Here is a 60,948-nt window from a genome sequence, read left to right as displayed (position 1 = left end):
AGCAAGGGTGAGAGAACTAAACCAAAAAGCGGTGGTTATGGTGGTATCTTATCTATTGTGAGATAAAGATATCAAAAATTATTGGTATATAAACCTTCACTATCGGAAAACTAACATATTCGAGTAAAAAAGGAATCTGAATAATGTGAGTAAATACTTTCTTTATATTTTAGATTTAAGCTATACTAATTAAATGATATTTAATTTGAAATAGTTATGTTACGATCACCTGTTCATTGTGATAGAATCAACTTTATCATGCCTGTATTTATCGATGCTAACTTCTTCCGTGTTAGAAATAAATGAATTCTTAAAGAGATTGCTATTTTCGTATCAGAGACGTGTGAAAGTCAAGTCTGGACAATTAAACCACCAATCCCCTTTAACGACCTTTCTTATGAGGATAAAAGACAATGTAGATGGTTAGAGAGGAATATCTGCGACATACATTGGTGTGAAGGTAATCACGAATACAACAATCAGCAGGAGATAGTGGAAGCAATCCAAAAAAGGTCGACGCAATTTTACGCGAAAGGGTTGGAGAAGTGCGAATATCTGTCGAACTATTTAAATCTGAATGTAGTCAATATTGAGGACCTAGGATGCCCCAAATTTTCATCATTGAAATACAGGACACCGCAAGGTTGCCTCTTTCCATCGTGACCCTAACAACTGTCCATCTGTAAAAGCTACAAAACTTTCATCTTGGTTTCTTGAATAAAACTGTACCAACACAGATTGTAAATAAAAACGTTTGATTTTGTAAAAATGAGTCATCGCTTAAAATGGACTTCAGCTTAAAACACCCATTTAACGCACAATAAACATGATAACTGCGCGTTGTTCAAGTCAATCAAATTGACCTCATTTTTCTCTACTAAGTCAATTTAATTTAAGAAATAAATAAAGTTTACGTTTTTGACGAATAAAAGTCTACTTTATTGTGAAAACTCATAAAATATTTAACATATAACATCAATTAACCCTACGAACTCAACTACCTATGTGATTTATTAAACTCATACAATATTTAACATATAACGTCAATTAACCTTTTTAATATCTCGAGAGGTTGTGGAATATTTAGATAGGAAATGAAAATTAAAATACCCTTCATTTTATACTGTTTATTATCATCTTGAAAGAATTTTTTCTCATCTAATCTTTTTGCATGAGGCTTTAATTTCTACTCTCAACAACTTGGGTGATTTATTAAATTCAATGCTGATTATATTTAAACCCACACTGTTCTATTGATTCAATATTTCAGCTTCTAATGTCGATAATTTAGGTTTATTTTATATGCAAACAATATTTTCACCCAACTCGAGTGTTGAGTGACTAGAAATTTAGTATAAAAAGGGGTTACAATTTAAATTTTCTATATCTCGAGAGGTTGTGGAATATTTAGATAGGAAATGAAAATTAAAATACCCTTCATTTTATACTGTTTATTTTCATCTTGAAGAATTTATATTCATCGAATCTTTTTGCATGGGGTTTTAATTTCTACTCACAACAACTTGGGTGATTTATTCCACATTTAGCTACGCACGTATCAATCGAAAAAATATATGAGAGGATTGGACCTATATCCAAACATTTTACTAAAGAAAGATTTTTTTTGGTTTATTAATATAATAACCAGCTGGACAAGAAGTTAAATGTTTTCTCTCTCTCTACAGATTGTGGCCAGAGTTTTTGGCTTTGATGACAGAGAAGATGAAGAGTGTGAAAATTTTCTCACGTTTTTAAAGACGAGTGAATGTGTCCAACCAACATTCCAAGACCAACCAACATCAATCCCGCTTTTTAAGACGAGTGACGATGTCCAACATACTATCCCGGGTCAACTAACACCCCCCTGCTCAACCTACCATCCTCGATCAACCAACATCCCCTGACGACTCCACCACCCATACACGCAATACAAACGCGAGAATGGGTGATAAAAGGAGAAAACCCGAAAGTAAAGAAAAATTAAAAACTGTATTTGAAAATAGCGACTTCGAAAATATTATAGCATCTGAAATTTTGATTAAAGAAATGAACAAATAAAACATGAATAAATACAATTCAAAAATGACTATTTTAAAGCATTCTGGTTTTTCCCCCACATATTCTCAAACACTCCAATCAATTTTCACACCACCACCGCAATAATCAATATCTTATCAAATTATGTGTATAAAAAGACCTAACACAGAGCTCTGAATTGGTAAAATTTCATTTGGAGATTTATTAATTTAATATAACCATATCGTAAACTTTTCACCCCAGCTAACGATATGTGAGTAGACTCTTAACAATACAGTTAACCTTGCATATGCATTTGTATCCAGACTTATAATCAGAGTATCCGGTTAATTTTTAGACCAACAGGAACGAATCAATAGCGTTCCCCGAAACTGACAATACGTCGGACACGCCTTCCTACCCTATTTGCTGTAGTGAGGGTGGTAGATTGAATTCACCCATTACTTTAGAAGCCGTCGTTAGGCGAAACAACTTAAGACGAATTGAAAAATTTGCTGCTATCGGATGGGATAAAGATTACGGAAAATCTGAAAGGGCTACAGATACCGAAACGGGGGATTTACTAATAATCCCCACACCGAATGAAGTCTATAATGTAGCCGAAGGCGAAGGTTATATATGGCAATACGTTAATGGCCCTAATATAAATTTTGGTTTGAAACACTTAGCGATGTACAGACTACTAACTTCTACAGTGCAATTACCCGCAGGGCCATTAATTGACATGTTTGCTAGACAGTTTCCAAGTATCATAAATAAGAAGGTTCATCAATTCAAATTGAAAGAATTTGCGGGGGATACTATCCTCGTATTTCCAGTACACCTAACACCACACAAAATGTACGGAATGCCAACCCCAAATATTTGCCAGTTAGGGAGCTGCCATCCTCGCAATGAAGAGGGATGTAAATTTCGTACCTTTTATTACGGAGGATATGAATTTCATTGTCCTAACCAGTACTTAAGAGTTCTGAACTTAGCTCTTCATATGTGTATGTTTATGGTATATAAAACTAACAAAACCGTAAGGAAAAATTATAGCGATGAAAACGACATAGCTACGCATTATACATTCAAGGCCCTGCAGATTTGCAGGTTAGCAGAGTGTCTATGTGATAACACTCACAGTTTAATGTTTCACGAAGTTCATTATCACATGAGATCCAATGACGCGAATAATTATTTCGCGAATAAGTATTTCGCAGACTTTCTTTAATTAATAAAACGTTTTTAAGTTCTACATTTTGTATGCGAGGGATAGTGTTAAATGCTAAACAATATTTGTAGAATCTCAAATAAAAAGAAAATATTTGAATGATATGTGTTTCTAATTATTTTACGTAGGTTTAATTTAATTAATATTTTAAGTCCATTTTAAAACCTTATCTTTTGACCATTTACACATGAGATCCAATGACGTGAATAATTATTTCGCGAATAAATATTTCGCAGACTTTCTTTAATTAATAAAACGTTTTTAAGTTCTACATTTTGTAGGCGAGAGATAGTGTTAAATGCTAAACAATATTTGTAGAATCTCAAATAAAAAGAAAATTTTTGAATGATTTGTGTTTCTAATTATTTTACGTAGGTTAAATGTAATTAATATTTTAAGCCCATTTTAAAACCTTATCTTTTGACCATTTAAACAACCGCCTTATCTGGAAGTTCATATCTATATATATATATATATAACTATCTTGTTATAGATGTATGTGGTTGATGATCTGGAGGTTCATATCTATATATAAATAACTATCTTGTTATAGATTTATGTAGTTTAAATCTTTTTATTTTCTTTCTCTGGGAGCTGGGCATATCCCTCAACCCAAAGTCGGTCGAAATCTAATTCCCTAGGAGTAGAGAAAAAAAAATAAAAAATAAGTAATCAAAATTCAAAACGTTTTAGAAGGCAGGTGATGATAATAAAATTAATATTAAATATAAATGAAGTAAACACGTTCATGGAAAATTTACGGCCAGACTATTGCCTCCTCCTCCTCCTCATCCTCGGAACCGTCGGATGATAGATCATCCATGAACCCCTCGTCTACAGACCATTCAACGTATTCGAATGGAGGTGGGCTAAAATAAATAAATATTAGGATCATAAGATTTAATTGAAAATTGGTTGATAGGTTAAACCATCATATTTCATACGCTAAACTTTAACTCGCGGTATGCTAAACTGTTTATTAAATATTATAAATTAACTCACAGTATGCTAAACTTTAACTATTATATATTTTTTAAATTAACTCGTAGCAAGCTAAACTATTATCCATTTTAACCGACATGATACTAAATGATCAACTATAGTATATTTTAAATTAACTCGCAGTATACTGAAGTATTAACTTTTATATTTTTAAGTAACTCACACGTAGACTTGGGGGATCAGCATCATTGTGAGGGCATGGGGTGATGATAGAGAAAGCGCATCTATGGGGTGGACGCTCTGAAAAGAAAATCCAACCCCATAGAATACATAAAACTACTACCACAATTATTCCAATCATTTTCACTTCACCAGACATATTAAATGTTTTAGATTGTCAGCTATTCATACCAAGGCAGAGATTGTCATTCATCTGAAAATGAACTTTAAGCTTATTTTCCGAATTGGGAAATGGTCCATACAAACGACAACATATAGGGTTAACCCATTTGACCGCGTCTCGCAACCATGTTGAAATTGACCTTTCTTTTATTTTGGTATTGTTTATTGAAATGATTTATTCAAATACTTCAATATTTCGCGATTATTTGTTTAACCCGGAACTTTAATCTAATACAAAGTCGTTATATATGTAGGAAGATTACACAGACAACTTTACGCTTAAACACAATTTACGTTCCGTATGTGGAAAATATATATTCCTATTTATGTTTATCTTAAGACTATATATTTAAACTACGAGATGTTTATAAAAATTAAACCATAAAACACACATAAACACACTAAAATTCATTAGAACTGCAATAAAACACTCTAAAATACACTGAAAGAATAGAAAATACGCTAAAACTAGCTGTATTTCGTTGTAATTTAAGTGTGTTCTATTGTAATTTTGTTGTAATTTTGGTGTGTTTTATTGTAATTTAAGTGCGTTGTATTGTAATTTTAGTGTATTCTACAATGTTTTATTACAGTTTTAATGAATTTTAGTGTTTTGTTTTGTTGTAGTTTTAGTGTATTTTAGTGTGCTTTATTGTAGTTTTAGTGTATTTTGTTGTAATTTATTTGTGTTTTGTTGTAATTTTAGAGTGTTTATTATAGTTTTAGTGTATTTTCTGTACTTTCAGTGTATTTTAGAGTGTTTTATTGTAATTAAAGTGTGTTGTATTGTAGGTTTAGTGTACTAAAGTGTGTTTTGTTGTAATTTAAGTGTGTTTTATTGAAATTTTAGTGTATTTTAGAGTGTTTTATCGCAGTTCTAATGAATTTTAGTGTGTTTATGTGTATTTTATGGTTTAATTTTTATAAACATCTCGTAGTTTAAATATAGTCTTAAGATAAACATAAATAGGAATATATATTTTCTACATACGGAACGTAAATTGTGTTTAAGCATTAAGTTGTCTGTGTAATCTTGCTACATATATAACGACTTTGTATTAGATTAAAGTTCCGGGTTAAACAAATAATCGCGAAATATTTGAGTATATGAATAAATCATTTCAATAAACAATACCAAAAAAAAGAAAGGTCAATTTCAACATGGTTGCGAGACGCGGTCAAATGGGTTAACCCTATATGTTGTCGTTTGTATGGACCATTTCCCTTGAATACGCGTCTAAGCAAAAACATATTTAATCTTGTCTGTATTTAAGGGCGTGTCTTAGTACGTGTTCTTCTTAACATAATGATAGAAAAGTACTGTTTTCTGACTAGGCTACACTTGCAAGGGCCGTTACGGTAGACCGGCATAATGAACATCACTGGACCCAACAAATCTATGGAACGCCGTTTCGGTCAAAAATGTCTCAAGATGTAGGTAGTTTCTTCGAGACTGGAAAGTCTCTACGAGAAGGGTGAAGGTAGGGGGATGTGTGACGGTAATGTGTATGCGAAGCGGTAAAGTGTATACGAAGCGGTAAAGTGTATGCGAAACTGTAAAGTGTACATGAAACTATAAAGTGTATACGAATCTGTAAAGTAATAATATATAATATAATATAAGCTTGGTCTATGAAGGGATATCCACACTAAGCCTGTGGCTTGTTTACAGGTGGGCCCCTATGCCACAGCTAACCTACAGCGCCCTACACTAACTATTACCGTTAACCTCTGCAAGTTTTGATGGAAAGGAGAAACCGGGTTAGACCGCTGAGGAAAACTCCTTTCAACCAGCGGGGAGAGAACTTGCAAACTCTACGCAGAAGGATTTGTTCCCAGATTTTCACCTGGTGCCACAGTCCGGGATCGAACCCGGGATCCTCTTGCTGCGAGGCGAAAGCGCTAACCGCTATTCGAAACTGTAAAGTGTTTACGAAACTGTAAAGTATATTCGAAACTGTAAAGTGTATACGAAACTGTCAAGTGTACATGAAACTATAAAGTGTACACGAAACTGTAAAGTGTATACGAAACTGTAAAGTGTACACGAAACTGTAAAGTGTATACGAAACTGTAAAGTGTATACGAAACTGTAAAGTGTGTACGAAACTCTAAAGTGTATACGAAACTGTAAAGTGTATACGAAACTGTAAAGTGTATACGAAACTGTAAAGTGTATACGAAACTGTAAAGTGTATACGAAACTGTAAAGTGTATACGAAACTGTAAAGTGTATACGAAACTGTAAAGTGTATACGAAACTGTAAAGTGTATACGAAACTGTAAAGTGTATACGAAACTGTAAAGTGTATACGAAACTGTAAAGTGTATACGAAACTGTGAAGTGTATACGAAACTGTGAAGTGTACACGAAACTGTGAAGTGTACACGAAACTGTAAAGTGTACACGAAACTGTAAAGTGTACACGAAACTGTAAAGTGTACACGAAACTGTAAAGTGTACACGAAACTGTAAAGTGTACACGAAACAATAAAGTGTATACGAAACTGTAAAGTGTATACGAAACTGTAAAGTGTATACGAAACTGTAAAGTGTATACGAAACTGTAAAGTGTATACGAAACTGTAAAGTGTATACGAAACTGTAAAGTGTATACGAAACTGTAAAGTGTATACGAAACTGTAAAGTGTATACGAAACTGTAAAGTGTATACGAAACTGTAAAGTGTATACGAAACTGTAAAGTGTATACGAAACTGTAAAGTGTATACGAAACTGTAAAGTGTATACGAAACTGTAAAGTGTATACGAAACTGTGAAGTGTATACGAAACTGTGAAGTGTATACGAAACTGTGAAGTGTACACGAAACTGTAAAGTGTACACGAAACTGTAAAGTGTACTCGAAACTGTAAAGTGTACACGAAACTTTAAAGTGTACACGAAACTGTAAAGTGTACACGAAAGAGTAAAGTGTATACGAAACTGAAAAGTGCATACGAAACTGTAAAGTGTATACGAAACTGTAAAGTGTATACGAAACTGTAAAGTGTATACGAAACTGTAAAGTGTATACGAAACTGTAAAGTGTATACGAAACTGTAAAGTGTATACGAAACTGTAAAGTGTATACGAAACTGTAAAGTGTATACGAAACTGTAAAGTGTATACGAAACTGTAAAGTGTATACGAAACTGTAAAGTGTATACGAAACTATAAAGTGTATACGAAACTATAAAGTGTATGCGAAACTATAAAGTGTATACGAAACTATAAAGTGTATACGAAACTATAAAGTGTATACGAAACTATAAAGTGTATACGAAACTATAAAGTGTATACGAAACTATAAAGTGTATACGAAACTATAAAGTGTATACGAAAGTGTACATGAAACTATAAAGTGTATACGAAACTTAAAGTGTACATGAAACTATAAAGTGTATGCGAAGCGGTAAAGTGTAGACGAAGTGGTAAAGTGTATGCGAAACGGTAAAGTGTATGCGAAGCGGTACAGTATAGACGAAGCGGTACAGTATAGACGAAGCGGTACAGTATAGACGAAGCGGTACAGTATAGACGAAGCGGTACAGTATAGACGAAGCGGTAAAGTGTAGACGAAGTGGTAAAGTGTATGCGAAACGGTAAAGTGTATGCGAAGCGGTACAGTATAGACGAAGCGGTACAGTATAGACGAAGTGGTACAGTATAGACGAAGCGGTACAGTATAGACGAAGCGGTACAGTATAGACGAAGCGGTACAGTATAGACGAAACGGTAATATAATAAATATAAAGTTTAATGTGTAAAATAATGATGCATGTGTTGTATTGGCGGGATTTTACACAGTTTGTATTCACAAAATTTGTTTCGTCTTTTACCTATGTTACGTTAGTTTAATTTAATTTAAAACAAAGGATTATTATTTTTTTTATATAAAAAAAGGAAAAAATTTCCTGGATCTATTATTTCAATTTTTCAACTTTAGTACGCCTTCTTTAAATATATCTAAACAACTAAAATGTTTATTAAAATTTACAGTCATTCTATTTATCGGTGTATTTTTAATTATATTTTGTTGAAATAGTTTTCTAGACCTAATTCTTTGGTTAGGAACGTAAAAGTTTACTTTACCGAGAAGTTCGCTGCAGTCAATTTTGTTTGTTATTAATTTGTTAAGGAATATTGTGTCCATTTTCATAAGTATGGTTTCCATTGTTTGCAAATTTAGTTGATTTAGAACTGATTTATAGCTGTAGAAGCGTTCTTTGGAGAAATATATGTGGTAGAATTGTACGAATTTCCTTTGAATCCTTTCAATTTTTAATTTCTGCGAGGCACTACTACTATTGTAGATTACTGCTCCAAATAGTAATTTAGGTCGTACAAGGGATAAATAGAGTTGTCTAAAGCAATATTTCGAGTTAATATTTTTGGCTATTTTTAGGGAAAGGCAGAGCTGTCTAAAACTTTTTGCCGTTGTTGAATCAATTTGTTCGTGAAATAGAAGTTTTGAGTCAAAGATTACACCTAAATCTCGCACGCTGTTTCCGCGCTTCAGGATTTTTCCGTTCAGTTCATATTGGTACAAAATCTTGTTTAATTTGCGGGTGTATGAAACGACAATAGTTTTATCCTCGTTTATAGGGATATTGTTGTCTATACACCAATCTTGTAGGTTGTAAAGGTCATCCTGTAGACTAACGCAGTCGTTCTTGCTGTTGATGTATTTACCTAATTTATTGTCATCCGCAAATAGCGTTATTTTAGAATTGGTAATTTTAGTTGGGATGTCTGCGATGTAGATATTAAAGAAAAGTGGTCCTAGTGACGATCCCTGGGGAACACCACATGTGACGTCATAGGTTGTATTTGTTTTCTTCCCGTTGACCTTGATTCGGTTTGTTCTGTCTCTAAGGTAGCTTTTTACCCAGCTTAGTATGTTACCGGAAAGGCCATAGTAATTCAATTTTTGTACCAAAAGACTATGTGACACGCGGTCGAAGGCTTTCGACAAATCTACGTATATCATGTCGACCTGGCCCTTTTTGTGAACCTCTGGGGCAATATATTCCAATGTGCTAAGTAAGTTTGTCTCTATAGATCGACTCTTAATAAATCCGTGCTGATTTTCGGGAAAATTAATTTTAAACCAGCCATAAAGTTTCTCTCCCATTATAGAATCAAATATCATGCTTAGGGTGTTTAAGAGAGATATCGGTCTATAATTACTCGCAGTACCTGCACATCCCTTCTTGAATACTGGGGCAACAAGCGCTTCCTTCCAAGCTGAGGGAAAAGTGCCCAATTCCAAGGAGAGGTTAAATATATGCATGAGTAAGGGTGTCAGTAAACGTAGGGGAAAATACATACGAAACTGTAATTCCTCCATGAGAGGGCAGAGGTCGAGGGTGACGGTTAGTTTAATGCGTAGCGGGAAAGTGAATGCGTGTAGTGAAAGTGCATGAGTTAAGAGTAGATATGAAATGTTCCTATTTTTACTGGTAATATTTCTATAAAAAATTCAGCGGTGCATTGAAAACCATATTTTTAAAGATAAAAATGATCTTTTTATTTAGCTATTTACATTACTTATTTTAAATCATAGAAAGTAAGTAACTAGGGTTAAAAGTCAGAAAATGTTCCGCTCGGAAACGTTTCCGGAAAATGACCGAGACATTTTTTCGGAAACTTTTCCGTATTTTTCCGCTAGCGATATTTCAGTTTAGTCCGGGTTTTTTTCTGAAAATATTTATAATAATTACAAATTAGAGGACAGCACGCTTGACTGATTGTCTCATTTTTTATTATATCTTTTAATTTCATAACAAGGATATATCACACCTATTTTAAAATTGTAAACTAATAAAATTAAAGATGAAACATTGCACTACTAATCACTAATCTCTGTTAATTACTGAACAAAAATTCCGTAAACCCAGAAATAATTACCATTGCATAAGTTTTTTGAAATGTGCCTGGGTTAATATAACAGTGGTGGCCTCAAAACACTAGCAATGAGTACTCAAAATATACCAAATTACAAATGAAATAATTTTCTGGGTTGGTTTTTATTGTTTCGAAAAATATTAAAAAAAATTACACTAACAAATTAGGCTTAAATTATGTGAAATTTCGCGCAACAGAGACGCGCTCTCCCCAACTCAAGTTTCACAACTTTAATTCAATAAAACGTTAAATGATAAATAGCTGTAGTTAAATAGGGGCAACTTGTTTTTTCTTTAAACGCGCCTCGCTTATCGGAGACTGGGAGTTGAGATTCTTTTTAATTGTGTACGGGTAGGCTGGGATAGGCTGAAGCCTATGTTGATATTTCGAAGGGGCCTCAAAATTCTCCCATTTGGGCCTCAATTTGTGAAAATATTTTGTCGTTACTCTATAACTTATTTTTCAATGTCATTTACTTATGCAAAAGTAAGAAATAGGTTGACGATCTAGTATTTTACCTCTCGCATTCCCAACCCTCCTTAATAAAGCGAAGGGGATAGCTATGGTATTGTACTACTGTTTGGCGACCCTGAGTCCCGACCGTCGTCCGTCAACAGACTTGTTTTCCTAGGCTCCCAGCAAAGTATTGGTAAAGCCCTCGGCGGCTATAGGAACACGGAATAACTAACCCCTCCACTGGTTAATATATAATAGGAACAAACAGTCAAACCTGTTTTCTCGTTTTCGTTATCTGTGCACCGTTCTCGCACTTACACTCGTTTCCAGTAATTCCTAGTACATCGTAGAATTTTAGGTTTTTGAATTTTTCCCATTTGGGTCATCCCCACTTTAGTTCACCCACTTCAAAGAAGCGAGTCGTGAAACGGCTCAAACCCATCAGACGTTTTTGGCCATTATAGAGAAGTTTAGTACAGGTACGCCACGGCTGACTTTAAAGTACTTTTATATTAAGAGTTGTCAGTTGTTTATAGCTACAGTATACGTAAATATTTACACTGAGATTATACCTGTGGATTTAACCATCCCATTCTAGAGACGAAGTCAATCCGTAGCGAAAGTTTGTTAGAAATTGCAAGTTTAGTTTGAAAAAGCTGGTTGTACGGACAAATTCTTTGTAGCGCTCTCCAAATTATTTGTTACAATTTAGGAGTGAAAAATGGTTCAAAATTTTGTTTTATTTATTTTGGTGGTACTTTCCAGCATTGGTTATTGTCAGTGCAACGATTTAGATGAATATTTGAGAGATTTGCAAGTTTGGTTTGAGTCACTTTAAAGATGTCGCTATAGCGACGATTTAAATGTAATCGAGATTTATAATAGGCGGCTTGAAAACCACAGCTTTATAATAAGAAGTTTCATCACGTCTATTCTAACTTTTGAATTGTCTGTTGAAAGAATAAGGTTGACCGAAACCTTAACTACAATTTACAATGGACTAATAGCTGTTCGAGATGAACTTGGAGACATTTTAAACGTTCAAATTGACTGTGTGTCAGACCCATATACTTGTCCTATAATTAGAACGCATAATGTTGGCAGGCCTGCGTACGAAGTATCCAGAAACCAAATTCTGTGGTGCAGAGAAAGAATGAACTTATCATGGCAAAGAACTTCGGAGGTGCTTGGAATAAGTGTCAGCACACTATTTCGACGTCGTGTAACCTTTGAAATTTCTTCTCCTCAAGAAATTTCAAATGAACATTTAGACGAAAGAATACGCAGCATATTAAAAAACACACATAATATTGGTGAAACGTGTGTAATAGGAGGTCTTCGAAGCGTAGGAGTTCAAGACGTTCCACGATGGCGGATAAGGGAACGTCTAAATATTTTAGATCCTGTAGGAAGAGCCCTTCGGCGAAGAGAGCCCATAAGGAGAAGAAAATACAAAGTCAAAGGCGCAAATGCATTGTGGTAAAAGAAATGCTTAAGTTAAAATCCTTTTAGGTTTAAAAAGTCACGGTCTATAATCAGACGATTTTCCCCTATATTAGTACAATCATAAGTAACATAATTCTCTCTAATTATGCCTCTTAGCCTTAATAGGTGGAAAATTCACTTAGTCGGTTAAAAACAAATTTATCTTCATTATTCTTTATGATGTTTTCCACTATACTACCATATATATATATATATCTAAACATAAGTGTAAAAATTACAATAACTTCAACGTTTAATTTTCATTTAAGAAAATTCACTTATTAGTCTCAACAGGAGTAGATGGTAAAAGAAGAAATAAATATCTAGCTGATATTTTTTCCAGCTTCTGTTTCCATATATTCCTGGCTACAATTTTCATATTTTCAAGTACTTTTAAAGTTAAACTATCTAAAAAATTAAACACCAAGTACTATCATTTCATCAATTCTTATTTACCTTTCTTGTCATACTTCTAGTGCTATGATGCATATTCTATAAATAAAGCGATTCAAATTTTATTTTTAGGCACATGGACAGCAACCACAAATTAATAAGTTGGCGTTTTGTTTTCCACGGCTTAATAGACGGTTTTAGTAGGTACTTGTTGCACTTACATTGCGCGACAAACAATAGAGCTGATACTGTTTTGGGTTTATTCGTTGAAAGTGTCGGAAATTTTGGTTTGCCATCTCGAGTGCGTGGTGATATGGGTGTCGAAAACGTCGATGTGGCAAGGTTTATGTTGACTAGCCGTGGTTTAAATGGAGGAAGCTTTATAACTGGATTAAGTGTGCACAACACAAGAATTGAAAGGCTGTGGTCTGAAGTAAATCGCGTGGTATCTGAGAGAGTGTAGACGCCTGTATACCGAATTAATTCGGTATACAGGCTGCCTTTACGTAGCCCCATTTGTTGCCCCCCCTTTTCTATCTATCTCGTTCCTCTAGATGGTACCGTGCCTGAAGGGGGAAAATATGGTTGGGGGGGGACGGCACGTACCACGTGATATTGTTGACGGGAAATTTGAATTTATTTTTGGTGTATCGGTATGAAGTCACGTGACTTGTCCATGGTGACTACATTCAGTGTCCATAGTGGTATTGTAGGATATTGTGTACATTTAGGGGATGATTTATTGGTAATTCTATAGGTTCTGTAGGCCCTTTCTACACCATTCTGTAATGCTATTCTCTTTATGATTTTGAGGTATCTCCATGTATGTTTATGTCATACTAAAGAACTAGTTTTAATTGAGATATGGTTTACATTGCAAAAGGTACCAATTAAGCTACGATGCGGTTCTAGGTGTACTCATGTTTTGTATTGTTATTACTAGGTGTATCTTTAGGATATTGTGTACATTTAGGATATGATTTTTATAGGTTCAGTAGGCCCTTTCTACACCATCCTGTAATGCTATTCTCTGTATGATTTTGAGGTCTCCATGTATGCTTATGTTATATTAAAGAACCAGTTTTAATTCAGATAAGCTCTACGTAGTTTATTGAAAACTAAGCTATGATGATGTTCTAGGTGTACTCTTTTTGTGTATTGGTTATTGAGTTACTGGGTTAGAACAATAGTACATTTTAGTATCAAAAAAGAAATACGGCAGTTTTTACACAACTTGATAGCTGGTAATTAGTTAAAATGAACAACTATTACTAAAAAAACATTAGAAAATACGCGTTACGTAGAATACATGGCAAACAAGCACAATATTAATTATTAAATTAAAAATATATTTTTTCATACGCGCTAAAATATTGATATACGGCTAAAATGCGCAATCGTTACTAAAAACATCATTAGAAAATACGAATTATAATGGTTTTGATAACAAACAAATTCACTAAAATGCAAAATTAATACTACTTCAAAAAAAATAGTAGTACAAGATGATTAAGCACATAAACATTTACCATCATAGAAAATAGAACCATATTACTGCATGCGTGATTATTAAGTACATATATATCCATGTACCTTCTATAAAACACCATAAATAAAATTGATTCACATTAGTTTTAATACGAATTTGGAGAATAAGTACAATTACTTGAGCTAAAATGCAAAAAATTACTAAAAAAACATCATAAAATACGAATTACATAGAATACATGGCAAATAAGCACAATACTAGTTATTAAATTAAAAATCCTCATAGGATTGACTGAAAAATATATGCGCGCTAAAATATTGATATACAGTTAAAATACGCAATCGTTACTAAAAACATCATCAAAAAGCAAGAATTACACTGATTTTGATATCAAACAAATTCACTAAAATGCAATATTAATACTACTTCAAAAAATCGTACTTTTATACGTATATTACGAGATGATTAAGCACCTATATTGACATATACCTTCATAGGAAATAGAACAATATTACTACACGAGAGATTATTAAGTACATATATACCCATGTACCTTCATAGAAAATATAACAATACTACTTTTAATAAGAATTAAAAGCTACAATGGATATTATACGATTTTAGTACAAATATCAGGCTAGTTATTAAACTAAAATGTTCACGGGATTGACGAAAAAAAACTCATGCCCCGAGTGAGGATCGAACTCACGACCTTCACATTATGAGACTGACGCGCTACCTACTGCGCTCTCGAGACTGTTATTAATCATTTCATCTCTTTATCAATCAAGTATTCTATTAACGAAAATGAGCGCCAAAATCTTGCTCCGAGTGAGGATCGAACTCACGACCTTCAGATTATGAGACTGACGGGCTACCTACTGGGCTATCGAGGCTGTTATTAATCATTTCATATCTTTATCAATCAAGTATTCTATTAAAGAAAATGAGCGCCAAAATCTTGCGCCGAGTGAGGCTCGAACTCACGACCTTCAGATTATTAGAGTGACGGGCTACCTACTGCACTATCGAGGCTGTTAGAATAACACGTCACCTCTTTATGAATCAAGTATTCTATTTACGAAAATCAGCGCCAAAGTCATGCCCCGAGTGAGGATCGAACACACGACCTTCAGATTATGAGAGTGACGGGCTACCTACTGCGCTATCGAGGCTGTTAGAATATCACGTCACCTCTTTATCAATCAAGTATTCTATTTACGAAAATCAGCGCCAAACTCATGCCCCCAGTGAGGATCGAACTCACGACCTTCAGATTATGAGACTGACGGGCTACCTACTGCGCTATCGAGGCTGTTAGAATCACACGTCACCTTTTTATCAATCAAGTATTCTATTTACGAAAATCAGCGCCAAATTCATGCCCCGAGTGAGGATCGAACTCACGACCTTCACATTATGAGACTGACGCGCTACCTACTGCGCTATCGAGGCTGTTATTAATCACTTCATCTCTTTATCAATCAAGTATTCTATTAACGAAAATCAGCGCCAAAATCATAACACGAGTGAGGATCGAACACACGACCTTCAGACTATGAGAACTACTGCGCTATCGAGGCTGTTATTAAAACATTTCACATCTTTATCAATCAAGTATTCTTTTAACGAAAATAGGCGCCAAACTCGTGCCCCGAGTGAGGATCGAACTCACGACCTTCAGGTTATGAGACTGACGGGCTACCTACTGCGCTATAGAGTCTGTTAGAATAACCCGTCATCTCTTTATCAATCAAGTATTCTATTTACGAAAATCAGCGCCTTAGTCATGCCCCGAGTGAGGATCGAACTCACGACCTTCACATTATGAGACTGACGCGCTACCTACTGCGCTATCGAGGCTGTTATTAATCATTTCATCTCTTTATCAATCAAGTATTCTATTAACGAAAATCAGCTCCAAAATCATAACTCGAGTGAGAATCAAACTCATTACCTTCAGATAATGAGACTAACGCGCTACCTACTGCGCTATCAAGGCTCTCAGAATAACACGTCACCTCTATATCAATCAAGTATTCTATTTACGAAAATCAGCGCCAAAGTCATGCCCCGAGTGAGGATCGAACTCACGACCTTCACATTATGAGACTGACGCGCTACCTACTGCGCTATCGATGCTGTTATTAATCACTTCATCTCTTTATCAATCAAGTATTCTATTTACGAAAATCAGCGCCTTAGTCATGCCCCGAGTGAGGATCGAACTCACGACCTTCACATTATGAGACTGACGCGCTACCTACTGCGCTATCGAGGCTGTTATTAATCATTTCATCTCTTTATCAATCAAGTATTCTATTAACGAAAATCAGCTCCAAAATCATAACTCGAGTGAGAATCAAACTCATTACCTTCAGATAATGAGACTAACGCGCTACCTACTGCGCTATCAAGGCTCTCAGAATAACACGTCACCTCTATATCAATCAAGTATTCTATTTACGAAAATCAGCGCCAAAGTCATGCCCCGAGTGAGGATCGAACTCACGACCTTCACATTATGAGACTGACGCGCTACCTACTGCGCTATCGATGCTGTTATTAATCACTTCATCTCTTTATCAATCAAGTATTCTATTTACGAAAATCAGCGCCTTAGTCATGCCCCGAGTGAGGATCGAACTCACGACCTTCACATTATGAGACTGACGCGCTACCTACTGCGCTATCGAGGCTGTTATTAATCATTTCATCTCTTTATCAATCAAGTAGTCTATTAACGAAAATCAGCTCCAAAATCATAACTCGGGTGAGAATCAAACTCACAACCTTCAGATAATGAGAACTACTGCGCTATCGAGGCTGTTATTAAAACATTTCACATCTTTTTCAATCAAGTATTCTTTTAACGAAAATCAGCTCCAAAATCATAACTCGGGTGAGAATCAAACTCACAACCTTCAGATAATGAGACTGACGCGCTACCTACTGCGCTATCAAGGCTCTCAGAATAACACGTCACCTCTATATCAATCAAGTATTCTATTTACGAAAATCAGCGCCAAATTCATGCCCCGAGTGAGGATCGAACTCACGACCTTCATATTATGGGACTGACGCGCCACCTACTGCGCTCTCGAGGCTGTTATTAATCATTTCATCTCTTTATCAATCAAGTATGCTATTAACGAAAATCAGCGCCAAAATCATAACTCGGGTGAGAATCAAACTCACAACCTTCAGATAATGAGAACTACTGCGCTATCGAGGCTGTTATTAATCATTTCATCTCTTTATCAATCAAGTATTCTATTAACGAAAATCAGCTCCAAAATCATAACTCGGGTGAGAATCAAACTCACAACCTTCAGATAATGAGAACTACTGCGCTATCGAGGCTGTTATTAATCATTTCATCTCTTTATCAATCAAGTATTCTATTAACGAAAATCAGCTCCAAAATCATAACTCGGGTGAGAATCAAACTCACAACCTTCAGATAATGAGACTGACGCGCTACCTACTGCGCTATCAAGGCTCTCAGAATAACACGTCACCTCTATATCAATCAAGTATTCTATTTACGAAAATCAGCGCCAAATTCATGCCCCGAGTGAGGATCGAACTCACGACCTTCATATTATGGGACTGACGCGCTACCTACTGCGCTCTCGAGGCTGTTATTAATCATTTCATCTCTTTATCAATCAAGTATGCTATTAACGAAAATCAGCGCCAAAATCTTGCGCCGAGTGAGGATCGAACTCACGACCTTCAGATTATGAGAACTACTGCGCTATCGAGGCTGTTATTAAAACATTTCACATCTTTTTCAATCAAGTATTCTTTTAACGAAAATCAGCGCCAAAGTCATGCCCCGAGTGAGGATCGAACTCACGACCTTCACATTATGAGACTGACGCGCTACCTACTGCGCTATCGAGGCATTTAGAATCATACGTCACCTTTTTATCAATCAAGTATTCTATTTACGAAAATCAGCGCCAAATTCATGCCCCGAGTGAGGATCGAACTCACGACCTTCACATTATGAGACTGACGCGCTACCTACTGCGCTATCGAGGCTGTTATTAATAACTTCATCTCTTTATCAATCAATTATTCTATTAACGAAAATCAGCGCCAAAATCAAAACTCGAGTGAGGATCGAACTCACAACCTTCAAATAATGAGACTGACGCGCTACCTAGGCTCTCAGAATAACACGTCACCTCTATATCAATCAAGTATTCTATTTACGAAAATCAGCGCCAAATTCACGCCCCGAGTGAGGATCGAACTCACGACCTTCACGTTATGAGACTGACGCGCTACCTACTGCGCTCTCGAGGCTGTTATTAATCATTTCATCTCTTTATCAATCAAGTATGCTATTAACGAAAATCAGCGCCAAAATCTTGCGCCGAGTGAGGATCGAACTCAGGACCTTCAGATTATGAGAACTACTGCGCTATCGAGGCTGTTATTAAAACATTTCACATCTTTTTCAATCAAGTATTCTTTTAACGAAAATCAGCGCCAAAGTCATGCCCCGAGTGAGGATCGAACTCACGACCTTCACATTATGAGACTGACGCGCTACCTACTGCGCTATCGAGGCATTTAGAATCATACGTCACCTTTTTATCAATCAAGTATTCTATTTACGAAAATCAGCGCCAAATTCATGCCCCGAGTGAGGATCGAACTCACGACCTTCACAATATGAGACTGACGCGCTACCTACTGCGCTATCGAGGCTGTTATTAATCATTTCATCTCTTTATCAATCAAGTATTCTATTAACGAAAATCAGCTCCAAAATCATAACTCGGGTGAGAATCAAACTCACAACCTTCAGATAATGAGACTGACGCGCTACCTACTGCGCTATCAAGGCTCTCAGAATAACACGTCACCTCTATATCAATCAAGTATTCTATTTACGAAAATCAGCGCCAAATTCATGCCCCGAGTGAGGATCGAACTCACGACCTTCATATTATGGGACTGACGCGCTACCTACTGCGCTCTCGAGGCTGTTATTAATCATTTCATCTCTTTATCAATCAAGTATGCTATTAACGAAAATCAGCGCCAAAATCTTGCGCCGAGTGAGGATCGAACTCACGACCTTCAGATTATGAGAACTACTGCGCTATCGAGGCTGTTATTAAAACATTTCACATCTTTTTCAATCAAGTATTCTTTTAACGAAAATCAGCGCCAAAGTCATGCCCCGAGTGAGGATCGAACTCACGACCTTCACATTATGAGACTGACGCGCTACCTACTGCGCTAACGAGGCTGTTATTAATAACTTCATCTCTTTATCAATCAATTATTCTATTAACGAAAATCAGCGCCAAAATCAAAACTCGAGTGAGGATCGAACTCACAACCTTCAAATAATGAGACTGACGCGCTACCTAGGCTCTCAGAATAACACGTCACCTCTATATCAATCAAGTATTCTATTTACGAAAATCAGCGCCAAATTCACGCCCCGAGTGAGGATCGAACTCACGACCTTCACGTTATGAGACTGACGCGCTACCTACTGCGCTCTCGAGGCTGTTATTAATCATTTCATCTCTTTATCAATCAAGTATGCTATTAACGAAAATCAGCGCCAAAATCTTGCGCCGAGTGAGGATCGAACTCACGACCTTCAGATTATGAGAACTACTGCGCTATCGAGGCTGTTATTAAAACATTTCACATCTTTTTCAATCAAGTATTCTTTTAACGAAAATCAGCGCCAAAGTCATGCCCCGAGTGAGGATCGAACTCACGACCTTCACATTATGAGACTGACGCGCTACCTACTGCGCTATCGAGGCATTTAGAATCATACGTCACCTTTTTATCAATCAAGTATTCTATTTACGAAAATCAGCGCCAAATTCATGCCCCGAGTGAGGATCGAACTCACGACCTTCACAATATGAGACTGACGCGCTACCTACTGCGCTATCGAGGCTGTTATTAATCATTTCATCTCTTTATCAATCAAGTATTCTAGTAACGAAAATCAGCTCCAAAATCATAACTCGAGTGAGGATCAAACTCACAACCTTCAGATAATGAGACTGACGCGCTACCTACTGCGCTATCAAGGCTCTCAGAATAACACGTCACCTCTATATCAATCAAGTATTCTATTTACGAAAATCAGCGCCAAATTTATGCCCCGAGTGAGGATCGAACTCACGACCTTCACATTATGAGACTGACGCGCTACCTACTGCGCTCTCGAGCCTGTTATTAATCATTTCATCTCTTTATCAATCAAGTATTATATGAACGAAAATCAGCGCCAAAATCTTGCGCCGAGTGAGGATCGAACTCACGAACTTCAGATTATGAGACTCACGGGCTACCTACTGCGCTATCGAGGCTGTCATAATGACACGTCACCTCTTTATCAGTCAAGTATTCTATTAACGAAAATCAGCGCCAAAATCATAACTCGAGTGAGGATCGAACTCACAACCTTCAAATTATGAGACTGACGCGCTACCTACTGCGCTATCGAGGCTCTCAGAATAACACGTCACCTCTATATAGATCAAGTATTCTATTTACGAAAATCAGCGCCAAAGTCATGCCCCTAGTGAGGATCGAACTCACGACCTTCAGATTATGAGACTGACGGGCTACCTACTGCGCTATACAGGCTGTTAGAATAACACGTCACCTCTTTATCAATCAAGTATTCTATTAACGAAAATCAGCGCCAAAATCTTAACTCGAGTGAGGATCGAACTCACGACCTTCAGATTATGAGAGTGACGGGCTACCTACTGCGCTATCGAGGCTGTTAGAATAGCACGCCACCTCTTTATCAATCAAGTATTCTATTTACGAAAATCAGCGCCAAAGTCATGCCCTGAGTGAGGATCGAACTCACGACCTTCACATTATGAAACTGACGCGCTACCTACTGCGCTATCGAGGCTGTTATTAATCACTTCATCTCTTTATCAATCAAGTATTCTATTAACGAAAATCAGCGCCAAAATCATAACTCGAGTGAGGATCGAACTCACAACCTTCAGATAATGAGATTGACGCGCTACCTACTGCGCTACCAAGGCTCTCAGAATAACACGTCACCTCTATATCAATCAAGTATTCTATTTACGAAAATCAGCGCCAAATTCATGCCCCGAGTGAGGATCGAACTCACGACCTTCACATTATGAGACTGACGCGCTACCTACTGCGCTATCGAGGCTGTTATTAATCACTTCATCTCTTTATCAATCAAGTATTCTATTTACGAAAATCAGCGCCAAATTCATGCCCCGATTGAGGATCGAACTCACGACCTTCACGTTATGAGACTGACGCGCTACCTACTGCGCTCTCGAGGCTGTTATTAATCATTTCATCTCTTTATCAATCAAGTATTCTATTAACGAAAATCAGCGCCAAAATCTTGCGCCGAGTGAGGATCGAACTCACGACCTTCAGATTATGAGACTGACGGGCTACCTACTGCGCTATCGAGGCTGTAAGAATCACACGTCACCTTTTTATCAATCAAGTATTCTATTTACGAAAATCAGCGCCAAATTCATGCCCCGAGTGAGGATCGTACTCACGACCTTCACATTATGAGACTGACGCGCTACCTACTGCGCTATCGAGGCTGTTATTAATCACTGCATCTCTTTATCAATCAAGTATTCTATTAACGAAAATCAGCGCCAAAATCATAACTCGAGTGAGGATCGAACTCACAACCTTCAGATAATGAGACTGACGCGCTACCTACTGCGCTACCAAGGCTCTCAGAATAACACGTCACCTCTATGTCAATCAAGTATTCTATTTACGAAAATCAGCGCCAAATTCATGCCCCGAGTGAGGATCGAACTCACGACCTTCACATTATGAGACTGATGCGCTACCTACTGCACTCTCGAGGCTGTTATGAATCATTTCATCTCTTTATCAATCAAGTATTCTATTAACGAAAATCAGCGCCAAAATCTTGCGCCGAGTGAGGATCGAACTCACGACCTTCAGATTATGAGAACTACTGCGCTATCGAGGCTGTTATTAAAACATTTCACATCTTTATCAATCAAGTATTCTTTTAACGAAAATCAGCACCAAACTCATGCCCCGAGTGAGGATCGAACTCACGACCTTCAGATTATGAGACTGACGGGCTACCTACTGCGCTATAGAGGCTGTTAGAATAACACGTCACCTCTTTATCAATCAAGTATTCTATTAACGATAATCAGCGACAAAATCATAACTCGAGTGAGGATCGAACTCACGACCTTCAGATTATGAGAGTGACGGGCTACCTACTGCGCTATTGAGGCTGTCAGAATGACACGTCACCTCTTTATCAATCAAGTATTCTATTAACGAAAATCAGCGCCAAAAACATGTTTTTCATTTTTTAATTTCCTTGCCTGCGTCTACACATATAAGTACGGCCTTTGCTACGCACGAGCACTTTTTACTCGTGTAGTAGGGACGAATAATTATAAATAATATATTTTTTGCAATCAACACGTGCATCAATAAATTAATAATAATAAAAATAACAAGTTGGGAAAACCAAAATATTACCTCTCCGAGTCAAGACGACTACTTAAAAAATTATTTACCCAGATATGGAAATGTTTCTTAAGTTAAAAATTATAAAATATTAAAGCAGTATACAAAGCATAGCAAATATACTGTAAATCAGACGACATTTTACATCCAATAATGATATACTTGTACACATTGAAATCATCCGATGGGGGAAAAACGGGAAATGAAGAGATAAAAATTTGGAGGGATATTACCTTTACGTGTTTGTAAAGGCTATATTTTCTACTCCTCAACTGTATGCCCTCTATGTTCAAAGCCATATACACAACAGGGTTGCCATGTAAACACTATCCTCTCGTTTCATCTCAACGATTTTCTTAGTTTGTCAACATGACTGTTAACGTTACATAACACCAAAGCTTATTTGTGGATGCACACACTGAAAGTAAATGCGTACCATAAAAAGCATGAAAACACGAAGCTATTATCCGATTACGATCAGACCTTTCACTGGTCTGGGCTGCGTTCAGCAGAGCTCACCAAAAAAGACAGCGGATTTTGGAAATGTTTACCGGTGAGGTCTGTCGTCATAGCTTTTCTCTGGTCATCGGCGTTTATTAAATGACGCTACCGCAATAAAGCGTGCAAGGTACCAAGGCTTAACAAAAATTGTATGATAACATATTTATAGAGATAGATAACAACTTTTATAATTAAAATTAGAAACTAACATATCTCTTAAAATTCTCGCGTGATCAACTGGTTTCACGCCAATTAATTAGCTATAGTCCCATAGAGCTATTTGTATTAATTCCTCCATGGTTTTTTCGCCAAGCTGAGAAATACGCGTTTTACGTCACGTTATCCAAAGAGCCGACTATTTTCTTTGAAGACCGCGCTAGCTAAGCGCTAACCACCGTGACGTCAAAATTCAAAAACAAAATCCCGTTATGTTGGATACTGCTTACATCGCTGGGCTCTGCTGAACGCGGCCCAGATTTCCACCATGATTATAATATCTAAGCCTAAAGTGTACTTAACTTTCGGCTCACTCTGAACCGTTAATGTCTCTGCATTACAGAAACGAAATCCAAACCCAAGCGTTTACTTTTTGGTTCACTAGGCCTATTGACAAATAAAAGTTCATTTGACCAACATAGTAGCGTTGTGCTTGTATTCACTTTAGAAAGGATTATGCTATAAACAGATGTAGTATAGCTTAGGTAATATATAAACATCCATTTTAAATAATAATATTAAAAAAAATCTTTGGAATATCAAAATGAAATAGAGCTTTAAAGCTACAAAAGTACTAAATGCATCATAATTACGAAAAATATTTCCACATATTCACTTTAAAGGGTATATTATGGTTCTGTAGGATTCCTTTACACATCAAAACAAAACGAACTTCTAACGCAGCGCACTACTGTATTATTATTGTTGATGAGGCGGGGCTCACGCCCTAGCACCGATGCCAAAGGCATATTGTGCAACCTCAAAATCAGGCCTTGAATAGGCCCGTAGCCGCAGCGTAGCGAAGAATTCGCTCCACCGTAAAAGAGGAGACCCGCGAGGGCTCCACAGTGTGTGAATCAAAATGTTCTAGTCTAAGCGAGGCGAAGAAGTCGCACTCGCAAAGTACGTGAGCGGATGTTTCTTCCTTCTCCTGGCACGACCTGCAGAGGGGGTCGTCAGCAAGACCCATCAGATGGAGGTGCCTATTTAGCCGACAATGTCCGGTCAGAAGACCGGTGGCCAGCCTAATATCCCATCTGCTGAGCGAAATTAGGTCTCTAGCACGAGACCTGCAGGGACCATTGACTAACTGTTTTGTCTGTCTCTGGCCATCCATGTCATGCCAGAGCTGGTTTTGTATGACAGTCATCCTGTCATGCAGGCTCCGTTTGACATGCCCGTAGGGGATGGGGACGGCCGGCTCCGGCCCCAAGAGCTTGGCCTCCGCGCCCCTTTTCGCAAATCTATCGGCTTGCTCATTGCCATAATAACCGCTATGCCCTGGCACCCAGTACAACAGAACCCTGTTGCAGGACGCCAGTTGCGCTAGCAGATCAAGGCAGCTACGCACCAGTTGAGAGGTAATCTGACACTGGTCCAGCGCATTCAGGGCGGCCTGACTGTCAGAATAGATCCTCACAGTCCGTCCGTTATACCCTTTGTTAATGCAGTAGTCTGCGCAATAACAGATCGCGGCAATTTCCGCTTGGAACACACTAGCAAAGGTGCCCAGGCAAGCAGAAAAACCGACTCTTGTAGTTTGGCAGTAATAGCCGGCGCCAGCGCCGGAATCAGTCTTGGAACCATCGGTGAACCAAATAGTTTCACCCCCAGTGCCAAGAGGCAGCAGGTTAGTCCACTCCGCCCGACTGGGAAAGTGGATGCTGAATGGCTTAGTGAAATCAAAGCTGGTAACGGTTTTGTCAGAGCACATCGTTAACGACGGCTCAAGTGCAGCGTACTCCCGAAAGAGCTTCGTATGGCTGTAATCCCAAAGTCTTGGAACCCAACAGCCATTAATGTGGAGCCTGTAGGCCCCCATGACAGCCTCCTCCTCAATGAAAAGATGAAGAGGTAGCATGTCAAGAAGCACCTCCAGGGAAGCAGTTGGGGTCGATCTCATGGCCCCTGTAACACCAATGCAGGCAAGCCTTTGAAGCTTGCGCAGGGCAGCCTGCACCGTCTTCAGCCGGACCCTTGTCCACCAGACAAGTGCCCCGTAAGATAGTATGGGTCTGATGATCCCAGTATAGAGCCAGTGTACAGCCTTGGGGTTGAGGCCCCAAGTCTGGCCGACTGAGCTCCTGGTCCTCCAGAAAAGCATCTTGGCCTTCTTGATACACCGATCAAGATGCGGCTTCCATGTGAGTCTGCAGTCAAAGGTCACCCCCAGGTATTTTACCTCGGAGGACTTTGTCAGGACCTGGCCAAAGAAGGAGATATCATTGAACAGATCCTTAGTATTCTTCCTCGTAAACGGAACAAGGACAGTTTTATCAGGATTAACGGAACGGTTAACCGCCTGACACCATTGCTCCACGCTAGAGAGAGCAGATCTCATAAGTGTGGTGACAGTATCCGGGAACTTCCCGGTAAAGACTATTGCTACATCGTCCGCATACCCGAAGCAGCTACAGCCCCCAGCACCCTCGAGTCTCTCCAAGAGTTCGTCCACCACCAAGCACCACAACAGGGGGGAGAGCACTCCACCCTGAGGGCAGCCCCGGCTGGTAGTCACCCCTAGAGAGTCCCCAAGGAGGGACGCCGACACCTCGCGGTCGGTAAGCATGGACTTGATCCAACGGCCAAGAGTGTCGCTGATGCCAAATCTCTTAACAGCTTCAGTAATAACCGAGCTAGAGACCTTGTCAAAGGCCCCCTCAATATCGAGGAAGACGGCCAGTGATATTTCCTGAAACTCGAATGCCCTGTCCAGGCAATTCGTGAGGCCGTGAAGGGCCGTCTCAGTTGATTTACCTTACGCACTACTGTAACAACGGACGGACACACACAGACAAAAACATAGACTGCTTTTTAACTCTTTCCGTATTAATTTTGAATTGAGAAACAAGATTATCTTAAATATTAAAATGAATATAATTAATATTTAATATTTTCTTCGTTAGTTATTCGCCTTATTGAACGTTACATCGTTTTAAAAAAGAACAATTAAACATTCTTGAGAGACTTGACTAATATTGGCGTTTGAAATGAAGCATACGCCGGTTGCTTCGCCTTATTCAAATAGGTAGTATATAAGGGTGTCGAACTACAGCTAAAAGCAAGAACAACCGCAAATGCGAAAACCTATCGTGGACAACCCACCCTAGGGATGCTAGACGTTTCTCGTAACCCTAGCTGATCGCCGCGAATGTCTTAAACCAAACGATGACGATGGAGTAGAAGCTAGGTGTGCAGACTGGCGTCCATGTGGGATGGACAAAAACAAAGACCAGAAGATGGTGGTGTTAGAAGCCAGTGTGTACAGACTGGTGTCCATGTGGGATGGACAATGACCAGAAGATGGTGGTGTTAGATGCCAGTAAGTACAGACTGGTGTCCATGTGGGATGGACGAAAACAAAGACCAGAAGATGGTGGTGCTACAAGCCAGTGTGTACAGACTGGTGTCCATGTGGGATGGACAATGACCAGAAGATGGTGGTGTTAGAAGCCAGTAAATACAGACTGGTGTCCAAGTGGAATGGACAAAAACAAAGACCAGAAGATGGTGGTGTTAGAAGCCAGTGTGTACAGACTGGTGTCCATGTCGGATGGACGAAGACCAAAAGATGGTGGTGATTAGAAGCCAGTAAGTACAGACTGGTGTCCGTGTGGGATGGACAAAGACCAGAAGATGGTGGTGTGAGAACTCAAATAGAGTAGCCATTTCCGTGACTGTGAAAGCAGTTCGGAAATGGCGAACACGTTTGCTCCGATTTGGAAACTGCGAACGCGGTCACGTGGGTATAACAACAGACACACACACACGATCGTTACAGAACCTCTCCGTGACATACGTCACTCGGAGAGGTAAAAATAATAAATCTGTAAAACGTAAACACAAAACGCAACTTCTTTTAGGCGGTGACAAAATCGGCTGGTCACAGAAGTATAGAAAATTTTAGACTCAAAATCGACTCAAGCAAATCACTATGTACTTCGGACCTACCACCCTTAATGGATCACCGAGTTTTAAGTAAGGGGCCATTTCAGGCTATGGTTGACGACGCTACAACTCTACGGAAACGCATGATTGACCCGAATGACTTTTAGGTCAAAATGATGCACGATGTATATTTGAAACTTCATCAATTGCGGAAACCAATTTACCAGGGTTACGATTGTATTTTGATTGACGAAGCCCAAGATCGTAATTTAACTATGTTTAGCCTTATTTTGAATCAAAAAGTCCCTAAAATCTTTGTGGGCGACCCCAATCAACAAATTTACGCTTTTCGTGGCGCCGTAAATGCTTTGGAAAGCATAGAACATGCCAACGTTTATTATCTTTCGCAAGTAGGTCTTTGCCTACTTGAATATTGAACCCCCAATAAGTAAAACATTGTTACAGTCGTTTCGATTTGGTCCCGAATTTGCCTACATGGCAAATACGATTTTATTTGAAGCTAAAAAAGAGCGCGTAGCCAAACTTTAGTCGAAGGAAAGCAAAAAGGTTGGTTTGGTTTTTTGAAGCTTGAAGTTGATGGGCTGATCTGATCACACTTCGCGAAATCCGCGTACACTTGTAAGACATAATTACGTAATCATATTGTAATATTTGTAATTCGTGTAATGTTGATGTTATCTCAGCTCAAAAGTGATGTATACTCTGTAGTCTTCGTGTGGGGTTCATAAAAATAGGGAAATTCTGGAAAACTTATGGGAATCACCCAAGGTTTTGAGTTTTGACTGAGTTTGCTCTGAAGGGGTTGCTTCAACTATAAAAGAACATTCTCGATGTTTTAACTCCGTTTATGTAGAAAAACCTGGAAAACTCCGGAAAGTCGGTATTACAAAAGTTTTACCATGAAGTGATATCAAGTTTACTAGGGGGAAGGTAAAAGTTCGCCCCACATTTCCGACTGGGGAGAGGCAGCGAAATAGCCCGGCCTACTTTTACGCCCCCCCTTGTATTTTGAAAGGGGGACTGGGACTATGGCGCGCGAATAACTAGGCATCTTATACCTTCTTGTCTTTCATCAGCCGAATTAATATAGGTTTCGAAGGTTGTCCGAACAGCTCCTCTATAGCGATCTAATTCAACGGCATTAAGATTTTGTCCATTGTTATGTTTAGGACCTTTCAAATCTAATTTCTCCAAATCTTTTGGATTCATTGAACCAATCTCGAATTAATAAACGTTCTCGACGTCAATTGCGCGATAAGCCAATGAATGCGCCGTACGACATTCGACATTAGGAGAGAAAATCGTTATTGCTTGATCGCAAACTGACCTACGATAATGACAATGTACCTCGTTATGATAAGCAACAACTAAAGTGATAATGGGTGATAAACGTTAAGTACCTATTGAAAACAATGTTCAAGAATTTTAGCCCCGGACGTTTCTTGGTGTATTCGACTAAAGTCGATGTTTTACCGGTTCCGGCATAAGCAACAATTTTAACGATTTGATTTGGAGCTAGTTTGTGGTTTGTAATACGGATCTGTTGACTGGTTAGACGCGTTCTCCCATCTCTAATACATTGAAATTCATAATATATTTATGGTGTAATCAGCAGACTCGGTAACTAGGGGTATCGATGCGTCAGACAACGTCATAATTGTGAACAGATTACCATCTTATCTTACAAGATTTATAGCTTTGCCCTCGCGTATAACTACGCCTTAGCCTTTTTACATATACATAGATTTGATTGGATGGGGGATAATAGACCTTTTCAACGTAAAAGGGGCTTGCCAAAGTTACCAACCCTCGGGATCGGGACGTACAAGCCATCAGTCTCCGCGCAATCTCATGATACAAAGAGACTAAAGCGCAGGCGGCAAAAAGCAAGATGGAAGGCAGTTTTACCCCCTTGTCTTTTCACTTCAATACCCCTAGTCCTAAGACAACAAGTTAAAATACCCGTATTTATCAATGCATTGCTGTCCAACATTACTCCGTCTCGCAATTTGCTTATCTTTCTGGGTTCCAAACCACGAATTTTCGTAATGATATACAGCCTATAATGAATGCTAAAATCGATGGAGAATTTCATTTCAGGTGAAATTTACCCCAGAAATAAAAATTGTAATCTTACCCTTTCCCGACCTTGTGTTTCATCGTGGTGAAATTATAAATGCACGCCAAGTAATAGAAGCATCGCAATAGGTCATTTAGATAACAGGAAGACTTTCAGTGCGTTATCAGTTTTAATATTCTGCTTATATCCTCGAAAGTTTCTGATATCGCTACAATAGCCGCGATAATCGCGTAAGGATAGAGGTCATTGTCTGATTCGACCTCTGGGAACTGCTTTTTAACTAGCGTTAACGCTCCAGGGTATTTGCGGTGATTTTTAAAATAACCCATCAATTCTACGTTAGTTTCACGTTCGGCTCGAGTATTTTTCTTTTCAAAAATAGCGATATCTCTAATGATTCCAAAAATAAGCTCTTCTGGGCAAAAAAGTTCGAGACCCTCTAAATACAGAATTACTATTATTTTAACATGCTGGGCTTCCACCAAAGGTTCACGCAATTGCGCATTTTCTTATTCCTTGACGTGAATCAATCGCCATATTTACCGTAAATTAGGTGTTCGCTAGAAGTGAAACGTTAACAATAGCTATGTTTAAAATTATTTTAGGAATAAAGTCTCTTAAATCGACTTATCTATAGTTAATATAAAATACTGACGAAAAAAATATTTAAAATACTGACGAAAAAAGTATTTAAAATACTGACGAAAAAAGTATTTAATATCAATTATATAGAACGAGTAATGAAGATTGCATCTGAATCCAAAAACTATACGCATATCAAAGTTAATATAGAACGAGTAATGACGTTTGCATCTGAATCGAACACCATAAGCGTATGAAAGTTAATATAAAGCGAGTACGATGAAAAGATCTCTTACAAAACGATGACCATTTCTTTTTGCAGAATTCTAAATGAAAATAATTTAAATATGTTTCGGCATTACGATTCTTTTAGTAGTTGTGTAGCTATAAAGCTCTGTCTCATCTCAATATTCCTGGACCATCTTTGGATATTAATATTTAAAATTTGGTGTTTACTTTTTAATTCAGCTTTACTACATTTATATAAACATAATCTATGCTTTTGTCTATGAAGGGATTTCCACACTAAGCCTGTGGCTTATTTATAGGTGGGTCCTTTTACAATGCATAGGAGGGTGGTGGTTAGCCCCTTTGCCACAGCTGGTTAGCCCCTTTGCCACAGCTAACCCACAGCGCCCTATACTGTACAGAAAAAAATGTGTTTAGAAACTAAACACTTGCCTAAACACGAAAATGCAACTGATTTTTAATCATGTTTAAAAACACTCATGTTTCAATAGGAATGGTGTTTAGGTTTGCAACACCTTATGTTTAGGTTTTAAACGTGTTGATCGTTTTTCATATCTAGCATTTAATTATGTTTAAGGTGGTAGATGTCATGTTACTGCATTATAATGCCTAGTATCAAGACATGTTTAGACGATTATATGGCTAGTTCTAAAACATGTTTAGACGATTATATGCCTAGTTCTAAAACATATTTAGACGATTATATGCCTAGTTCTAAAACATGTCGTTTTAGGTTTATATGTTTAGGTTTTAAATGCGTTTGCATTTTATAGGTCTAGGTTTAAAGCACGTTTAAATCTTAGTTTTTCAAACACGTTAAATGGTATATAAGCTTAGTTTCAAAGATATTTGCTGGTTTATTGTCAAACCTTTTCATCGGTGTTACGATGTGCGTCCGTTTCAATGCTTTGTGGAAAAAATTATATGTATAATACTTGAAGTAGAACTTTATTACACTTTTAGTTTGTAACATTTTGTAACTTAAAGTATTTTGTATTTTTATGAAATTTCGCGTTATCTTCCAATAAGAATTCTTGGAGAAATCCAAGAACCTGTACCAAGGCCGGAGGATAACTAAAGTCAAAGATATAATATATCTCTAAAAGAAAGAAGAGGCACTCCAACACAATATTCGTATTGCAGTCTATTGTAACATTTTCAGCAATGATATATCCATTGAACTCTAACACAACTTCATTATTTTTCAAAGATTCCTTAAAAATATTTTTAAAAAGTGATGTTTGAAATTATAGGTTTCAAGACAATAAAATCAAATCTATACATAATCTTTGTCAGGAAAAACTAGAGAACAGATTTTTAAGTATTTTTCTTAAAAAGTTTGAGCCTTTTTTTCCATGCCTTCCAGCAGCTTGAATATAGCATTTATCTAAATTCAAAGAATACTATAAATTTGAAAATAATTCATAGAGACACAATCTGACGATCATCTTACATATGCTATTTCATTTAAGGGCGGATACATTTCCATAATGGTCTTCATGGTTACACCAGCTGTAATGGATTTTCTACGGTCAGCAAATGATTCACGAAGAAGTCTTAAAATTCTTGGAACATCCCTATCTGACTTTTCCCACTCGGTCTTAATATTTTCACGAATGTCTTCATTATTTACAACAGCCTTTTCTGCTTCCTCAATTATAACAGCTTTAGCCACCGAAGTTTTCTTTGGTTCTATCCTTTTCTTTTCTATGAGACGAATATGTCGACATTTTGCGGAGAGTTTCTTTATGAGCAAATTCTGTTGAAAATAACAAGCTATAAGTTATCGACAAAATCTTTTTCATTTGCTCATTTGTGGAAGGATTTAGAAAGGCAAATCAATTCAAATACGATAACATTTAACAAAACATTTCCGTTTGTCTTGAGGTAATTATCAAATTTGCCATTAACAGGCCTAAATGATCTGAAATTAATTCAACCAGTTTTACACATTATAAAGCAAAATCTAAATGACGATCCCATCTGTTATGCTTAAGCCTAAATTTTGCACTTTCGTGGATTAATCAAATATTGTATAGAGTCGTGGTTGACATCTACGATAACTTCTATATTACCAATGAGAGCTCGGTCAGATTTTGCTTTAACATATGAAGGGAAATTGACTGTTATAATTTTGGTTTGTTATGAACTTGAAAATTCTACTAAAATTCATGGATATGTTTTGATGAGTTTTATCAATGTTTTCCAGTCTATATTTTCATTATGTTCTTACATATGGTCTTTTGGCCTTTTGTCCACAGCAATACAAGGATATTTCAAATGCACCATATTCCCAACAGCTTGGTAATCTTCCTTTTTGTTCATATTATATTTCGACGATAGCCCGTATGCCAACTCTTTAACCAAATCGTCAAAAACTGCCATTGGCATTCCATCTTTAAGCTTAGAATGAACTTAATCTGTCAATATTGGTAATGATGTAGGCACTTGATCCTGAAAAAGTTTTGTATTAATTTCACATATGCTAAAAAAATAAGGTACAAAAGCATAATGGTTGTACGATACCCTTGACGAGAATCCACGTGAATCACTAGGTAGGCTAGATACATCTTCAGCTTGCAAAGGCAAATCATCAGAAATCAAAATAAAAAGACGATCATTTGGAATGGTACTAGTTGGAATAATGTTTTTAGTAATCAACGAGCTATTGATGGGCGAAATACCACTTCCTGAAGCCACAGAACCGCAAATTTCATTATCAGATATGTCGACCTGCATCAATGAGACAGCGGCTTCGGCATTTTAAAAATTTAAAGAAGCGCTTAAATTCACCTAGAGACCTTTTCTACAATAATTAAAGCGACAATGAACTTTTTAGTATAAGTTAATCATATATTAAACGGTTAAACAAATGCACTATAATTATAAATATTTTGAAATATCTCCCACAGTGAGAAAGAAATTGAAACAAACTTACCGTTATAAACCTCACCCTCATTCAGGGCCATTAACAATTCAGATTTAAATTCCAATATTACTTCCCAATCTTCTAGCGATGTACCATCGCTTTCGAGAACCAAAGTGATGTTTCCTTGAAATCCGAAATTGGACTTTACTAAAAAAAAAGAAAAACAAATACAAACTGATAATAACAAGGGTCTCCCAAACTTACTTTGGGTAAACATCTCTTCTAAATAGTTACCCATTAACGCTTCATTAACACTCCTGTCTAAGTTTGCCACCTTGAAAACGGGCATTGTAATCTATAGGTATGCAGACAAGGTAAAACCAAGAAGTGATATCTAGTTTAATAGGGAGAAGGTTTAAATACGCCACATTTCCAGCTTTATCACCAGTCCAAACGTAAGTCCGGAGTTAATCCCCGCTTCTAAATTACTACCAGCATCTCATTTTTTCTTAAAAACACGTCAGCGCGACACGAATTACGAAAATTACGTATTTTCCGACTGAGCAGAGACGAAATAGCCTGGCCTCCTTTTACGCCCCCCTTGTATTTTGAAAGGGGGACTGGGACTGGGACTATGGCGCGCGAGAACACTATGCATCTTATACAGTGTGGAAGAGATCAGAGCAACACCTACCTTTGTGGAAAACCCCCAAAACCCCTGACGGACTACTTCACTGCAGTACATTTTCGAGCTCGTATACAGGGTGTGACATGTGTCATTTGCATACAATGACACGAGCTCGAAAATGTACTGCAGTGAAGTAGTCCGTCAGGGGTTTTGGGGGTTTTCCACAAAGGTAGGTGTTGCTCTGATCTCTTCCACACTGTATTTTCTCCATAATAAACTAGATATCACTTCTTGGTAAAACTGAAATATTGATTTAACAAGTCCTGCTTATATTTGAAAATTTTAAAATCGTGAGGCTATTAAAATATCCTGAGTATTATTAACCGTCAATTGTTGCTATTCGAGATATTTAGCTTGAATATTTCTTGTATCTATAACCTCACTAGATTTTACTGACTTAAATAACCAAACTATTTAAATAACGAATGAAAATAATGCACAATTGTATTCTCGTTTTTACACAAAGCATTTATGAAGCCACTTTCGTATTTTATCAAATGTATTCGGCATTATAAATAATTGTCAGAGGGCAATTTTTCTTGTAATATGTTGGTTGTGGCCAGGGAGAATAGAGCGCCAGTACACGGTAATTCAAGAAGGCGGCGACTCAAGGGGGAGAAGTCGGGTTTCTCCGATCTCTTTTTTTCTCAACCTGTCAATATTTGATTGATTGATTTTGTAAGCTTATAAATTAAGAATAAATATATAAAGACTATAATATAAAGTTAAAAACATTTATTTCGCAATAACAATGATATTAAATAGAATAACGAATATTAATGTGGTATTAATAATAATAAAAAAAAGTGCAGACAAAACCTCAGTTATATGTTTAAAAACTATACAATTATATACAACTTTTCAAATTGAAATTTACTTAAGATAACCATAAGGAGTTGTGGTGTAGTCTGGGAAAACTCTTAACTTTGCCGACGACTTTTTCATGCGTTTTAGTTTGATCAATAGTAATTAAAGTGTGATTAGGTAAACGTCGAATTTGGGGGCCAGTTGGTACTTGTACAGAGTTCATTTCTGGTTTCCCCTGGTTGTTTACACCTAACAACTTTTTCATAATATCGAAATTGACGTGATTCTCAGTAGTCGAATTTGAGTAAAATCCTTTAACTTTAATTATGTTAGTGATTTTTTTCTGTTGCGGGATCATAAATGTTCATGGAGTAATTTTTTGCTCCAAACTCACAAATTTTCAACAAAAGAGTTCAACATGAGCTTACTTAGGCATCTCAGTCCTTCATTCTTTTCTATTTTATCTATGTCAAAATTGATCCCCTCGACTTCTTTATAATTTCTCACATAGTTTTCTTTATCCTTCTGGGTGACGCACTCTGCAGGGAAACCGCTAGCCAGCGTTTTATATTCGAGGAAGGCGTTTACGTAGTCTTTAAAGAGACCACCCTGTTTAGTATTGGGATCGTTATGTGTTATTTGGTATGACCAAGCCTCGTACATACGTATGATTCTGTATCCCCGTTCTACGGCGTATCTCAGTTCGTCAGTAACCCAGGTACCCCGCAGCTCTCTCTTATCAGCTGAATGAATACAATCCCCTTGAAATTGTGACTTACAACAGGTGTAACATAGGGGGAATGTTAACTTCCCATTTATTCGAGCTGGCAATACCGGATGTATTAGATTTTGGGCCGAGAGTACATCACACTTAAGGAGTCCATCAAAAGAGAAGATGTCGGGGAAATTAACTAAAATAATTTTCGGGTAGCCAATAGGAATTTTTCCCGTTTTGTAAACGAATGGGTATAGGCTAGTGAAATCAACGTAGTGCATTTTCTCTGTAGCCGTTGTTTTATGGTACAGCTTGCTAGCGCAAGAACGACCACCAAAGAAAGCATCTCGCGGATTTAGCCTTTTAGACGTTAAAATACGAACATCGCTACGTTTTAAAAATTCGTTTATTTCGGTGTCATATGCTTTGTCTTGTTGCCAGTCGCATTCACATTTGACGTTGACTGTATATTTTAGGGCCTCTAGTCTACTTATTTACTTATTTTCTTCTCCGTTCTCAAATAACGCGTGTTTAAGGTTTGAGTAGGGTTACCATGAAAGGTCATGTTTCTATTTGTTGGGAAGTGGACTTTACAGCCATGGTAGTAGCATCCCATGTATTCGAACACTTCTTTGTTCTACCTTTAGGGTTTGGATTTTAACCTCCTTACCTCTAAAAGAGGATTGAATAGGGATATTTCTCTCGTGAGACGTCCATTCTAACCATTCAATAGCACCGAAAGATTGATTCACACCTAGCCTATAATAGTTTGATGGGATGATGCTAATGGTGTTCGACTTGAGATAATTCTTCCAGAAAACGTAAGAGCAAACGACTGGGAGGGTAACTGAGCCGCAATTAAAAGGATCTACATTGGTGACTTTGAGGAGAAGAGATCGAAAGGTTATACATCCTAGAAAGAGAAGTAGAGTATCGTTCTCGCAATAATAATTCAGTTCGTTTAAGAAGTTAAACCCTTTCTCTTTACTGACTTCGGCGTTGTGCCATTTCCAAGATTTTCCTAGTGAAATACTGACAACCGTAAAGGTGCGTTTTCAAAGGCGCGTGTTGAGGGTAAAAATCGAGCGGGTGCGAGAAAAAAATTAAAAATTCTCGCACCCGCTCCGCGAGCAACCGTTTTCATTAAAGCGATATTTTTTGCGGGTGCGAGTAAAAACCGCGAGCGTTGAAAAAATCGCTACCCGCTCCGATCAGATTCAATTAGATATTCTCGCTAAGCGTTTTTCTTTCTCGCTTAATGTTTGTGATGTCATATTCTTCGTAGCCAATAGGAGCGTCGAAAACTTTGGCGCTTGTTTTAAGTGCAGCGCGAGACTTAAAGTCTACGTTTTAAGCCTAATTATTCCGAGTTTTAAAAGTGAATATAAAAATGGGTAAACAATTAATTATATGACTAATTCGAGCTGAGAATAAAGGAGTTTTAGATGAAAAAAAAGAAAAAATGATAGATTTAGTTAGAAAAAAGAGACATTATATGGAGCTTATGGACACACAGATTTAAAGAGAATAAATGGATGGATGTAACGACGAAAATGGAGATGAATAGCACGTTTTTTTGTGATATAGGTGTTTTTCTTCAGCTAAAATGTTTATTATTTAGAAAAAGAATGTGAAACATTTACTGAAAAATTAGGCTTAACGATCTCTCTCTGTGCACGTTTATCGCGCACATGAAAACAGTTGGCAAAAAAGTATCGCTAGCGCAAGCGATAGCGAGAAAAAGAAAATTTCTTGGCGAGAAAAAAAAATCGCACGGTCCGCTTCTCGCTAAAATATACCCTCAACACGCGCCTTTGAAAACCCCCCTTAAGCCTCTGTAGGGGGTGAAGTATTTTTAGCACGTAGTTTGTCTCTTCCTGCCTGTCTATATCAAACTCGTGATCAACTACGTTGAAAAGAAAATGGGGAAAGTACCCCTTGGCGGCGTTGGGGAGACCAAAAGTATCGGGAAACTTAGAAAAAGCGACGGGGATAAAATTATAGGAGTCAAGGAACAATAGATTTGATAGTTTCAATTCAAAAATGCGTGTGCCGTTAATTTTCAGAGTTTCGGGGACAAATTTCTCGTCCCAATGGATAATTTCTCTAATCAATAATTGATTGTCGTAGTTGCTACCAAAATGCGATAATACAATAACTTTCTTCACGTCGAATAAACTGACTAAATAGCCCATTAATAGAGCTATGGGTTTTCCGCTTGAGAATCGTTGTTTCCGGGGCCCAAATTGGTTGCATTTAACACAATTTCAAGTTGGGAAACCAAAATAAACCTCTCCGAGCAGAGACGAATTTATTTTCTAAACACAGGTCCACCAGCCAATGAGAAAAACTGGAAATTCATAGTTCAAATTGGCGAAATATTGCCAAGGTCTTTAGCAAAAGCTTAAGCGTTTAACAATTTCCTTTGTATCCTCAATAATTCTAACGAGGACCTAAAATGTATCACTGAAGGGTGTATTTAACTTTCGGTTCACTCTGAACCGTTAACACCTCCTATAAGAGGAGGCGAAACAAGGTCATTTCTAGTTTAAATCTAAGGCATCTTATTTCACAGACCCAATCGTTTCAACACTTGTGGATAGATGAAGAATTAACATCCATATTATCTAAAAAATAAAAAAATGCGTATACACTATATATAAATGTAGTAAAGCTGAATTAAAAAGTAAACACCAAATTTGAAATGTTAATATCACAAGTTGGGAAAACCAAAATATTACCTCTCCGAGTCAAGAGGTCTACTACTACAAACTTATTTACCTAGATATGGAATTATTTCACTTTTTTGAAGTAAAAATTTACGAAATATTGAAGCAGTATTCCAAACAAAGCGAATGTACAGTAAAGCAGACGACATTTTACGTCCAATAAGGATAAATCTTGGACACATGGAAATCAGTCAATGGGGAAAGAACAGGAAATGAAGTCTACGCTTCAGCTGTTTAGCCTATATTCTGATAGCTACATTCACAACTGGTTTGCAGTGTAAACACTATCGTATCGTCTCACCTCAACAATATTCTTAGTTTGTCAACATGAATGTTAACGTTAAATAACACCAAAGCTAAATTGTAGCTAGACGCACTAATAGTCAATGCGCACCATAAAGAGAAAAATAAGTCTGTAGCTACTACCCGTTTACCATTAGCCCTTTTAATAATTAAATTGCCACCATGATCTTTTCTTCCATTTTAAAATGTTAACCTGATTACTTAAGAGTGTATTTAACTTTCGGCTCACTCTGAACCGTTCATGTCTCTTCATTTCAGACACGAAAATCAAAGCCACAAGTTTACTTCACCTCAGGCCTCAATTATTTACTCTTTGTTTCACTAAGCCTATTGCTGATAATACTTATTATACCCGCCGGAGTCTAGGTCTTACTTTTCTTCTGGAAATCACTAAAACCAAGGATTATTCTATAAACTATGTAGTATATTTTAAGCAATATATAAACAGCCATTTCAAATAACAATATTAAAAAATATCTTTGGAAAATCAAAATGAAACAGAGCTTTAAAGCTACAAAAGTACTAAATGGATCATAATTACGAAAAATACTTCCACATATTCACTTTATATTATGGAAAAAGGGAATATTAAGGTTCTGTATGATTTCTTAACACATCAACACAAGGCTAACTGCTAACGCGACGCACTAGTGTAACAATGGACGGACACACACAGACCAAAACATAGACTGCTTTTAAACTCTTTCCGTATTAATTTTCAGTTGAGAAACAAGATTATCTTAAATATTAAAATAAATATAATTAATATTAAATATTTTCTTCGTCAGTTGTTTGCATTATTGAGCGTTACATCGTTTTGATAAAGAACAATTAAACATTCATGAGAGACTTGACTAATATTGGCGTTTGAAATGAAGCATACGCCGGTTGCTTCGCCTTACTCAAATAGGTAGTATATAAAGGTGTCGAACTACACTTTAAAGCAAGAACAACCGCAATTGCGAAAACCTTTGGTGGACAACCCACCCTAGGGAGGCTAGACGTTTCTCGTAGCCCTAGCTGATCGCCGCGAATGTCTTAAACCAAACGATGACGATGGAGTTTGAAGCCAAATGAGACAGATTGGTGTCTATGTGGAATAGACGGAAGACCAGTAGATGGTGGTGTTTAGAAGCCAGCATGTACAGACTGGTGTCCAAGTGGGATGGACAAAGACCAGAAGATGGTGGTGATTAGAAGCCAGTATGTACAGACTGGTGTCCAAGTGGAATGGACGAAGACCAGAAGATGGTGGTGATTAGAAGCTAGTATATACAGACTTGTGTCCATGTGGGATGGACGAAGAAAAAAAGATGGTGGTGATTAGAAGCCAGTAAGTACAGACTGGTGTCCGTGTGGCATGGACAAAGACCAAAAGATGGTGGTGTGAGAACTCAAGTAGAGGAGCCATTTCCGTGACTGTGAAAGCAGTTCGGAAATGGCGAACACGTTTGCTCCGATTTGGAAACTGCGAACCAGTGGCGTAGCGACGTTTGTTGGGCCCGCCCGCAGCCCGACAAAAAGGGCCCATATAGACCCTAAAATAAAAAAACAAGCTGGGCAGTCAAAAGCTGAGAGGAGCAACCGCCACGAAAGGGGGATGAAAAGGGAGAGCAATTCGGTTCAGTACAGTTCCTTGACCAATGAAATACGTTATTTTTCACCTCCCGAGTCCCACTCCTAATTTCAAAAGTCATAATATCGTCTGCTCGACCAAAATCCAAACATTAGGCTTTAGCTTGTTGATTAAGCTTTAGCTTGTTGATTAAGCGATCTTTACTTAATGCCGAGTTTACCCTCGTATTGTATATTATATTTGAGATATTTTGTAAATGGGGAACTTAAGACGTGGTTCGAAATGTTGCGTCAACAACTGCAATAGTTTCTCTCGAACGCATTCCCACAAACCCACCATCAAGCATCAACCAAAGACAAAAAACAGTGCTGTGTTATGTTCAGCACTGAGTATTGTAACGTGCGTTCAGGAATATTAACCATAAATGTCAACGCCGTATACTATAAGACTTCGGTTTTATCGATTACAGTTGCCTGAACGCAGTTTAAGGAACCAATCAGGTTCGTCATACGGGTTGTCTTTTCCCAGCAAGCTCTGCGGCTACTGGAAAAACCGTTGGGATGTTTGAACGATTAGTTTTTAGGGTCTATTCGAGTCTCGAGCGTTCAAAAAATAAGAAAGCGCCACAAAAACTTTAATGTTATTTTTATATATTTACTGATACAAATCACAGACTCATATTTAGTTTCTTACAGCTTCATTATTGATATTAACTAAAAAGTTTTTTTCCTCGCTTTGATTGCTGCAAAGTCATCTATTAATTCTGCTATACTAATGGTTTAAGCAATTGTTGCTTCAATATTCAACAATGCCAGTGAAGATAGTCTTTCTTGCGATATTTTGTTCCTCAAATAATTTTTGATGATCTTCAGGTTTGAAAACGATCTTTCCGGGAAGCCGAAGTTACAGGTAATGATAAAAACAATATTAAAAGGGATCAGACTTCACTGAAAGTGCTACTCAAGTCGGAGTTGGTAATAATTGCCAAATTAGCTAAGTCTCTTATAGTTTTAGCTTTCGCGATTTCTTCTCTTAGTGTGTTGACGAAGAGAACTAATTGCATCGGCAACGCTAAAGATAGGTCTTCTTGATGTTGTATTACAACTATTTCTGATTTTGAATGAGGTCGCCATTTGAAAGTGCAATATAAGTTTTGGGTTCAAGGAATGAAAACATTTCGACAACCGTCTTCATGCCTCCGAAACGAGACTCAATTTCATTACTAACAAGGTCTGTTACTTTAATGAAGACCGAAACTTTGAACAAGTGTTCGGCGTTTGAAAATCTGTAGTCGTCAGCTAACTCGTCGAAGTGTCGTTTTCTCTTCTTTTGCCGTTTTTCCTTGAAATTTGGTTCCACGTTCCACTTCCTAGCAATATCAGTGGCTTCTAGTTTAGTTTGGTCATAGCTGGTTCTCAAGCTTTCAATTTATTTTCTACAATCTGACAAATGCTGTAGTGCTGTTAATAAGTCCATTTCTTTCGACTGCAAAGATGTCAATGCTAGATTAACTGCGGATAGTATTTTAGTAAGCAAGACTAAAAGGAATACAAATTCAAAGAACTCCATGGCCTTCTTTATCCTCAGAGCTTCATCCCTAACGTCCTTTTTCTTGTTTTCCAGATTAATCTTCGTTAATGTTTTAAGTATGTTCGTGTATCGTTCGCGAATGGCTAAAAGTAAAAGGAACCGACCAGCCCAGCAGGTTGGATTTAACCTTTTCAAGATTGTCGTGGACTCTCCGGTAAAGGTAGCCAACAATTCCCAAATATTGATGCTCGTCCAAAAAATGTGTAAACCTCTTGTAATATGGCAAAGAAGTTAGCTACTTCCCTAACTTAAGTTGAACCAGTTACAGTGTCGTTGATAACCAAGTTTAAATTATGCGCTGCACAATGAATGTAAACTGCATTGGGTTGAATTGCTTTTAAGCTACTTTGAACACCGGAATAGACACCGCTCATAGTACTCGCACCATCGTAACCTTGACCACGATATTTTCTTACGTCGACACCGATTTCCTCGATTTTGGTTAAAATCTTTTCGATAACTCCAGCGGCCGTTCGGTCTTTCAAGGCATAAAATCCAAGGAATGACTCTTTTATCTGAATATTAACTTGTTTGTGGTTTTTTCATTTTCGACAATCATTACGTACCGAAAACAAATGCTTAATTGGTCAACTTTTGTAATATCTTGCGTGCTGTCAACAATTATGGAGAAAAATTAGGCCTTTTTAATCTCTGACACCAAAATTAGTTGTTTCATAACTGGGTTATATTGCGCAAGAAGTTGCACGTCAGAGAGAAAATTGCCATCATATGTTTCGTCCGCGTTTTCTCGGTGACCTCTAAACGCTACTCCATTTTTGGCTAACTTCAAGAAAATTTTGAACAAACGTTCCAAAACTTGACGCCAAAAGCTTGCCTGATTACGCAAATCATTTTCAAGATCTGCATCAACTGTTTTGTTTCGATTCCATTGCTCTTTTAAATAGCACGCCTTAATGTGATTTTCAGAATTTTCATGTCGTTTAATATGTTTAGAAAGCCCTTGACAATCACGCAAACCACTACACCATCCTATATCCTTTTTTTTGCAAAAACCCAACATGGCTCGCAATACGCTGAATCAAGTTTTGGTGAATAACAAAGCCAAGAAGTTTCAAATTTCAGTCCTGATTTGGTTATCTTAGTAATAATATGAAGATGAAAATGATCTACCCTTATTATATCTTGGGAAGGGGCCCTTCGGCCTGCATGATCCAAGGTCTATAATTAATCTTTTAAGTTGACTGTCAATTGTAGAAATTTCCTTGTAATGGCCAATGTCCGTGGGATATTTTTCATTTAAAAGGAAATTAGTTTCACATCGTCTCGCGGTGCCTAGTCGATGGAGAAATTTCAATATCACTAGCGTGATCATCAGCCTCGTTTAGACTTATAGTTTCCACAATGACTTCATCTTTAATGCCAGTTTCAGTTTCACCTGTATCATCAGAATCAGAAGTGGTCGGTTTGGAGAAAAATTTCGTTGACTTTGGAATTTTTTGTAACACTTTTTGTTGTTCTGCATCTCTACTTTTTAGAAATTTCCGTTTTTCCTCTCCAATTTTAACTTTACTACTTTTCCCGTCCATGTTTTATAGCAAATGCGCCTTGTCGCCGCTCTCTACTAGCATTTCTCGGAAATTTTCGCACATACTTGATACATCATGACTCACTCCTTTTAAGAGCATTGTAATCTTTCTTTAACCATAGACATCACTACTTACCTAGACTGGCAGTTTAATTTTAAAATTTGTTGCAGGATATATAAGCATTAAACAGACCACATTGGCCAACTAGAGCTGGCAGTCTAGGTAAGTATAGCCTATGCCTTAACTCACTGGTCACGTGGCAGGAGAAAGATTTCTGCTGTAAGAAGCGGGCTGAGGCTTTATTTACAATTTTTTCCCACGATTCAACGTGTAGTTTCTCTCTACAGCTCTTAAGCATTTTAACCTAATTTTTGACTCTTTAGTATAATAAAAAGCTAGACGAGGGCCATCGAGATCTGATAGTTGTGTCACGTAAAATTTGGGGCTTCTTTATATAGATATTTAGCACTGAAATAGTATAAACAGTGAACTATTCAGTTTATAAGCAAATTTTCGAAAGGGCCCCAAAAGCCATGGGCCCGCCCGCAGTTGCGGGCTCTGCTCCCCTGTAGCTACGCCACTGCTGCGAACGCGGTCACGTGGGTGTAACAACAGACACACACACACAAACACACCCCCACACACGATCGTTACAGAACCTCTCCGTGACATACGTCACTCGGAGAGGTAAAAAGCGAGTGATGTTTCGCCTATACAATCTTCACAGACTGAGATACTGACGCATAAAATAGGTTGATGTTCGTAGGCACCCATCTTTTCCTGACATAATTTTGTCTGAATACATTCCACATCAAAGAAAATGTACATCAGTTCCGGTATATTACGACGAGGTTTTTTCGAAGGGATAACGCTGGGGGTTTAATCCTTAATCACTTGAATGTAACACAAGTGATCACTAGGCTGATGCTTTCCACAAACCTGGCAATAAATTTCCCCGCATATGTGTTTAGTCGTGCGTCTTCCATAATTAATTATTTTAAAACAGTTTTTGCAGTGGTAAAGACGTTCGCAAAGAGGGTTTTTGCTGTTTTCGGGAATCAAGTGACTGGCATAACAGTCGTCGCCCCAGAATTTTCGCAAACATGACTCACATGTTTTTCGCTACCGTGACAAACTGTCGGACGCATACATTTAAAACAAAAGTCGTTGCATTTGTGGGACTGAATACGCAAGTAGGGGGTCAGACAGTTCTCGCAAAAGTACTCGTGACTAAATAAGGGTTTTAAATTCGTTATCACATTGTAATGATTACTCTCATTAAGAAGAAAGAGGCGTGGTCTGGTATCGCTTGGGTCGTTTTCGCCTAATATTAAAATGGGTACCCTATTTTCGAAAGATGGAGTAAGCCATGGATTAACTAACGCTAGGGATAGTTCGTTCCCCCAAAAAGATAACGCATGCATGTTCCAAACGCCCCCTAGCAGCAGCTACAATCCCTAACAGGAAGTTATAAGAAAATTGGACCAAATATCACGTGGTCTATGACGTCAAAATTGAAATACTGCCTAAATTGGGAAAAAAACGATTTATTTTGCGGAGAGATGGCGCCATATGTACATCCGTTTTGGTCCAATAAATTGGGGGAATGAAGAGGGGAATCAAGGAATAATTCGGAACATGTAGTTGGCGATAGCATTACATGGGAAACCCAGTTAGTGAACAATCCCTAGCGTTAGTTAATCCATGAGTAAGCCGATAAATATAGTTTAAATTTCTGAAATGAGTCGGGGGTCCCGCAATCGTCTAGGGCTACTCCTGCCTTACGACATAGCTCTAAAGCGGCTGTTTTTTGAATTTTGTTGTGGGGACCTATTCTGGTAATGGATTCGTAATGGGTTTTGACCTTTTTGTTTTTCATGTAGTCACGATGAGAAATAGCTACGCAGAGAGCTCGAGCTAGGCACAGATTATCGGTGCTCGTAATCCGACGTATTCCTCGCCTGTCTTTAGAGAAAATATTGAAGGGTTTAATTTGACGACGATCGACCGTATCCTTCAGGAATTCTCACTATATGAAATATCATTTTTACGGGGCCTTGAAAAAAATGTTCAATTTCATCGTCAGAAAAAAGTTCGGCTAGTGGGTCAAAGAGGATAGAGGGATCTACTTGGTGTAATCTTTTAAATGATAATTCTAATTCAGACCTGCAATTTATACCGAGGCTTCTCAACGATATTTGGACATAATCAGTGGATAGATATTCGTTTAACACACTGTCCCTAATACTACTTATACTATCAACGGGGTCATCTATGACGTTTAAAACTATTTCACGACCGTACATATTAAATTGGTCATAAAAGTTTTCGCTTGTTCAAAGATTTCTCAATAAGGAACGTCATCAATAGGTGAAGGGGGCAGCCGGCACCCCATTGATCGTACACTTCGCCTTCGAAAATGGCCTCGGCAATCTTCCGAATCCACGAGAGACTCCTGTTCGCTGGTTAGGTAGTCGGAGAAGTTTAGAGACAGGTACTCAAAGGGGTCGTTAGCGTTTTCTTGAGATTCTTGATTCAAAAATGCCGCCATCTCTATATCGTATTGTGGATTGTTGAATTCGGCGATTAATGTTTTTTCCTGGTTAGTGGATAGTAATTTATTCCGGCGTCTTTCGATGCGCTCGGCGTAAGAAATGTTTATAGGTCTAGGGATTAAGTTACTTAGGTGGTCCAATTCGTCTATTGTATGGCAGTCTTCCGGTGTTTTAGGGACGGTTCTCATGTATTCAATGACATCAAGGAGTACATTAGCAGGGTTGGCGTGTTAATAAGCACATGGGAAAAAATAAAACTTGTACAGTAGAGTTAGTGGCCAAGGCCTATTTACAGCTAAATAGGGTCGAAGTTGATCTAGCTGATTTGGGGTAAATCGCCAAATACAACGATGACTACAGATACTTTATGGTAGGCATTGATTGCTTTTCCCGAAAAGCTTTTGTAGTACCCATGAAAAGAAAACACGCTGCCGAAGCTACGAAAGCTCTCGAAATAATCATCGAACAAAGCAAACCTAAAGCCATCTGGTCCGATTTAGGAAAAGAATTTATTAATTCAATTACGCAAAAACTTCTTAAGAAAAATAAAATCAAATACGGTTCTATGACGTCGGAAAAATTCCGCTGTCCTTTTGTAGAAAGATTAATTAAAACTTTGAAACATCGAATATTCAAAATGTTGACTCATTTCAATTCTCATAGATATATGGATAATTTGACAGGCATAGTTAAAGGCTACAATGCCTCTAATCATTCCGTAATAAAAATGGCACCCGATAATGTTTCCCCATCTAACGTTCTGGAAGTATACAAAAACATTTACAAGCCTGAATTGAGCAATAAGCCTACTAAAAAGGATGTCAAATTTCGTGTCGGTGATTTTGTATGAATAAGCAAGCTTAACCAGAATTTTCTAAAGGTTATTAGCCTAATTTCTCGACGGAAGTATTTGTCATTTCCTCTATTCTAAGTTTCAGAAAACCACTGTTATATCGTCTGAAAGATTTGGACGACAAGCATAAAAGCGGGTTGTTTTACTCTGATCAGCTCATTCGAACTGTGGAACCCAAACTGTTTAAGATAGACTCTACTCAAGAAACGTAAGCGTAAAGGGAAATTAGAATATTTTGTACCGTTTATAGGTTTACCGAAATCGCAGAACTCTTTGGTGACAGAAGAAAATGTCGAGAAAATCTGAATTCTATTTAACGCTACCTAGCGACGCTAGTATGGATATCTACCCTTATAACACTATGGGTAGTTACATCACTAAACTACTGGATCCTATTAATTTACAGGGACAATGGGAAATTTCGTTAGTAGAGATAATATATACAAACAGCTTCTACAATGTAATATACAAAACTAATAGGTGTCCTCCCATTTCACCCAATCTCATTTGCCCCAATCGAAAGAATTCGGTTATTCCTGCTTCACCCAAATGCATTTCTCCCAATTCCCGTTTGCCCCAAAAGGCGATAAAACGTACCCGTTTTATTAATTCGTATTTTCTTTTAAAAACCAATATTTCAAAATAAGTTTTTTAAAATTAGTATAGTGTAATTTATTAAATATGGAAGTCGAGTGGCTGAAAACGTCGAAAGGAAAATGCGCCCCCGTAATTCGTCGTCAGATGATGAAGATAAAAAACGTAGTTCGAGATCGCAAATACTGGCGATGCCCGATAGCGGAATGCAAGGTGACAGCGGCAACCGCCAATAAAACAGTTCTATATGCCAAAAATGAGCACAATCATCCCATAGACCATTTGCATATCATTAAGATAAGAGCAGTTGAGATTATGAAGGATAGAGTTATTTCGAAGCCACTGGATTCTGTTAACAACGTACGTATCAATACCTTTTTCTAGGTTAGGTTTGGTTCCAATAATTCGTTGACACCTTTTCCAGAATATTCTCCTATTAATTAGCTGCCACCTTTTCCAAAATATTCTCCTATTAATTAGCTGCCACCTTTTCCAAAATATTCTCCTATTAATTAACTGCCACCTTTTCCAAAATATTCTCCTATTAATTAGCTGCCACCTTTTCCAAAATATTCTCCTATTAAGTAGCTGCCACCTTTTCCAAAATATTCTCCTATTAATTAGCAGCCACCTTTTCCAAAATATTCTCCTATTAATTAGCTGCCACCTTTTCCAAAATACTCTCCTATTAATTAGCTGCCACCTTTTCCAAAATATTCTCCTATTAATTAGCTGCCATCTTTTCCAAAATATTCTCCTATTAAATAGCTGCCACCTTTTCCAAAATATTCTCCAATTAATTAGCTGCCACCTTTTCCAAATGTTCTCCTATTAATTAGCTGCCACCTTTTCCAAAATATTCTCCTATTAATTAGCTGCCACCTTTTCCAAAATATTCTCCTATTAATTAGCTGCCACCTTTTCCAAAATATTCTCCTATTAATTAAATGCCACCTTTTCCAAAATATTCCCCTATTAATTAGCTGCCACCTTTTCCAAAATATTCCCCTATTAATTAGCTGCCACCTTTTCCAAAATATTCTCCTATTAATTAGCTGCCACCTTTTCCAAAAGATTTTCCTATTAATTAGCTGCCACCTTTTCCAAAAGATTCTCCTATTAATTAGCTGCCACCTTTTCCAAAAGATTTTCCTATTAATTAGCTGCCACCTTTTCCAAAAGATTTTCCTATTAATTAGCTGCCACCTTTTCCAAAGGATTTTCCTATTAATTAGCTGCCACCTTTTCCAAAAGATTTTCCTATTAATTAGCTGCCACCTTTTCCAAAAGATTCTCCTATTAATTAGCTGCCACCTTTTCCAAAAGATTTTCCTATTAATTAGCTGCCACCTTTTCCAAAAGATTTTCCTATTAATTAGCTGCCACCTTTTCCAAAAGATTTTCCTATTAATTAGCTGCCACGTTTTCCAAAATATTCTCCTATTAATTAGCTGCCACCTTTTCCAAAATATTCCCCTATTAATTAGCTGCCACCTTTTCCAAAATATTCCCCTAGTAATTAGCTGCCACCTTTTCCAAAATATTCCCCTATTAATTAGATGCCACCTTTTCCAAAATATTCTCCTATTAATTAGCTGCCATCTTCTCTAAAATATTCCTATTAATTAGCTGCCACCTTTTCCAAAATATTCTCCTATTTATTAGCTGCCACCTTTTCCAAAATATTCTCCTATTAATTAGCTGCCACCTTTTCCAAAATATTCTCCTATTAATTAGCTGCCACCTTTTCCAAAAGATTTTCCTATTAATTAGCTGCCACCTTTTCCAAAAGATTTTCCTATTAATTAGCTGCCACCTTTTCCAAAAGATTTTCCTATTAATTAGCTGCCACCTTTTCCAAAAGATTTTCCTATTAATTAGCTGCCACCTTTTCCAAAATATTCTCCTATTAATTAGCTGAAATCTTTTCCAAAATATTCTCCTATTAATTAGCTGCCACCTTTTCCAAAATATTCTCCTATTTATTAGCTGCCACCTTTTCCAAAATATTCTCCTATTAATTAGCTGCCACCTTTTCCAAAATATTCTCCTATTAATTAGCTGCCACCTTTTCCAAAATATTCTCCTATTAATTAGCTGCCACCTTTTCCAAAATATTCTCCTATTAATTAGCTGCCACCTTTTCCAAAATATTCCCCTATTAATTAGCTGCCACCTTTTCCAAAATATTCCCCTATTAATTAGCTGCCACCTTTTCCAAAATATTCTCCTATTAATTAGCTGCCATCTTTTCCAAAATATTCTCCTATTAATTAGCTGCCATCTTTTCCAAAATATTCTCCTATTTATTAGCTGCCACCTTTTCCAAAATATTCTCCTATTTATTAGCTGCCACCTTTTCCAAAATATTCTCCTATTAATTAGCTGCCACCTTTTCCAAAATATTCTCCTATTAATTAGCTGCCACCTTTTCCAAAATATTCTCCTATTAATTAGCTGCCACCTTTTCCAAAAAATTCTCCTATTAATTAGCTGCCACCTTTTCCAAAATATTCTCCTATTAATTAGCTGCCACCTTTTCCAAAATATTCCCCTATTAATTAGCTGCCACCTTTTCCAAAATATTCCCTATTAATTAGCTGCCACCTTTTCCAAAATATTCCCCTATTAATTAGCTGCCACCTTTTCCAAAATATTCCCCTAGTAATTAGCTGCCACCTTTTCCAAAATATTCCCCTATTAATTAGATGCCACCTTTTCCAAAATATTCTCCTATTAATTAGCTGCCATCTTCTCCAAAATATTCCTATTAATTAGCTGCCACCTTTTCCAAAATATTCTCCTATTTATTAGCTGCCACCTTTTCCAAAATATTCTCCTATTAATTAGCTGCCACCTTTTCCAAAATATTCTCCTATTAATTAGCTGCCACCTTTTCCAAAAGATTTTCCTATTAATTAGCTGCCACCTTTTCCAAAAGATTTTCCTATTAATTAGCTGCCACCTTTTCCAAAAGATTTTCCTATTAATTAGCTGCCACCTTTTCCAAAAGATTTTCCTATTAATTAGCTGCCACCTTTTCCAAAAGATTTTCCTATTAATTAGCTGCCACCTTTTCCAAAATATTCTCCTATTAATTAGCTGAAATCTTTTCCAAAATATTCTCCTATTAATTAGCTGCCACCTTTTCCAAAATATTCTCCTATTTATTAGCTGCCACCTTTTCCAAAATATTCTCCTATTAATTAGCTGCCACCTTTTCCAAAATATTCTCCTATTAATTAGCTGCCACCTTTTCCAAAATATTCTCCTATTAATTAGCTGCCACCTTTTCCAAAATATTCTCCTATTAATTAGCTGCCACCTTTTCCAAAATATTCCCCTATTAATTAGCTGCCACCTTTTCCAAAATATTCCCCTATTAATTAGCTGCCACCTTTTCCAAAATATTCTCCAATTAATTAGCTGCCATCTTTTCCAAAATATTCTCCTATTAATTAGCTGCCATCTTTTCCAAAATATTCTCCTATTTATTAGCTGCCACCTTTTCCAAAATATTCTCCTATTTATTAGCTGCCACCTTTTCCAAAATATTCTCCTATTAATTAGCTGCCACCTTTTCCAAAATATTCTCCTATTAATTAGCTGCCACCTTTTCCAAAATATTCTCCTATTAATTAGCTGCCACCTTTTCCAAAAAATTCTCCTATTAATTAGCTGCCACCTTTTCCAAAATATTCTCCTATTAATTAGCTGCCACCTTTTCCAAAATATTCCCCTATTAATTAGCTGCCACCTTTTCCAAAATATTCCCTATTAATTAGCTGCCACCTTTTCCAAAAGATTCTCCTATTAATTAGCTGCCACCTTTTCCAAAAGATTCTCCTATTAATTAGCTGCCACCTTTTCCAAAAGATTTTCCTATTAATTAGCTGCCACCTTTTCCAAAAGATTTTCCTATTAATTAGCTGCCACCTTTTCCAAAATATTCTCCTATTAATTAGCTGCCACCTTTTCCAAAATATTCCGCTATTAATTAGCTGCCACCTTTTCCAAAAGATTCTCCTATTAATTAGCTGCCACCTTTTCCAAAAGATTCTCCTATTAATTAGCTGCCACCTTTTCCAAAAGATTTTCCTAAAAATTAGCTGCCACCTTTTCCAAAAGATTTTCCTATTAATTAGCTGCCACCTTTTCCAAAAGATTTTCCTATTAATTAGCTGCCACGTTTTCCAAAATATTCTCCTATTAATTAGCTGCCACCTTTTCCAAAATATTCCCCGATTAATTAGCTGCCACCTTTTCCAAAATATTCCCCTATTAATTAGCTGCCACCTATTCCAAAATATTCCCCTATTAATTAGCTGCCACCTTTTCCAAAATATTCTCCTATTAATTAGCTGCCATCTTTTCCAAAATATTCTCCTATTAATTAGCTGCCACCTTTTCCAAAATATTCTCCTATTTATTGGCTGCCACCTTTTCCAAAATATTCTCCTATTAATTAGCTGCCACCTTTTCCAAAATATTCTCCTATTAATTAGCTGCCACCTTTTCCAAAATATTCTCCTATTAATTAGCTGCCACCTTTTCCAAAATATTCTCCTATTAATTAGCTGCCACCTTTTCCAAAATATTCTCCTATTAATTAGCTGCCACCTTTTCCAAAATATTCTCCTATTAATTAGCTGCCACCTTTTCCAAAATATTCTCTTATTTATTAGCTGCCACCTTTTCCAAAATATTCTCCTATTAATTAGCTGCCACCTTTTCCAAAATATTCCCCTATTAATTAGCTGCCACCTTTTCCAAAATATTCCCCTATTAATTAGCTGCCACCTTTTCCAAAAGATTTTCCTATTAATTAGCTGCCACCTTTTCCAAAAGATTCTCCTATTAATTAGCTGCCACCTTTTCCAAAAGATTTTCCTATTAATTAGCTGCCACCTTTTCCAAAAGATTTTCCTATTAATTAGCTGCCACCTTTTCCAAAAGATTTTCCTATTAATTAGCTGCCACCTTTTCCAAAAGATTTTCCTATTAATTAGCTGCCACCTTTTCCAAAAGATTCTCCTATTAATTAGCTGCCACCTTTTCCAAAAGATTTTCCTATTAATTAGCTGCCACCTTTTCCAAAAGATTTTCCTATTAATTAGCTGCCACCTTTTCCAAAAGATTTTCCTATTAATTAGCTGCCACGTTTTCCAAAATATTCTCCTATTAATTAGCTGCCACCTTTTCCAAAATATTCCCCTATTAATTAGCTGCCACCTTTTCCAAAATATTCCCCTATTAATTAGCTGCCACCTTTTCCAAAATATTCCCCTATTAATTAGCTGCCACCTTTTCCAAAATATTCTCCTATTAATTAGCTGCCATCTTTTCCAAAATATTCCTATTAATTAGCTGCCACCTTTTCCAAAATATTCTCCTATTTATTAGCTGCCACCTTTTCCAAAATATTCTCCTATTTATTAGCTGCCACCTTTTCCAAAATATTCTCCTAATAATTAGCTGCCACCTTTTCCAAAATATTCTCCAATTAATTAGCTGCCTCCTTTTCCAAAATATTCTCCTGTTAATTAGCTGCCACCTTTTCCAAAATATTCTCCTATTAATTAGCTGCCACCTTTTCCAAAATATTCTCCTATTAATTAGCTGCCACCTTTTCCAAAATATTCCCCTATTAATTAGCTGCCACCTTTTCCAAAATATTCCCCTATTAATTAGCTGCCACCTTTTCCAAAATATTCCCCTATTAATTAGCTGCCACCTTTTCCAAAATATTCCCTATTAATTAGCTGCCACCTTTTCCAAATGATTCTCCTATTAATTAGCTGCCACCTTTTCCAAAAGATTCTCCTATTAATTAGCTGCCACCTTTTCCAAAAGATTCTCCTATTAATTAGCTGCCACCTTTTCCAAAAGATTCTCCTATTAATTAGCTGCCACCTTTTCCAAAAGATTTTCCTATTAATTAGCTGCCACCTTTTCCAAAAGATTTTCCTATTATTTAGCTGCCACCTTTTCCAAAAGATTTTCCTATTAATTAGCTGCCACGTTTTCCAAAATATTCTCCTATTAATTAGCTGCCACCTTTTCCAAAATATTCCCCTATTAATTAGCTGCCACCTTTTCCAAAATATTCCCCTATTAATTAGCTGCCACCTTTTCCAAAATATTCCCCTATTAATTAGCTGCCACCTTTTCCAAAATATTCTCCTATTAATTAGCTGCCATCTTTTCCAAAATATTCTCCTATTAATTAGCTGCCACCTTTTCCAAAATATTCTCCTATTTATTAGCTGCCACCTTTTCCAAAATATTCTCCTATTAATTAGCTGCCACCTTTTCCAAAATATTCTCCAATTAATTAGCTGCCACCTTTTCCAAAATATTCTCCTGTTAATTAGCTGCCACCTTTTCCAAAATATTCTCCTATTAATTAGCTGCCACCTTTTCCAAAATATTCTCCTATTAATTAGCTGCCACCTTTTCCAAAATATTCCCCTATTAATTAGCTGCCACCTTTTCCAAAATATTCCCCTATTAATTAGCTGCCACCTTTTCCAAAATATTCCCCTATTAATTAGCTGCCACCTTTTCCAAAATATTCCCTATTAATTAGCTGCCACCTTTTCCAAAAGATTCTCCTATTAATTAGCTGCCACCTTTTCCAAAAGATTCTCCTATTAATTAGCTGCCACCTTTTCCAAAAGATTCCCCGATTAATTAGCTGCCACCTTTTCCAAAATATTCCCCTATTAATTAGCTGCCACCTATTCCAAAATATTCCCCTATTAATTAGCTGCCACCTTTTCCAAAATATTCTCCTATTAATTAGCTGCCATCTTTTCCAAAATATTCTCCTATTAATTAGCTGCCACCTTTTCCAAAATATTCTCCTATTTATTGGCTGCCACCTTTTCCAAAATATTCTCCTATTAATTAGCTGCCACCTTTTCCAAAATATTCTCCTATTAATTAGCTGCCACCTTTTCCAAAATATTCTCCTATTAATTAGCTGCCACCTTTTCCAAAATATTCTCCTATTAATTAGCTGCCACCTTTTCCAAAATATTCTCCTATTAATTAGCTGCCACCTTTTCCAAAATATTCTCCTATTAATTAGCTGCCACCTTTTCCAAAATATTCTCTTATTAATTAGCTGCCACCTTTTCCAAAATATTCTCCTATTAATTAGCTGCCACCTTTTCCAAAATATTCCCCTATTAATTAGCTGCCACCTTTTCCAAAATATTCCCCTATTAATTAGCTGCCACCTTTTCCAAAAGATTCCCCTATTAATTATCTGCCACCTTTTCCAAAATATTCCCCTATTAATTAGCTGCCACCTTTTCCAAAATATTCTCCTATTAATTAGCTGCCATCTTTTCCAAAATATTCCTATTAATTAGCTGCCACCTTTTCCAAAATATTCTCCTATTTATTAGCTGCCACCTTTTCCAAAATATTCTCCTATTTATTAGCTGCCACCTTTTCCAAAATATTCTCCTAATAATTAGCTGCCACCTTTTCCAAAATATTCTCCAATTAATTAGCTGCCTCCTTTTCCAAAATATTCTCCTGTTAATTAGCTGCCACCTTTTCCAAAATATTCTCCTATTAATTAGCTGCCACCTTTTCCAAAATATTCTCCTATTAATTAGCTGCCACCTTTTCCAAAATATTCCCCTATTAATTAGCTGCCACCTTTTCCAAAATATTCCCCTATTAATTAGCTGCCACCTTTTCCAAAATATTCCCCTATTAATTAGCTGCCACCTTTTCCAAAATATTCCCTATTAATTAGCTGCCACCTTTTCCAAATGATTCTCCTATTAATTAGCTGCCACCTTTTCCAAAAGATTCTCCTATTAATTAGCTGCCACCTTTTCCAAAAGATTCTCCTATTAATTAGCTGCCACCTTTTCCAAAAGATTCTCCTATTAATTAGCTGCCACCTTTTCCAAAAGATTTTCCTATTAATTAGCTGCCACCTTTTCCAAAAGATTTTCCTATTATTTAGCTGCCACCTTTTCCAAAAGATTTTCCTATTAATTAGCTGCCACGTTTTCCAAAATATTCTCCTATTAATTAGCTGCCACCTTTTCCAAAATATTCCCCTATTAATTAGCTGCCACCTTTTCCAAAATATTCCCCTATTAATTAGCTGCCACCTTTTCCAAAATATTCCCCTATTAATTAGCTGCCACCTTTTCCAAAATATTCTCCTATTAATTAGCTGCCATCTTTTCCAAAATATTCTCCTATTAATTAGCTGCCACCTTTTCCAAAATATTCTCCTATTTATTAGCTGCCACCTTTTCCAAAATATTCTCCTATTAATTAGCTGCCACCTTTTCCAAAATATTCTCCAATTAATTAGCTGCCACCTTTTCCAAAATATTCTCCTGTTAATTAGCTGCCACCTTTTCCAAAATATTCTCCTATTAATTAGCTGCCACCTTTTCCAAAATATTCTCCAATTAATTAGCTGCCACCTTTTCCAAAATATTCCCCTATTAATTAGCTGCCACCTTTTCCAAAATATTCCCCTATTAATTAGCTGCCACCTTTTCCAAAATATTCCCCTATTAATTAGCTGCCACCTTTTCCAAAATATTCCCTATTAATTAGCTGCCACCTTTTCCAAAAGATTCTCCTATTAATTAGCTGCCACCTTTTCATAAAGATTCTCCTATTAATTAGCTGCCACCTTTTCCAAAAGATTCCCCGATTAATTAGCTGCCACCTTTTCCAAAATATTCCCCTATTAATTAGCTGCCACCTATTCCAAAATATTCCCCTATTAATTAGCTGCCACCTTTTCCAAAATATTCTCCTATTAATTAGCTGCCATCTTTTCCAAAATATTCTCCTATTAATTAGCTGCCACCTTTACCAAAATATTCTCCTATTTATTGGCTGCCACCTTTTCCAAAATATTCTCCTATTAATTAGCTGCCACCTTTTCCAAAATATTCTCCTATTAATTAGCTGCCACCTTTTCCAAAATATTCTCCTATTAATTAGCTGCCACCTTTTCCAAAATATTCTCCTATTAATTAGCTGCCACCTTTTCCAAAATATTCTCCTATTAATTAGCTGCCACCTTTTCCAAAATATTCTCCTATTAATTAGCTGCCACCTTTTCCAAAATATTCTCTTATTAATTAGCTGCCACCTTTTCCAAAATATTCTCCTATTAATTAGCTGCCACCTTTTCCAAAATATTCCCCTATTAATTAGCTGCCACCTTTTCCAAAATATTCCCCTATTAATTAGCTGCCACCTTTTCCAAAAGATTTTCCTATTAATTAGCTGCCACCTTTTCCAAAAGATTCTCCTATTAATTAGCTGCCACCTTTTCCAAAAGATTTTCCTATTAATTAGCTGCCACCTTTTCCAAAAGATTTTCCTATTAATTAGCTGCCACCTTTTCCAAAAGATTTTCCTATTAATTAGCTGCCACCTTTTCCAAAAGATTTTCCTATTAATTAGCTGCCACCTTTTCCAAAAGATTCTCCTGTTAATTAGCTGCCACCTTTTCCAAAAGATTTTCCTATTAATTAGCTGCCACCTTTTCCAAAAGATTTTCCTATTAATTAGCTGCCACCTTTTCCAAAAGATTTTCCTATTAATTAGCTGCCACGTTTTCCAAAATATTCTCCTATTAATTAGCTGCCACCTTTTCCAAAATATTCCCCTATTAATTAGCTGCCACCTTTTCCAAAATATTCCCCTATTAATTAGCTGCCACCTTTTCCAAAATATTCCCCTATTAATTAGCTGCCACCTTTTCCAAAATATTCTCCTATTAATTAGCTGCCATCTTTTCCAAAATATTCCTATTAATTAGCTGCCACCTTTTCCAAAATATTCTCCTATTAATTAGCTGCCACCTTTTCCAAAATATTCTCCTATTAATTAGCTGCCATCTTTTCCAAAATATTCTCCTATTAATTAGCTGCCACCTTTTCCAAAATATTCTCCTATTTATTAGCTGCCACCTTTTCCAAAATATTCTCCTATTAATTAGCTGCCACCTTTTCCAAAATATTCTCCAATTAATTAGCTGCCACCTTTTCCAAAATATTCTCCTGTTAATTAGCTGCCACCTTTTCCAAAATATTCTCCTATTAATTAGCTGCCACCTTTTCCAAAATATTCTCCTATTAATTAGCTGCCACCTTTTCCAAAATATTCCCCAATTAATTAGCTGCCACCTTTTCCAAAATATTCCCCTATTAATTAGCTGCCACCTTTTCCAAAATATTCCCCTATTAATTAGCTGCCACCTTTTCCAAAATATTCCCTATTAATTAGCTGCCACCTTTTCCAAAAGATTCTCCTATTAATTAGCTGCCACCTTTTCCAAAAGATTCTCCTATTAATTAGCTGCCACCTTTTCCAAAAGATTCCCCGATTAATTAGCTGCCACCTTTTCCAAAATATTCCCCTATTAATTAGCTGCCACCTATTCCAAAATATTCCCCTATTAATTAGCTGCCACCTTTTCCAAAATATTCTCCTATTAATTAGCTGCCATCTTTTCCAAAATATTCTCCTATTAATTAGCTGCCACCTTTTCCAAAATATTCTCCTATTTATTGGCTGCCACCTTTTCCAAAATATTCTCCTATTAATTAGCTGCCACCTTTTCCAAAATATTCTCCTATTAATTAGCTGCCACCTTTTCCAAAATATTCTCCTATTAATTAGCTGCCACCTTTTCCAAAATATTCTCCTATTAATTAGCTGCCACCTTTTCCAAAATATTCTCCTATTAATTAGCTGCCACCTTTTCCAAAATATTCTCCTATTAATTAGCTGCCACCTTTTCCAAAATATTCTCTTATTAATTAGCTGCCACCTTTTCCAAAATATTCTCCTATTAATTAGCTGCCACCTTTTCCAAAATATTCCCCTATTAATTAGCTGCCACCTTTTCCAAAATATTCCCCTATTAATTAGCTGCCACCTTTTCCAAAAGATTCCCCTATTAATTAGCTGCCACCTTTTCCAAAATATTCCCCTATTAATTAGCTGCCACCTTTTCCAAAATATTCTCCTATTAATTAGCTGCCATCTTTTCCAAAATATTCCTATTAATTAGCTGCCACCTTTTCCAAAATATTCTCCTATTTATTAGCTGCCACCTTTTCCAAAATATTCTCCTATTTATTAGCTGCCACCTTTTCCAAAATATTCTCCTAATAATTAGCTGCCACCTTTTCCAAAATATTCTCCAATTAATTAGCTGCCTCCTTTTCCAAAATATTCTCCTGTTAATTAGCTGCCACCTTTTCCAAAATATTCTCCTATTAATTAGCTGCCACCTTTTCCAAAATATTCTCCTATTAATTAGCTGCCACCTTTTCCAAAATATTCTCCTATTAATTAGCTGCCACCTTTTCCAAAATATTCCCCTATTAATTAGCTGCCACCTTTTCCAAAATATTCCCCTATTAATTAGCTGCCACCTTTTCCAAAATATTCCCCTATTAATTAGCTGCCACCTTTTCCAAAATATTCCCTATTAATTAGCTGCCACCTTTTCCAAAAGATTCTCCTATTAATTAGCTGCCACCTTTTCCAAAAGATTCTCCTATTAATTAGCTGCCACCTTTTCCAAAAGATTCCCCGATTAATTAGCTGCCACCTTTTCCAAAATATTCCCCTATTAATTAGCTGCCACCTATTCCAAAATATTCCCCTATTAATTAGCTGCCACCTTTTCCAAAATATTCTCCTATTAATTAGCTGCCATCTTTTCCAAAATATTCTCCTATTAATTAGCTGCCACCTTTTCCAAAATATTCTCCTATTTATTGGCTGCCACCTTTTCCAAAATATTCTCCTATTAATTAGCTGCCACCTTTTCCAAAATATTCTCCTATTAATTAGCTGCCACCTTTTCCAAAATATTCTCCTATTAATTAGCTGCCACCTTTTCCAAAATATTCTCCTATTAATTAGCTGCCACCTTTTCCAAAATATTCTCCTATTAATTAGCTGCCACCTTTTCCAAAATATTCTCCTATTAATTAGCTGCCACCTTTTCCAAAATATTCTCTTATTAATTAGCTGCCACCTTTTCCAAAATATTCTCCTATTAATTAGCTGCCACCTTTTCCAAAATATTCCCCTATTAATTAGCTGCCACCTTTTCCAAAATATTCCCCTATTAATTAGCTGCCACCTTTTCCAAAAGATTCCCCTATTAATTAGCTGCCACCTTTTCCAAAATATTCCCCTATTAATTAGCTGCCACCTTTTCCAAAATATTCTCCTATTAATTAGCTGCCATCTTTTCCAAAATATTCCTATTAATTAGCTGCCACCTTTTCCAAAATATTCTCCTATTTATTAGCTGCCACCTTTTCCAAAATATTCTCCTATTTATTAGCTGCCACCTTTTCCAAAATATTCTCCTAATAATTAGCTGCCACCTTTTCCAAAATATTCTCCAATTAATTAGCTGCCTCCTTTTCCAAAATATTCTCCTGTTAATTAGCTGCCACCTTTTCCAAAATATTCTCCTATTAATTAGCTGCCACCTTTTCCAAAATATTCTCCTATTAATTAGCTGCCACCTTTTCCAAAATATTCCCCTATTAATTAGCTGCCACCTTTTCCAAAATATTCCCCTATTAATTAGCTGCCACCTTTTCCAAAATATTCCCCTATTAATTAGCTGCCACCTTTTCCAAAATATTCCCTATTAATTAGCTGCCACCTTTTCCAAATGATTCTCCTATTAATTAGCTGCCACCTTTTCCAAAAGATTCTCCTATTAATTAGCTGCCACCTTTTCCAAAAGATTCTCCTATTAATTAGCTGCCACCTTTTCCAAAAGATTCTCCTATTAATTAGCTGCCACCTTTTCCAAAAGATTTTCCTATTAATTAGCTGCCACCTTTTCCAAAAGATTTTCCTATTATTTAGCTGCCACCTTTTCCAAAAGATTTTCCTATTAATTAGCTGCCACGTTTTCCAAAATATTCTCCTATTAATTAGCTGCCACCTTTTCCAAAATATTCCCCTATTAATTAGCTGCCACCTTTTCCAAAATATTCCCCTATTAATTAGCTGCCACCTTTTCCAAAATATTCCCCTATTAATTAGCTGCCACCTTTTCCAAAATATTCTCCTATTAATTAGCTGCCATCTTTTCCAAAATATTCTCCTATTAATTAGCTGCCACCTTTTCCAAAATATTCTCCTATTTATTAGCTGCCACCTTTTCCAAAATATTCTCCTATTAATTAGCTGCCACCTTTTCCAAAATATTCTCCAATTAATTAGCTGCCACCTTTTCCAAAATATTCTCCTGTTAATTAGCTGCCACCTTTTCCAAAATATTCTCCTATTAATTAGCTGCCACCTTTTCCAAAATATTCTCCAATTAATTAGCTGCCACCTTTTCCAAAATATTCCCCTATTAATTAGCTGCCACCTTTTCCAAAATATTCCCCTATTAATTAGCTGCCACCTTTTCCAAAATATTCCCCTATTAATTAGCTGCCACCTTTTCCAAAATATTCCCTATTAATTAGCTGCCACCTTTTCCAAAAGATTCTCCTATTAATTAGCTGCCACCTTTTCATAAAGATTCTCCTATTAATTAGCTGCCACCTTTTCCAAAAGATTCCCCGATTAATTAGCTGCCACCTTTTCCAAAATATTCCCCTATTAATTAGCTGCCACCTATTCCAAAATATTCCCCTATTAATTAGCTG

The 60,948-nt window shown here is 36.9% G+C and overlaps 1 protein-coding gene and 20 non-coding genes across 21 annotated transcripts; all 21 read right to left on the bottom strand.

Moving 5' to 3' along the window:
- Positions 1–15,571: 15,571 nt before the first annotated feature.
- Positions 15,572–15,644, bottom strand: TRNAM-CAU (transfer RNA methionine (anticodon CAU)). Its single transcript has one exon. It is a non-coding gene; the product is annotated as a tRNA-Met (tRNA).
- Positions 15,645–15,711: 67 nt separating this feature from the next.
- TRNAM-CAU (transfer RNA methionine (anticodon CAU)) lies at positions 15,712–15,784 on the bottom strand. Its single transcript has one exon. It is a non-coding gene; the product is annotated as a tRNA-Met (tRNA).
- A 335-nt stretch (positions 15,785–16,119) lies between these two features.
- Positions 16,120–16,192, bottom strand: TRNAM-CAU (transfer RNA methionine (anticodon CAU)). The gene has a single exon. It is a non-coding gene; the product is annotated as a tRNA-Met (tRNA).
- A 206-nt stretch (positions 16,193–16,398) lies between these two features.
- On the bottom strand, positions 16,399–16,471 carry TRNAM-CAU (transfer RNA methionine (anticodon CAU)). Its single transcript has one exon. It is a non-coding gene; the product is annotated as a tRNA-Met (tRNA).
- Positions 16,472–16,537: 66 nt separating this feature from the next.
- TRNAM-CAU (transfer RNA methionine (anticodon CAU)) lies at positions 16,538–16,610 on the bottom strand. The gene has a single exon. It is a non-coding gene; the product is annotated as a tRNA-Met (tRNA).
- Positions 16,611–16,816: 206 nt separating this feature from the next.
- TRNAM-CAU (transfer RNA methionine (anticodon CAU)) lies at positions 16,817–16,889 on the bottom strand. Its single transcript has one exon. It is a non-coding gene; the product is annotated as a tRNA-Met (tRNA).
- A 66-nt stretch (positions 16,890–16,955) lies between these two features.
- On the bottom strand, positions 16,956–17,028 carry TRNAM-CAU (transfer RNA methionine (anticodon CAU)). The gene has a single exon. It is a non-coding gene; the product is annotated as a tRNA-Met (tRNA).
- A 1,138-nt stretch (positions 17,029–18,166) lies between these two features.
- On the bottom strand, positions 18,167–18,239 carry TRNAM-CAU (transfer RNA methionine (anticodon CAU)). Its single transcript has one exon. It is a non-coding gene; the product is annotated as a tRNA-Met (tRNA).
- A 67-nt stretch (positions 18,240–18,306) lies between these two features.
- Positions 18,307–18,379, bottom strand: TRNAM-CAU (transfer RNA methionine (anticodon CAU)). The gene has a single exon. It is a non-coding gene; the product is annotated as a tRNA-Met (tRNA).
- A 462-nt stretch (positions 18,380–18,841) lies between these two features.
- TRNAM-CAU (transfer RNA methionine (anticodon CAU)) lies at positions 18,842–18,914 on the bottom strand. Its single transcript has one exon. It is a non-coding gene; the product is annotated as a tRNA-Met (tRNA).
- A 67-nt stretch (positions 18,915–18,981) lies between these two features.
- Positions 18,982–19,054, bottom strand: TRNAM-CAU (transfer RNA methionine (anticodon CAU)). The gene has a single exon. It is a non-coding gene; the product is annotated as a tRNA-Met (tRNA).
- Positions 19,055–19,528: 474 nt separating this feature from the next.
- Positions 19,529–19,601, bottom strand: TRNAM-CAU (transfer RNA methionine (anticodon CAU)). Its single transcript has one exon. It is a non-coding gene; the product is annotated as a tRNA-Met (tRNA).
- Positions 19,602–20,063: 462 nt separating this feature from the next.
- On the bottom strand, positions 20,064–20,136 carry TRNAM-CAU (transfer RNA methionine (anticodon CAU)). Its single transcript has one exon. It is a non-coding gene; the product is annotated as a tRNA-Met (tRNA).
- A 67-nt stretch (positions 20,137–20,203) lies between these two features.
- TRNAM-CAU (transfer RNA methionine (anticodon CAU)) lies at positions 20,204–20,276 on the bottom strand. The gene has a single exon. It is a non-coding gene; the product is annotated as a tRNA-Met (tRNA).
- Positions 20,277–20,901: 625 nt separating this feature from the next.
- Positions 20,902–20,974, bottom strand: TRNAM-CAU (transfer RNA methionine (anticodon CAU)). Its single transcript has one exon. It is a non-coding gene; the product is annotated as a tRNA-Met (tRNA).
- Positions 20,975–21,181: 207 nt separating this feature from the next.
- On the bottom strand, positions 21,182–21,254 carry TRNAM-CAU (transfer RNA methionine (anticodon CAU)). The gene has a single exon. It is a non-coding gene; the product is annotated as a tRNA-Met (tRNA).
- Positions 21,255–21,460: 206 nt separating this feature from the next.
- TRNAM-CAU (transfer RNA methionine (anticodon CAU)) lies at positions 21,461–21,533 on the bottom strand. The gene has a single exon. It is a non-coding gene; the product is annotated as a tRNA-Met (tRNA).
- A 205-nt stretch (positions 21,534–21,738) lies between these two features.
- Positions 21,739–21,811, bottom strand: TRNAM-CAU (transfer RNA methionine (anticodon CAU)). Its single transcript has one exon. It is a non-coding gene; the product is annotated as a tRNA-Met (tRNA).
- Positions 21,812–21,878: 67 nt separating this feature from the next.
- TRNAM-CAU (transfer RNA methionine (anticodon CAU)) lies at positions 21,879–21,951 on the bottom strand. Its single transcript has one exon. It is a non-coding gene; the product is annotated as a tRNA-Met (tRNA).
- Positions 21,952–22,425: 474 nt separating this feature from the next.
- TRNAM-CAU (transfer RNA methionine (anticodon CAU)) lies at positions 22,426–22,498 on the bottom strand. Its single transcript has one exon. It is a non-coding gene; the product is annotated as a tRNA-Met (tRNA).
- A 12,672-nt stretch (positions 22,499–35,170) lies between these two features.
- Positions 35,171–36,503, bottom strand: LOC149584063 (uncharacterized). The gene is made up of 3 exons (XM_089863318.1): positions 36,488–36,503; positions 36,166–36,408; positions 35,171–35,958 (listed from the first exon to the last, which is right to left on the bottom strand). Exons 1-3 carry the CDS (start codon positions 36,501–36,503, stop codon positions 35,171–35,173), a joined length of 1,047 nt encoding a protein of 348 aa, XP_089719444.1.
- Positions 36,504–60,948: the final 24,445 nt, after the last annotated feature.

This window comes from Phalangium opilio, unplaced genomic scaffold, assembly GCF_054372755.1.
Source record: "Phalangium opilio isolate 3A_F unplaced genomic scaffold, DU_Popi_V2 ptg001170l_1, whole genome shotgun sequence".
Classification (NCBI taxonomy): Eukaryota; Metazoa; Arthropoda; class Arachnida; order Opiliones; family Phalangiidae; genus Phalangium; species Phalangium opilio.
The sequence above is the reverse complement of the archived record's forward strand: the minus strand, read 5'-3'. Positions and strand labels throughout refer to the sequence as shown.

What these genes read in the sequence shown, in the direction of transcription:
- LOC149584063 (XM_089863318.1), bottom strand. An exon ending in TATTCAATCCTCTTTTAGAG is followed by an intron (nt 35,959 to 36,165) that starts GTAAGGAGGTTA and finishes TAAAATATACAG; the next exon opens with TCAACGTCAAATGTGAATGC.